Source organism: Silene latifolia, chromosome 9 (assembly GCF_048544455.1).
Source record: "Silene latifolia isolate original U9 population chromosome 9, ASM4854445v1, whole genome shotgun sequence".
In the NCBI taxonomy this organism is placed as follows: domain Eukaryota; kingdom Viridiplantae; phylum Streptophyta; class Magnoliopsida; order Caryophyllales; family Caryophyllaceae; genus Silene; species Silene latifolia.
Genome location: NC_133534.1, coordinates 173,620,638 through 173,692,726, shown reverse-complemented (window position 1 = coordinate 173,692,726; position 72,089 = coordinate 173,620,638). Strand labels below are relative to the sequence as shown.

General features: G+C 41.4%; 2 protein-coding genes across 8 annotated transcripts; one reads left to right on the top strand and one right to left on the bottom strand.

The window, feature by feature from the left end:
- The first annotated feature begins 30,533 nt into the window (after window positions 1-30,533).
- On the top strand, window positions 30,534-39,463 carry LOC141600223 (TOM1-like protein 9). 7 transcript variants are annotated; one of them, XM_074420408.1, is made up of 11 exons: window positions 30,534-30,736; window positions 30,820-30,976; window positions 31,547-31,625; window positions 31,920-32,018; window positions 32,099-32,212; window positions 32,421-32,581; window positions 34,256-34,337; window positions 35,193-35,278; window positions 36,315-36,506; window positions 37,812-38,275; window positions 38,650-39,463. In XM_074420408.1, the coding sequence occupies exons 2-11, from the start codon at window positions 30,876-30,878 to the stop codon at window positions 39,213-39,215; spliced, it is 1,944 nt and encodes a 647-aa protein (XP_074276509.1). In that variant the 5' UTR covers window positions 30,534-30,736; window positions 30,820-30,875; the 3' UTR covers window positions 39,216-39,463. The 7 variants fall into 7 exon arrangements, with proteins under 7 accessions (XP_074276509.1, XP_074276511.1, XP_074276507.1 ...); XM_074420410.1 differs by having other exon boundaries at window positions 30,578-30,736; window positions 30,876-30,976; XM_074420406.1 differs by having other exon boundaries at window positions 30,582-30,736; window positions 30,876-30,976; window positions 32,421-32,587.
- A 185-nt stretch (window positions 39,464-39,648) lies between these two features.
- LOC141600224 (L-gulonolactone oxidase 3) lies at window positions 39,649-41,985 on the bottom strand. The gene is made up of 4 exons (XM_074420411.1): window positions 41,639-41,985; window positions 41,120-41,554; window positions 40,755-41,010; window positions 39,649-40,657 (listed from the first exon to the last, which is right to left on the bottom strand). The coding sequence occupies exons 1-4, from the start codon at window positions 41,876-41,878 to the stop codon at window positions 39,822-39,824; spliced, it is 1,767 nt and encodes a 588-aa protein (XP_074276512.1). The 5' UTR covers window positions 41,879-41,985; the 3' UTR covers window positions 39,649-39,821.
- Window positions 41,986-72,089: the final 30,104 nt, after the last annotated feature.

Here is a 72,089-nt window from a genome sequence, read left to right as displayed (position 1 = left end):
GAGAAACGGTTCAAGTTCATCGAAGACCATTTGAAACTCTCCCAGGGGAAGAACATTCACTATGAGAATGCTAGGGCCTATGCCCTGATTCGGGATAAGTTGCCCACGAACATGGTACTCACCGACATCCCAAAGTTCAAGGGCACCAAGATCCATCCACCATGTTAAGGCCTATAAGGGGTACTTAGCACTGAAAGGAGTACCTGTTGAAATGCTCTCTGAAATTTTCGCTCAATCTCTGGATGAACACCCGAAGGCGTGGTTCTATAATCTTGACCTTAAGAACTTCCCCACTTTTGAAGATATTACGGTGGAGTTATGTAAGCACTATGCTGACAATGTCGAGATTCAAACCAACATAAGGACTTTGGAGGTAATGACACAGAAGGAAAAAGAGGGCTTTACTGAATTCCTCGCAAGATGGCGCGCTGAAAGCGTGAAATTAGCCAAGAAGCTTGTGAAGTTGAAATGGTAGATAAGTTCGTAAAGAATCTACGACCTATTTACCGCAATGCTCTGAAATACCAGAATTTTGGCTCTTTCAAAGAATTGATAAGAATCGGGATAAAGGTAGAAGATGATGTCATAAGGGTAGAGGCTGAAAGGCCGAAAGGGTACCAAGGGGCCTTATCGTCTAAGGGCAAGGCCCCAGCAACGGCCCATATTGATGAAGCCATCAATCTCTTAGAAGGGCAATCGAAGAAGTCGCAGCGCCAAACACCAAGGGCATTCACCGATATCGGATGCACTTATACATACGCTCTCCAAAGGCTCATAGCCCAAGGAAAGCTGAAGCCTATTGGTCCGACTCCGGACCCTCCCGCTGATCAACAAGGTAAATGGTATAAACCAAATGCCTATTGTGCCTTTCATCAAGGGAAAGGCCATGATACTGAAAGGTGCTATCGACTGAAGCACGAAATTCAAGACATGATTGAGAACGGAACGCTCCCGATCCCAGCTGTTAAACCTAATAACATCACCAATCCATTTGGTGATCACTCCAACTTTGTTTCTGTCGAAGACAATGTCGATTATTCCCATCTTATACGCCCATGTCACTTGAAAGGGGTGTTCATCGGGAAGATATTTGTGGATTGCTTTGAATTCTTGCCAAACCCGAAGAATGAAATTCAAGTCGGGAGTCTTGCTCCAGAATGTACTCCTCTCGTTAACGAAGTTAATAAAGGACAATTCGATTCACCGACCTTCATCATCGGCGTAGATCCTCAGAGGACTACCTCAGGATGGAGGCAGACCATCAAAGGGATCAAGGACTAGAACTGAGCATCTAAGCTGACAGCTGAACAAGGAAAAGCTCAAGACCAGATTTGAAAAATTATGAGTCGGGATCTGTTTTCTTATCTTAGTCGAGTCGAGTCTAGGATTTTCTTTTCTAGAATTTGAGTCGTTTTTTTCCGCGATGACCTAGGTTATGTCCTAGGAATCGTTCCTTCGAGTCTGTTAAGCTTTTGCCATTCCAATAAAAGGTTGCAGTTTCGTTTCCCAATATGTCTTGTTTTCAATCCTCAATCATTCCGAAACATGATAAAACGCACAACACACTCAAAGGAATCCCTGGGGTATAAATATGTCCTGTTTCAAAATGTAAGGTACACTAGGATCCCGTGTTTGATTCCTTTACCTATTCCATGTCTGGTGGTAGAAAACCTCCATCTGAACCAATGTTTGTGACAAGCTTTTAGATGATTCTAGGACGAACCCGGACTAACTCCTTGTTTCCCCTATCGATGACGGAAGGCAAGCCTTTTACCCACAAAATCATCCCATCTCGAAGAGAGAAGATATCAACCCGTTATAACAAGGAATTGTTAGTTCTTACCCAAATTAGTTGGCGAAGTCATGTTTTCAAGGTGTATCCATTTATGACTAAGAGAATGAATAGAAGATCATTTTCAAAGAGAGAAAAAGATGAAAAAGAATGAAAAGATGAAAAAAAGGATGAAATAAAAAGGAAAAAAAAAAAAAAAAAAAAAAAAAAAAAGCAAAAAAAAAGATGTTGAAGTTATTGCAGAATGCTTTTGGTTGAATGTCGAAGTTACAGAGGCCAGAAGTCAAGTCAAGTACCCATAGATGAAGTTCAATGGGCGAAGCCCAAAAGATTAAGTAGTAACCTCTTTACCCTCTAAGTCCTTCCTGAGACAGTTACCAGGGGATAGTCAGGAATTTTGAGAGTCATTCCGCTTGTGCTGTTACACCCAGCCTTTAGGGTCCAGATATGGAGATTTGAACCCACATTGTTTTCCAACCCATTCGCACTCGGATTTCGTCAAAACCGAGACACCTTTCCACCACGATGTAAGCCATAACCCGTTAGCCTTAGCGCCACAAAATGAACCTTCAGAATGATGGTTTACCTTACGAACCTATTTTTACCAAGCTCCACATCCCAAAGAATCAAAACCTTTTGTACCAACCCTAGACATGGGATACAACGGTACCTTACAGGCTAGAATGGGATATGACATGATACCTTAGGTGAAACCTTTGAGTGTGTACACACAATCAAAATGCCAAGTTTATGCACCTTGATCGAACTACGTCGGATTTGATTTCGCTCCACGCGAATACGTAGGCAGTCCTTCTGAACAAGGGATTCAATCCACTCATCAACCAAGTTGTCATCTTGTCGGTTTCTTATGGGTCTTAACCAAGTCCAAATGAAGCCACCTTTGTTTGAGTCGGTCTTAGCACTCGATGTAGGCTAGGATAAGGATATAGGTTCAGACGAATAGTATCAAGTCTCAGAATGAGCTTTATCGAACGGTGTAGGCAAAGACGCTGAGTCATATAGATGTGGGTTTGTGTTGGGAACAGAAAATATGAAAAACCCGTTGAAAAGAAAGAAGGCGTGGAAGAAAAAATAGTAAAAGCCCGCTAAAAAGAAAGAAGGCGGTGGCAAGAAATGATGAAACTCGCTGAAAAGAAAGGAGGCGAGGAGAAGAGTGACAGAATGTTCCCAACAAAAGTCATGTGTGATGTCTAAGTGTTCTCATAAAATCAGTCTGTGTTTAGTGTCTGGGCGAAGCCAACGTTGTTGCTCCATGAGTTTAATCCACCTTGTCAATGCCAAGTGATCTTGATTCCCATGTGCCCTTGGGACCACACCCATGCCATACGATATCTCTGTCTCAAGTCCGGCGACCTAGAGATTCCCATTTGCCATCTTTTGGCGCCAGAATGGCCAATTTACATTTCTACCCCCAACAAGTCAATAATCGAATTAAAACCCGGGCACACTTGCGGTTTTATTTTCCTTTTTGTTTTACGGTAGCGGGCTACGCCCACGTTTGTTTACGGGTCATACAGAGTGTCTGAGTCGTATTTTCTGCTCACCCATCAAAGTTCGATTTCAAAAAATTTCAAAATTCCAAAAAAAAAAACTTTTTTGCGAATTGTGGATAGATGATCCAAGTAGTGGAATCTTTGTGGGTCGATGACCCCAATCTTTCGAAATTCAAAATTTCAAATTCAATTTTTGAAGGGTCGATGGCCCAACATACCAAGTGATGTCAAATTTAAACTTCGGGTCGATGGCCCAATTATTCAAAATTTTCAAATTCAGTTTTCGGGTCGATGACCCAATCTTTCAAATAATCCAATTTTAAGATCGATGATCCAAATGTGCTTATGTGATGATTATTGCTAGTACGTTTTTGTGTTTCAAATATAGCAGGATATGCTTCAACTGGGGGCTCTAAAGTCTTCGACTTTAGAGCCATTCAAATCGGGGCTCGAAGCCGTTGGCTTCGAGAGACCATTATCGAGATGTAAAGGATGACATCCACCAAGAATTCAATTCAATACAAGAGTATGAAATGGAAGAATTCCGTAGCTGAAAGCAAATGATGAAAGCGACGGCAACCTCCTCGGAAAGTCCCGTCCCATTCGGACAAGCGCCAGCAGATGATAAATTTTTGGCAAATGTCAACAGATGATGAATTTTGGACAAACGCCAGCAGATGATAAACTTTGGGCAAGTGTCAGCAGTTGCCGAACTACGACGCGGGTTTGATTCCGTCAGAAACGGATACGTAGACGCCTAAGGATAAGGCTCAATCCATCATATATGCAACTTTATGGGTCGACGACCAACGATGATAATTCGACGCAACAGAAGCAAGAGTTAATCCCCGACGAAGTTTCAGGTATGATCTCTTCTTATGGCTGGCGAGCTTATATACGCAAGTCTAATGGACTATAAACGACCCGAAGAATCCTCAGGTCGAGAGGGACCTGGGGTATACTTTGACTTTCGCCTTGTCCAAGCCTCAGTCAAAGTGGGGGCTCTGTAGATACCCGTATCCGTCGATATTGGAATTTATAGAGAACCGGACAAACACCCGATGATGATAGGACACATGTATTCTTTAGTTGTCATTGTCATTATTTGGGTTCATTTTACGATGTAGAATGAGCGTTGTCGACGGAGTATTTTATTAATTTAAATGATATTTAAATTAAAGTTTTTTTAAAGTGAATTCATTTTACTTTATTTTGAATTTATTTTCTCAAGTTTATTTTATTGAAAATAAAATAAATATTTGATTTGAAAAATCATTTTATGAGTATATTTGATTTGAAAAGTCATTTATTTTAATGTGTTAATCGATTTGAAAAATCGATTTAAAAATCGAAAAAAAAACTCGTTTCAAACACGTGTTTTGGAGCTCGATTATAGCTCGGTTTTTGAGCCCGTTTTCTTTACGAATTGGCACGAATCTCGAGTACACTAACCAACCTAAGCCTCTACCCATCCACCCCAGTTCGAACCCCCTTAACCACGGCACAAATCCCATCCCAAATCACCCCCAAACAGCCCGCATACACAAAGCAGCCCCCCTGTTTTGCAGCTCAAATCCCGAGCCCAAAACCCGCTCCAAACACTACCAAAACCCGTGCCCATTAACCCTAACCCATACCCTAATATCCTACCCATATTACCTTACCTTAACCACCAAGAAAACCCCCCATACGAACCCTAGAAAACCCCCCAAAAGCTGCTGGACAGCAGCTATGCTCAGCCGAGCCCGTCTGCCTCTCCTCTCTTTTACCCTACTTTAACTCCTTATAAATACCCACCCCTTCACCATACATTCATTCCTCTAAGTTCTCCATACATACTACCTTCACTTACAAGCTTTAAACTCCAGAAACAAACCCTAATTGCCTCTCAAAAACCCTCGACAAAACCGACTCACAAACTGAGAATCAGTTTGTGTGTCCTCTTTGAAACCCTTCGTTCTCCCTTCAAACCTCCATCAAAATTCGTATTTCTTGTTCCAAATTAACCATACAACATCCATCTACACATTAGACAAAGATTTACGAGCCAAATTGCCCTTGAGAGTACACGAATTCCCTCGAAAAACAGAGTGTTATATACTCTGTTTTCGCGGCTTTTCCTGTCTGTCCAGTTCTGTTTGTGCTCGTTTTTCGTGCCCGATAACTCAAAACGAGCAGGGATTGTTTTAAGATCTCTGTTCTCCTCTCTTTCTAGTTTTCAAAACATCTTTTAAATCGAATTTTCATCATGAAACGAGAGAGAAATCGCTGTTTGAAAGTTGCTGTCCAGATTCGATAAAAACGTGTTGTTTGCTTTGTTTCTTCCTCGACGACGGCCTCTCGAGATAAAATCTACCATCGATTACGACCCAAGACGGTGTCAACGATACATGTAGGTTGAGGGTGCATCAAATCCTCCTCTTTCTCCCTTTTATTTCGGTTTTTTATGTTGGTCTTTTATAGTTTGTTTTTATTTGTTTATCGTTTTTGTTTATCGATTGTTATAATTAACTATGAAACTAGTTTAGTCCGAGTATGAGTTAAAGTACCACCATGAACACCCGCGTTGACTTGATATGGGAAAGAAACCGCTACATCAGTCGGTCGTACACCCCCGTCTCATTTACATATCCTCGTGTTCAAGGTAGGGCATTAATAAAACGAGTTCTAACTTCGCTCTTCGCTTTTGACCCCTCTTTTGTCTCGTGTGATTCGACCCACTTTAGGACCCGTCACATGTTAGTATGACCTCTGATTGTTAACATATGACTTATTTAGACGACATTCGATCATTTAAATAACCTAATTAGACATGTTAGGGTGCTTCGACATAGCTTTTAAAATCAATCGACAATTCTGTAACTTAATGAACGCATCTCTCTCTTTCACCTAATTTCTCGCTAGTATAAGAGTGCGTGACTAGCACCTTCTTATTAACACTCGACGAGTTAATTTAATTAGCGAACTTGACCTAATTTGACCCCTTAGGCCGTGTAGAACACCCGGTTTTAGGCGAAGCCTTCTGACCTCTTTTTGTCATCGATTTCTAATGTATTTTCCGCATCGCTTTGCAAATCCATCTAACCTAATGAATCTAACCTAGGAACTAGGATAGCCGTGTATGAGGTCGTGTTTGGCCGTGTCTTTTGTATCCCTTTTCTCGTTTTTTATCTTAGTCTCATTGTTTGTATCTTGTAATCAATTTGTGTTTATCGAGTCGCGTTTTGTAACTTGTTTGTAATTAGTTCTCCTTTATCGAGTCAAACGATTTCTGAAAACTTTAGTTTTGTTTAGTTAGACGGTTGTGCCCCAATGCAAGTGAGAGCGTAGTAAATCGCATGTTGTTTAAAGCAACATGGCCCGATTTATGCTAATGCATGCTTTGGTGTGTGACCCAATGTCTAATTTGATAAGATTAAGTGAAAGCACGCATTACGAGGAGTGACCCAAGGCCGTGAGTCATGTAGGCCGTGAGTCACCCCTTTGTGCACGTTTTCCTAGGCCGAATGGCCATGTGTCGTGTATGGTGTCGTATATAGCAATTGTATTTAGATCGAGTTGTATCTTTAATTTATTGTTGTGTCGGCATGAAATGCCTGGTTTGTAATAGGTAGATCCCACGGCTCCCCCATTCCCCCTTAAGCCTTGTTTGCTTTGTTTTGTATGTTGTTAGATTAATCAACCCACATGCTAAATTACAACTTTGACAAAGTTAGTTTAGTTGCATCTAAAACGACATAGAAATTGTTGTCACATGTTAGGGTTTAAAACGATGTTTGCATATCATATATCGTAGTAGCTATGACCTTGTTTGAAATTAGATACTTGACTTAGTAGAGGCCGTTATTGACGGGCGGGGTTAGGTGTCCTTATGGGCTTCCTAACACGTACCCTCACCCCTTACTCAATATCTATGGTTTGTGGATCCGTCTAAATACCATTGGATTACGAGAGTCATTCAAATCGAGTGATATAGGGTACAAGTCTTTATCTTTAATCACTCGTAGTCGATTGGCTTTATGCTTTTCGATGAAAGGTGTAAAGTTGACTTGAACGGTTCCAAGTTCCCAAAAAACTTGGTGGCGACTCTAATATGTCTTAATTCGATTCGAAAGAACCTCGAGTCGATTATGCCTAGTGTGGATCCCGCGGACGCAGATTCGAGGGCCTTGTCCACATATATATATATATATATATATATATATATATATATATATATATATATATATATATATATATATAGAGAGAGAGAGAGAGAGAGAGAGAGAGAGAGAGAGTGGGGGGCAAGATCCGGTGAGAACGATTATTCGGTGAGAACGCACACTACTAAGTATTAACCGTAATATCAAAATGCAATAACAAAACCAAATATATTTCCCTGCCTCTTTCACATTTACGCAGGCATTTCAGTCAAACCAAACTCCTTCATCATCATCATCGTCGACATTACCAACCCATTGCCGGCCACCTTGCCGGAGTGCAGCACCATTGTTATCGCCGCCGTAGAACAGCATCATCACTGTCATCGCCGCCGTCGCGTGTTTCTCGATGACGTCGATCATATTAATTTGCCTTTGCAATTTTCTTCGCTCTGACGATGATACCTAGCCGCCGACGAACCATCGGCGAGCGCCACAACTCTGGCGACACCATTTAATACCACGAACCCCCAAAAGGTCCGATTATCTAACCCCAAATCTGCATTCTCCTTCCACTTCTTTCGAGTACTACCTTGTCGACCACCATCTTCACTACCCTTCCCGTCGATCAACTCATCTCCAATGATGAACCTCAAATCTGCTTCTATCGTTCTGGGACATGGTGGGTGGATTCAGGCATTCAGCTTGTGTTAATTCAGAAATCAGTGTGCTTTTAGCTTACCGGTTGATTTATCCCTTTGTCTCCAAACTCCTGCTTCAACAATTAACACGGTGCAAACAAATCAAGGCATCAAGAGGAAGTAAACACCAAGATATTGGTCATCTTCAAAACTCGTTTTGATTATTATGAATCGGAACAAGATTACAAGAGTACAAGACCGAACAAAGTTTATGATTAGACAATTGTAAATTACACATTTATATAATTGCGCTATTATTCTCTCCATTGTTGAACTCCTCAATTCGCTGCTTCAACCTATATTACTTACGGGGAATGAAAGGGGACTAGAATAAGAACAAGTGTTGATGTGGTGAATTTCGGGTGACAGGTGATACTGCCGGTGCCATCTGAATTTACCGGTGAATTCACCGGTGTGGGTCTCGGTGGTCGGTAATGGAACGACGATGGGCGTTGTGGCTGCTAATGTCAAAACTGTTGATGTGGTGTTAGTCGGTGGTGATTTGATTTGTAAAAATTAGGGTTTCAAATTGGGGATTTTTATTGAATTTTGTAATTTGAGGTTGTTTTTTGTGTATCCGTTATTATTTGTGTATCTAGATCATATATATTTGCGTATCTAGTATAATATTTTGTGTATCTAGATGTTTCGTTCTTATTTGTTTTATATGTTGGAAAAAATGTACCTAGAATAGGAAAAAATGTATCTACACTTTTATGAAATGTACCTAGAATTAATGTAAAAAATGTATTTGCAGCGTCAAAATATGTATTTAGGATTATGTAAAAAAGTGTATCTATAATATATTAAAGTGCATCTGAGATTTGTAAAAGAAAAAAAAAAGTGTATCTACATTATTAAAAAGTGTATATAGAATTCTGGTAAAAAGTGTACCTACGATAGTCAAAAGTGTATCTGAGATTTGGTAAAAAAAAAAAGTATACCTTGTATATATATATATATATATATATATATATATATATATATATATATATATATATATATATATATATATATATATATATATATTTTATAGAAATAATTTAAAAATATAAATTTGTGACTAAAAGCCAAATGTAGATTTTTATAAAAATTGTGGGTGTTACATAGAAGGTTTGTCAAAGGCTATGGGTAGATTGCCAAACCATTGAATGACCTACTCAAGAAAGATAAGTTTTATTGGAATATAGAAGCTAACACAGCTTTTGACACCCTCAAGACTTTGCTTTGTGAATCTCTAGTACTTAGACTCCTTGATTTCAATGAAAAATTTGTGATTAAGACTGATGCTTCAGGGCATGGTATTGGAGCTGTTCTTATACAGCAGGGTCATCGTTTGGCTTATATTAGTAAAGCCTTAAGCCCTAAGAATCAAGCTAAATCAGCCTATGAAAGAGAATTGATTGTTGTGGTCTATGCTGTACAGAAGTGGAGCTCTTATCTGCTTAATAGGCATTTCATCATTAAGATAGATCAAAAGAGTTTGAAGTAGCTCTTAGAGAAGAATATTTCAACTCCTTGTCAACAAGACCTTATGACCAAACTCATGGGCTATGATTTTGAGATACAATATAAAAAGGGCTAAGACAATAAAGTAGCAGATGCACTTTCTAGACTAATCAGTTCAGATCTTCAATTAATGGTCATTAACGCAGAACAAATTGATCTCTATCAAAGGGTGGTTGAGTCTTGGGAATTAGACCTGATTTGAAGAAATTTATTGAAGAATTAAGCATAAATCCTGACCACCATAAGCATCATACATGGTATAATTCACAATTAAGGAGAAAAGGAAAATTAGTGGTGGGATTTAATATTGAGTTGAGAAAAGAAATTTTAAAATGGTTTTAGAACTCTTATGTGGGAGGACATTCAGGCAGGGATACTACCTTGCATAAGATTCAATCCTTGTTCTATTGGAAGGGAATCAAGAAGGATATCCAGGAACATATTTTCACTTGTGATGTGTGTCAGAAATGCAAGTATGATAATGCTAAGTATCCTGGCATGTTACAACCATTTTGAGTCACTGAGACTGTTTGGTCTGATGTTTCTATGGATTTTATAGAGGGATTGCCATTTCCAATGGGAAGAATGTTATCTTTGTGGTGGTTGACAGGTTGAGTAAGGCAGCCCATTTCATAGCTTTAGCTCATCCTTTTTCTGCAATAACTGTAGCCAAGGCTTACATGGATAATGTTTTTAAGTTACATGGTTTACCAGACTCTATTGTTAGTGACAGAGACATTATCTTCCTTAGTAACTTATGGACTGAGTTGTGACACCCCCACATACCAATGTGCCTTAGCAGGATTACCCTAGCATGAGAGACTGTCACCATCTCGGTTTACCGAGGTTCGTATATCAAAGTTACCATTCTAAAACAGCATTTATTAAAGTATAAATAATTAATGATTACATGACCCAAAACCAACTCCAAAATAAAGGTTTACTAATGTTCACCAACTGAAACTAAAATGATAAATCTTATGACAGCGGAAGCTAGACTCGAGTGATGACTCCCCATCTCATCCCCGAAGCTAATGACCATCATCAACTGTCACAATCTACTTACTATCCCCGAATGGATCACTACAGATTTACAAAACAGCAACGGGGTCAGTTTAATGCATAACCAAAATAAGACAAGTACGATAAGATAAAAAGCTGATCAGAATCCACCTCCAACTCCCCATCTCATCATGTAACTGACTACACACTAAAGTGTGTAGCCCTGTCGGTGGGGGACCGCAGCCGTACCCACCTAAGCCCCGCTCATCAACGACCGATAACCCTGTTCATTAATATGCACATCCCCTCCTGTGGCGGGTTCCACAGAGGGCAAAACTAGGGTGTGAAGCCACTCACGCAAGTGACTTCACTCAGCCAAGGACGTACCTCGCGAACATCACCATCTCAACACCAACATCAACTTCAATCCAACAATAGCAACCAATCATGATATCAATCGTACAAACAATTACAACACAATCTCAAATCAATTAAAGAGTAAACCGAGTAGGGAGACCCTACCTTAGCGCAAACTAAAATGAGACAATCAAGCAGGCTAAAATGGCTCCTCTACGAAGTCTCCACCTAACAATAATCACATAATTCCAATTACAACATGCCAATATCCCTTTTTCCCCAAACTATAAACTAGGGCAAAACCCTAAAGACAAATTAATGAAACTTATGTAATTTGAGGCTTACCGACACAATCGATGCAAGGAACGAGGAACTAGACTCACGAACGATCCACGCACTTGAGAGAGATATTTGTAGAGGATTAGAGTTACGTTGTAAGTTTAGGTTTTGTTAAAATGATTAAGAACTGTAAATCCTGTTTTATATAACTCTAATCCTTTCTAAATCGAACCGCGGAAATAAACCTCGTCAGACCGGATATTTGGTCGAGTATAGAGCATACTCGGCCGATTATCCTCTACTCGGTCGAGTATTCCCATACTCGGCCGAGTATTCTTGGACAGTAGTCTGTCCAGAAACACACGACACACTTACTCGGCCGAGTAAGCCATAATCGGCCGAGTAACAGACTTAGAAAACCGTAGTATTACAGTCTTCCCTCCTTAAAAAAAACTTCGTCCCCGAGTTCACACTATACACACAAAACAAGACCAACAATTCTAACACAACTCCTCAACAACTACTAACAGAACTAAACAACTCCCATTACACAGACAAAACACCCGACTCAAACTGAACAAATGGCATAAACATAGCTAAGCTAACACAACCAACCCAAAAACAAGCATGCGACCATCTCCTACCCCCCTAAAAGACAACGGTTACATCCCCGTAACCAAACATACCTAATCAAAAAGGTGAGGGAAACGCTCTCTCATAGACTCCTCAGGTTCCCATGTGGCCTCTTCCACGTTATGATTAGACCAAAGCACCTTTAGTAAAACGGTCTCACCATTCCTTGCCTTGTGCACCTTGCGGTCTAAGATCTCCTTAGGAACCTCTATGTAAGTTAGAGACTCGTCAAGCTCTATGTTCTCAACCTCAAGCATATATGATGGATCACTCACATACTTCCGGAACTGTGAAACATGAAACACGTTGTGGACTCGATCCAATGCTTGTGGCAAAGCTAGCCGGTAGACTACTTCACCTACATGATCCAATATCTCATACGGGCCGATAAACTTCTGGCTGAACTTACCTTTCTTGCCAAACCTCATCACCCCTCGCATAGGCAACACCTTCAAAAGGACTTTGTCACCCACTGCGAACTCAATGTCTCTGCGGTGCAAATCTGCATAACTCTTTTGGTGATCTTGAGCCACTTTCATCTTTTGACGATTCAGACGAACTTGCTCAATCATGTCCTGCACCAACTGTGGCCCTAAAACCACTGCCTCTGCATTGTCATCCCAACAAACTGGACTTCACACTTCCTGCCATACAAAGCCTCGAACGGTGCCATTCTAATACTGGTGTAATAGATGATGTTGTAAGAAAACTCAATCAAGTCCAGCCTATCTTCCCAACTCCCACCGAACTCCATGGCATAAGCCCTCAACACGTCCTCCAAAGTCTTGATAGTCCTCTCAGTTTGACCATCTGTCACCGGATGAAACGTTGTACTCATCTTTAAGGTCGTTCTCATCAAATCCTGCAACTCTTGCCAAAACCGTGATATGAACCTCTCATCTCGATCCGACACTATATCCTTTGGCACACCATGTAACCGAACCACATACTTTCTGTAACCCAACGCTAGCTATATCTTAGTCCAAGTATCCTTAATCGGAATGAAGTAAGCTGACTTTGTTAAACGATCGACGATCACCCAAATCATATTGTTACCTTGATGTGTCCTTGGTAACCCCACGATAAAGTCCATAGAGATCGTCTCCCACTTCCACTCGGGTACCTCAAGTGACTGAATCTTACCTTGCGGCCTTCGTTGCTCACCTTTTACTCCCTAGCAGGTTAGACACTTAGCCACGTACTCGGCCACATCTCTCTTCATATTAGGCCACCAAGACGTTTTCTTGAGGTCCTTATAAAGCTTGTCACCTCCTGGGTGAACTGAATAAAGAGTGCAATGAGCCTCTGTCATGATTACTCTCCTCAAATCTGCATCATCAGGAACACGCCATCTCCCATCAAAACGGACACTCCCATATGTGTAGATAGAAAACATGGAAACAGAGCGACTTTCCACCTTGACTTCCATTCTTGGATCTTTGGATCAAGCTCTTGTTTTCTCTTTATATCATCATACATATCTAGCTCGATCATCAAATCCCCGATGGTATCCCCCTTCCGAATCATATGGATCCCCATCTTGGACATCTCATCCCTCAGCTTCAGCAGAGACATAGCTGTACACAACGAATGAACACTCTTCCTACTCAAAGCATCTGTAACAACATTAGCCTTACCCTCGTCATAGATGATCTCCATGTCATAGTCCCCAATCAGCTCCATCCATCGTCTTTGTCACATGTTAAGCTCTTTCTCAGTGTAGATATACTTCAGACTTTTATGATCTGAAAACACCTTAAAAGTTGCTCCATAAAGATAGTGCCTCCAAATCTTAAGAGCAAAGACAACTGCACCCAGCTCCAAGTCATGAGTAGGATAGTTCTCCTCATACGGCTTCAGCTGCCTCGACGCATAAGCTATAGCCTTCCCATTCTGCATCAAAACACATACCAAACTATTCTTTGAAGCATTGGTGTATACTTCAAAGTTCTCACTTCCCTCAGGCAAAGTTAGGATAGGAGATGTGGTCAAACGCTCCTTTAAGGTCTGGAATGTCATCTCAAAACTCTCATCCCACCGAAATCTGGTCTCTTTTCTCATCAAAGCTGGCATAGGCCTCGCGATCGTGGAAAAGTCTTTCACGAACCTCCTGTAGTAACCAGCTAAGCCCAAGAAACTCCGAATCTCAGCAACATTCTTGGTGATTCCCACTTGGTCACTATCTCAGTTTTGCTAGGATCCACTGACACACCCTCTTTAGATATCAAGTGACCCAGAAAAGCCACCTTCTCTAGCCAAAACTCGCACTTGGATAACTTGGCATATAGCTGGTTATCTCACAAGGTCTGTAAAACTAACCTCAGATGCTCCTTCTTAGTCTTAGAGTAGACTAAGATGTCATCAATGAAAATGACCACAAACTTGTCCAAGAACAGGCTGAAAATCCGGTTCATAAGATCCATGAAAGCTGTTGGTGCATTCGCCAAACCCAAAGGCGTCACAACGTACTCATAGTGACCATAACGTGACCGGAAAGCTGTCTTAGGAATATCTTCATCTGTTATCCTCAACTGATGATAACCCGACCTCAAATCGATCTTAGAGAACACCTCTGCGCCACTTAGCTGATAAAAAAGGTCATCAATCTTTGGCAAAGGATACATGTTCTTCATTGTGACATGATTCAGCTCCCTATAGTCGATGCATAGCCTCATGCTCCCATCGTTGTTTTTCACAAACAACACTGGTGCTCCCCACGGTGACACACTAGGCTGGATATATCCCTTGTCTAACATATCATATAACTGCTTCTACAACTCTTCCAGATCTTTGGGTGCCATACGGTACTGTGCTTTAGATATGGGACTTATCCCCGGTTTGAGCTCCACATTGAAGTCTATATCTCTCTTAGGTGGTAACCCCGGTATCTCATCTGGAAAGACATCACTGAACTCTCCAACCACATGTATATCAGATGCCGTCAGCTGCTCCGCACGCCTATCTCTCACTTGGAAAAGAATCAAGGGACACTTCCTCCTCAAACATGACTTTAAAGTCATTACAATGATGAACTTACACTTTGGCCTCACAACAAACCCCCTATAAGACACTCTGACACCCTTGGGACCCTTTAAGGACACTTTCTTTTGTCGGCAATCTATCTTAGCATCATACTTACCCAACCAGTCCATCCCGACGATGACCTCAAACCCATCCATAGGAAACTCTAACAAGTTGACCGGTAAGTCTACCTCCCCCACCAACATGGACACATCTCTATAAAACTTAACACAAGACACCGAATCCCCAGAAGGTATAAACACGTCATCTTTTACAAGTTCATACTCCCTCAAACCCATAGATAAGGCATGCCCCCTGGACAGAAAAGAATGGGTTGCCCCTGAGTCAAACAAAACGAAAGACAGTGTATTATGAACAAGAAAGGTACCGGTAACTACATGAGCATCGTTCTCTGCTTCCTGTTTGCCCATCATAAAGAGCTTCCTATTGTTCTTCTGACCTCCACCCTGAACCGAGGTGTTTGAAGTAGTCGGCTTAGCTGTCGAGTTTTGAGTCACACTGTTGTTCGGGCGCTGATAGGATCCCCCACTATTGTGGTTGAAGCCGCCATTGTTGTTGTTGTTCTTCCTTCCATGGTTACCCCAAGATCCAAACGGCCTGTTGCTAGCAAAGCTTTAGCTCGGAGCCTGAGAAAAACTCCTCTGATAAGCCCCTGAAAAACATCCAACTTTGGTACTAGTACAGTCGTGCCTCGTGTGACCCACTCCGCCATAGTTGAAGCAAGTAAGGTTGGAGTTATCACTAACACTCCGGGCACCACCTCTTCCCCATGCTCGAGACCCTCCTGAAAAACCAGACCCACTAGAAAAAGCCCTAGACTGACCATGGTTGCTCTTCTTGTGACCCGACTGGTTGCCACTCTCATTCTCCGCCTTCCTCTTTTCAGTGGTTCTCTCCTTAGCCTCCTTGGACAAGTCCACCAACCTCCCAACCTGCCCAGCCCGCGAGTATACCTCTTTCAGATCGGTATTAACTCCAGCTGATAACCTATTCATGATCTTAGGTGCCAACCCCTTCTCGAAACGAAGAGTCAAACCTCGTTGTCCCAGCTGCATGTCTTCTGCGTAATGTGACAACTCAAGGAACCGGTGATAGTACTCTGTGACAGTCATGTCATCAGCCATGGTAAAAGATTCAAACTCGGCTCTCATCTTGTGACGGATGTGCTCCGGCACGAATTGCTCCCTCATAGCATTCTTTAGACCTGCCCACGGTATAGCACTGAGCCCCTCATCCCTGTAGTATGCCCTGTCATCTTCTTTCACGTTCTGCCACCAATCTGCAGCCTCACCTCTCAGGTAGTACACCACATGTTCGACAACCAACTCCGCCGGACACTTCACTACCTCAAGAAGACTCTCCATCTCGCGGTGCCAATTATCGAGCAGCTTAGGTTCTCCGGTGCCCTCATAAGTCAAAGGTTGAAGCGAGCAATTATGGTACTTAGATAGGTTGCGTCCACCGGTTTCTCAGCTCCCTTTCCCACGTTCTTAGAGCCTCTAGGAGTGCTTCCTACTGCTCAATCATATGGGCGACCTCATCCGTAGTCATCTCTAAGGCTTGGATGTACGCTGCTGACCTCTTTGGCGACGTTTTGAGCTGATAGAAGCAAGGAAACGTAAGCACATTGCCTACGGCTTAAAAATAAACAAGACCTTCTGCCAAAGAAGCACTCGTCCAAGTATGATGAGATACTCGGTCGAGTATGGACTACTCGGTCGAGTACTACTATTACTCGGCCGAGTGTTCTACTCCAGTAGCCAAATGTCGAAAACACAGAAAACATACTCGATCGAGTATGGGTACTACTCGATCGAGTATGCCTCACATGATCGAGTACGCATACTACTAGGCCGAGTGATCACAACTAGTAGCTACTGCTACGTACACAACAATTAACACTCGGTCGAGTGCTTGGTTACTCGGCCGAGTATCCCATACTTGGTCGAGTACCCGCCCTGCTCGGCCGAGTCATCCCAAAAACGAGTTATAAACTATCGTTAACATACTTAAACATGCCTTTCTATACACACACAATACTCTGCTACCCTTTTAAAAGCCAAGCAGTAAACACATAACATGCTCAACATGCATCATATTCAACTACGCAATTCGCTTTTCATATACTACCATATTCAAATTCTTTCATCATTTCATCCAACAACTTCACGAGATTCACAGCTACAAGTACCACACATATGGTTTTAAACACACAACGGTTCCCAACAAGACTCCCCCACGTGACCGGCTCGAGATCGTAAGGGCCTCAATGCGACTTCGGGACGTTTTCCAAGTCTTTGTGGTAGCTCCAAACAACTCTCCCCGGGTTCATTTTAATTAGACTCCCTATGTTCATTAGATTCATTAGTTTTAGGTTCCAAAATTGTCTCTCTGATACCACTTTGTGACACCCCCACATACCAAGGTGCCTTATCAGGACCACCCTAGCATGAGAGACCGTCACCATCTCGGTTTCCCGAGGTTAGTATATCAAAGTTACCATTATAAAACAGCATTTATTAAAGTATAAATAATTAATGATTACATGACCCAAAACCAACTCCAAAATAAAGGTTTACTAATGTTCAACAACTGAAACTAAAATGATAAATCTCATGACAGCGGAGGCTAGACTCGAGTGATGACTGCCCATATCGTCCCCGAAGCTAATGACAATCATCACTTGTCACAATCTGCTCACCATCCCAAATGGATCACCACAGATTTACAAAACAATAACGGAGTCAGTTTAATGCATAACAAAAATAAGACAAGTACGATAAGATAAACAGCTGGTCACAATCCACCTCCAACTCCCCATCTCATCATGTAACTGACTACAACCTAAAGTGTGTAGCCCTGTCAGTGGGGCACCACAGTCGTACCCACCTAAACCCCGCTCATCAACGACCGATACCCCTATTCATTAATGTGCACATCCCCTCCTGTGGCGGGTTCCACAAAGGGCAAAACTAGGGCGTGAAGCCACTCCCGCAAGTGACTCCACTCAGCCGAGGACGCACCTCGCGAACATCACCATCTTAACACCAACACCAATTCCAATCCAACAGCATCAACCAATCATGATATCAATCGTACAAACAATTAAAACACAATCTCAAATCAATTAAACATTAAACCGAGTAGGAAGACCCTATGATACCGTCGTTTTGTATCAAAATTAAATTTATAATTCCAAACTAAAACTATAGCTAGTGATAGTAAGGGTCGAACCACAGAGAGACAAGGTTGATTTTGTTTGCTAATTTTCGGTCTATGAAGGTAACAATTAATTGGGGGGGGGGGGGGGGTTTGAGATTGGTTGACTAATTGGCTAATTGTTAAAATGAAATTTCTCAACAAGATAAAGAGAAGACTGGGAACTTCGGTTCACCATGGCAAATGTCAGGTCAGTAAGGTAGCAGAGGTCTTATAATACGGTCTCAGGGAATATAAGCTAGCCTTTCGATCGAAGCTCAAATAACCTTACGGTCTATTAATTCCCTAGAATTTCTCAAAGCTTTCGCTCTGGAGAAATTCCAAATCTAACGATAATTCAAATTACTAATCTTTCAATCTAGTAAAGGGATTTATCAAAAGACAACAAGACCAATACGGAAGAATTCATACTACACAACAATCCTAATTTATGCCATGGCTCACCTAATTCCCAATTAAAGAAATTACCTACGCATAATTAAAACTATACTAACTCCGAAATTTATAGCAAAGAATAAATTTGACATAATTGAATTGAACTAAAAAAACAAAAGATAAGAACTCAATTGCTGAAATTAAATTGATGAAAACAAGAATTGAAACAACAAGGAACCAAGGAAGAAAGAAATTGCATAAGAACTTACTAATTGAATTGATGAACAAAGTATCGAATTCGGTTTTTTTCTGTTCCCCCAAAGCTAGATCTAAAAACTGAGTTCTTCAATAATGAAAAAACATAACCTAATAATTGCTGCGTTCTACTGATAAAAGATGCCAAAGGTTAATTACAAGTTGGGCTTTTAAAAGTCTAACACGAAGAAATAATTCTCAGCTCGAAGACTGGTCGATCGACCGGTCAAAGCATGGTCGATCGATGGTAAATGCGAGCAATGGATTTTCGCTTGATTTCAATGGTCGATCGACTGGTGGGAGTGGTCGATCGACTGGTAATGCTGTGCAGTGGCTCTTTTTGTTCCTTCAAATCAGCTCTTCACTCCTTTGCACGCATCCCAAGGTGGGTGAATCCGAATCTCCTTCTTCTAGGCTTCCTTGAAGTTGCCCCCGGAGGACGAATTAGGCTTGATTTAGCTTACTTCCACTCATTCCTACAATAAATCATAGAAAATGCAAAGTAAACCGTTTCGGGAGAAATAGTAGCCTTAAGCTAACAATTATGCATGGAAATATGTGCCAAAACCGCAGATAAAGTGTATAGAATATGGACGTATCAAATCTCCCCAAATCAAACCTTGCTTGTCCCCAAGCAAGCACTATGACCCATATAAAAAAAACTAAATGGAAAGGAGTATATTTCAGAGCTAGCTACAAATCAATGCCAAACCGTTTAATGCACATAGTCAACTACTGCAAAGCTTAAATCAAGTGAACAAATTTATGCATATCATGGATTTAAATCGGGCGTTCGACCTTGCAAGACTCATAGATTCGGACTCTCCCGGGTCACTCTTCTCTCAGCAAAGCGAATGGTAAGATTATATGTAAAAGAGAGGAAAGAAAAATACAGTCTCTCACCTAGACTGCGACCGACAAAACATGTATGCTTGACTAGCATGAATAATGATTCTAACTACCGTACATACGCATAACCACCGTCAAAGACTATTACATGCCGAACTATTGCAAGATTTGGATATGTGAGGTTAAGTGGGAAAGGAAGGGCAAAACAGTTATGGAAAAAGTGAAGGTAAGAGCCAAGCTAGTACCTATCCAACCATCAGAAACCGTATCCCGTTCCTCCAACTCAAAATATAAACCATGCCTTTTAATGACTAGGCTACACAATATCCCAAACAAGCGCCTCCAATTCATGAAGTAGGCACATGAGGCGTGTTCTCAATTCAACCAAAACCTTATTATTATTTTTTTTCAAATATCTTATTATTCTTTCTTCTTTTTTTTTTTTTTTTTTTACTTCTGAACTGGTGGTCGATCGACCACTGATGGCAGTCGATCGACCACCCTGTCACAACCAGAGCTCTCTGCCCAGGTAAACGTCCTCTTTTTTTTTCATTTTTCCTGAATTTTTTCTTTCTTTCCAGCTTAAACAATAACATCCCCTTCACTTCTCATCAATACTCACTCTATCAGTACAAAACGAACCAAAACCGCTTCTAATCCGACAAAAATTCCTCTACTACTTCCTAGCTTGGCACAATGGTAGGCTAAGTATGGGATGTAGTTGAGGGCAACTGGCAGTTATAGCTTATAGTGGAGTTAATGGGGTAAAATGAGAAAGGGGAGGATGCAATAGTTCTCAAAACATGCAATACCGACCACAAACCAATGCGTATAGGCAATAAGCAATCAAAACTCATACACGTGCAAAGCATGAAATGAAGGGAGTACTACTCTCAATCCTAAATTAACCGGTCATGAATGTCACCAGTTATAGGCTCTATATCTCAGAAAGTATAAGTAGTTTGCCAAAAGTAATGAGTCAAGTCTAATTACCCGAAATGAATTCCATAACAAAATTTGAGAAATCACTTATAATTCTCGCTAAGCAGCTGTGAAAAGGCAAGGAATGGCATATTTGACTAATAGTGCAAAATCATCATTAATAAATCCAATCTGACTCAACTATATGCAAAAGTAAACGTGATATTTTTGATTTTTATGAATTTTCAATTTTTTTTCTCTTTTTTTTTTTTTTTTGAATGAATGAAAAAAAACAAATGCAAACAGAAATGCACTAAACATGTGACGAAATGCAATAAAAAACAAATGCAGATGCAAAACAAAAGGCATATGCAAATACCCTCCCCAAACCAAAACGCACAATGCCCTCATTGTGCTCAGCAGCAAATCACCAGCAGAAAAATGGGAGAATAAAAGCATAATAAAATAAAAGGAAGTTAATAAAGAAAGGAAGGAACTCACAAAATACGACCTCCCCAAACCGGCCCAAAAACGGGAGGTCACCAAAGATCTAATCTCTACCATCGTACTCCTCTCCACTAGACTCTCCGGACCCCGAGTCGCTCTCCTCGTCCGCCTCGCAGCGGCGCGGTGGCTCTCCGGGAAGTGGAGGCACCGGCGAGTAGTAGTAGGAGGGGGTCTCCTGGCAGAGGAGGGTAGCCGCCCACGGGAGGGACAAAGTAGGAAGGGTGAGTCCAAGCACCCGTGGGAGCATCCCCCTCGGGCTAACTCCTCGTAGATCGGGTGCGGGGCTAGAGCCGTGTCTAGCCTTTGTCTTTGGTCAAAGCTCCTGCACAAATCACCCAATACACGTGACATTGCCCCCTCGGTCCATGACCAGGAGGGACAACCAAAGGAGTAGGTGGTCGAAAAGTGGCCGGGTAGCCGGTGGGAGCGAGAGTGGAGGTAGAGGGTGTCGTGAAGAGGAGGCACGAGCTCTCCTCGAAATGCGATAGCGATGGCCGCCACCGAGGAAGCCTGTAACTAGGCAAGGGCGGCGAGCGCCCCGAACAGTGGTAAGGGGCAGGATAGGAGGGTAGCCTAGAACAGGGATGTGGTCACAGATGAAAGAATCAATCTTCCACCGCATCTGTCTATCGACCCAATAGACAGCCCTCGCGTAAGGAAGGTCCATGAAGCGCAGGTCAGGGTCAATGGGGTCCTCCTGTCGAGAAAAAAGTAAAACAAGACGGTTGGCGAGACGCGTCACCAACCCACCACAAGCAATAGTGGTCAAAGTGCCCTCACTTACAGTCTGAAAGTGAGCGGCGGTCAGATAGGCTATGTTATAAATACGGGCTACCCGAATTTCAATGTTCATATAGCCCGCTAAGATTGACAATTCAATATTATTCACATTATTAGACTCTTTACGGCCAAAAATGGTATTACCCATAAGCCGTAGAAAATAACGAAGAGGGGGCAAATGGACGGAAGTGCCCGTCCTTTTAGGCCCGTGAAAGTCACTGATGCAAGACCACATGACTCGATGAACATCAGAGGTATCCGAGGTTCTGCCCTCGAAATAAAGACCCAGAAAACCGGCAAAATCAGCTAATGTCAGAGAGTAGTTGACATTGAAAAGCCGAAAGGAAATGCAAGGGTTAGTCTTATCAGCCACGAAAGCGGCCGAATCAAAAGCATAAGATGAAAAGAATTCGAGAGTCAAAACATAATATGTGAACTCAGCCATGTCCACAAGACCCATCATACCTGTCCCATTTAGCAGGGACACAACCGACTCATAACAGCCTAATTTCTCCAAAGTATCTTTATGGAGAAACCGGGTAGCTGTGACTTTCATTTTCACAACAAACAGAGAAAATTTAGCCCGCTGAGTAGAAGAGGAAAAGATAACCTGCGGATAGTCAGATAGACTATCCGTGGTGTCTGCAATCATCAGTGGCGGTCCTCGTGGCCGCTTGGCAGCTCCTTGGCTCGACTGTCCCTCGTGCATGTGCTCCTTCCCTTTTGTCATTGTTGTTACCTGCAAAAGAATCTTCATTAGCAACAGAAATCCCCCAACAATGTAAATTTACGGAAACCCAAATCAAAATCAGATGTGAAACGCAAATTAGGGTTTCGAGATTTTGGGGAAAACGGCTTTAATCGCCTCCTCGTTGCTAGCTAGTGTCGAAAATCAAGGGGGAAAGGGTAGAACAAGCGATTAAAGCATAGAAAAGACAAGAAATCAATCCCAAAAATCAATTACCCCAAATCGATTTTTTTTCATCCCAAATGCACATTACTCGAAAATTTCGCATAAAACCGCAGTAAAATCGAAAATAGAGCATGGAAATGGGGTTGGAGACATACCTTGAAGAAACTTGAAGATTAAAGCAAGTAAAATTAAGTGTAAGACGAGATTTCAGGTGAAAATCGCGAAAAGGGGGATGAAATTAGGGTTTGCTTATGATTTTCTGAGTTTGTGAAAGTGAATGAATGAATGAGTGAAAACTTCCCTTTTTAGTTGTATTCTGATCCCGCGGAGTGGTCGATCGACCACTTTACTCGGTCGATCGACCGGTCTTTCATTTAACAGCTTCTGGAGTCTCGTGTATTGGTCGATCGACTAATATCCCTGCACAGTAGCTTCTGGTTTCTTCACTTCTGTAACGCCCCGTAATTTCGGACCATTATTATTTTGCGGAAGTAATTTATTAATCAAGTAAAATTGATATTAATGTATTTGAAGTAATATTAATTCAAAGAAATATAATTTTATTATATTTTGAAGTAAAGTATTTATTTTGATAGTTTCGAAATGTTTAAAAATAGTTTAAACCGTGTAAAAACTTTTTATTTCGAAAAATGGGCATATCGGGAAAAAAATGGCAACCCTTTTGAAAATTGGGTAAACGATTTTGGAAATGGGTCGTATGAGTATTCAATTTTCTTGTAATCTCGTGTTTAAGAACTTTGGTCTTGTCGGAATTTGCATTTGACAAGCGGTTCTAATTATTATCGAAACGAGCCAAAACCGACTCGTAAAATCCCGACTAAAACCCGCTCCCTTCCTCCTTTCCTTTCCTTTTCCCGCGGCACCTCCTTCCCCCTTCCTTTCTTTCTGATTTTTCCTTACCAAACACATCTCCTTGAACCATCTAAACATAAACACCATTTTCATCTTAAATCTTAAGCTTTTCTAAGCCAAATTTCACCATAACTCACTCGTTTCTTGTCGGATTTTCACAAAATTTATATTTCCGGAATCCTCTCTTCGAGATCTACCTCCTTGTATGTTTTAATTTCAGTTTTCTTGATGTTGTTTTAAGACGAATTTGGGCATATTTCGGTTTTTATACTTATTATTGTGTTTTTATTGTTTATTTAGGTGAAGATTTGGAAGACGAGTTTGGGGACTCGTATATTGTTGAAGATAGTGGCTAGTTGTATATTAGGGTTTGGTATTCAAGGTGTTAATTGCTCATTTTCTAGCTTAAGGTAACATATTTCGAGTTACTCGACGAATAATCGTCACATTCTTTGCGTTTTGTATGTTTTTGTGATTTTTGTTTGAGTAGTAAATTTTCACTTGATAAAATGGGTTGCATGCATGTCTAATGCTTGTCTTTTGTTAGTTTAAGTTAACATATTAGTATAGGAATGATTAATTGATGTTTCAGACGATGTTAAACTGAACAAAAGTGGAGAAATGGAGGGATGGGGGTGGCGGCGAGTTCGGCAGTCGAGTCCAGCAGGCCACGGCTGCCTTGGGGTTGGCCCGGGTTGGTCTGTTGCTTGTTTCGCGGATTTTCATGCATTACTTGTAGTTTCGGGTTTATTAAAGATATGTTTAGTAAAAGTAACATGTGGGTAGTCTTAGGAAATGAATAAGGTTAGTAGTAAATAAAATTTTGATGATGAAGTATGCTTATTATGGTAGTTGACACATGTTAGGTTAGATTATAAAATGAAATTGTAATGATTAGGCTCAAAATGAATTTTTTTAACAATAATTGCAATGTTTTGATGATTGTGCCGAAAACTGAGCCTTAGTCCCTTTGACTGATTCGATGTCAGTCAATTGAGTGATTGGCCAGCCGCAATTTAACCCGCACTCGCCGCAGCCTTTGGGGTTGCGGGTAAAAATTCGGTTGGATGAAATTTTGTATGAATTGAATAATCGACCTTTTTCTTGTTTTAGGCCATTTATTAAGTTTTTAGTTCACATGTGATGTTGGTTGAATTTAATAGTTTCATATATTGTAAAAACGGCCTTAGATTCCCTGAAACCTTTAATATTGTTAAAATTGCTAGAATTGGAATGGGTATTGAATATTTCTTGCAGGTTGTTGTGTTTGTCATAGATAGGTCTTTATAGTCTTTGACGAGTATATGTTCACTGCTTAATAGCCTTTGTGTTCCTGACTTGGTGGGATTATATCCAAGTTGGGGCATGACCTCGTTACTTATTTTGATAGTAAGTGGTCAGCTTAAGTACTAGCCAACCCTTTGGTGGACTCCTTAGGGTACTCACTTTGTTTTAGAAAAATTGTGGGTCTTGGGTGCGGTGGTGTGTATCCGCATGTCTAGGTCTCTTGTGATTTTAGGCTAGGGTTGTGTTGTGTCTTGGCCATGTTTTGATAGAACCTCTGAGCCAAGATACCGGTTCGATTACCTTCCCTACCTCGTGGTATAGACTCGAGTTACAGAGTGACTATTGACGGTGCTAAGAACTTATGTCTGTCTTTGATATATTGCCCTTTCTTGTATGGTGATTTTATGAATTGTAATAGGTGAGATGTAAGCCGGTTACAATTGATAAAGTTTGGATTACTATTTGTTATATGTTTCACATGATAGTTTAATTTGGTCAGTTTAGTGGTCATATGTTAGAATACTCGATAGTTAATTGATTTATGATGTTGTTTACATGTTACACTACATGTTACATTAAAAATGACATTTCGTGGCTGGGAGGACTCGAAGTTACTCCCCACTGAATTGTGGCTTTCGTGTTTGTATAAAATGCGATTGACAGGTTGAAGATGATTATATGGGGTACACAGATGAGCTAGTGAGCAAAAGAACCTTGGACCTAGTTTGGCTATTTTTGTAGTAAACCTTTTAACTTTTGGTTGTATATATATTTTGAAGGGACATATGTCTCCCTCTTTGATTTTGGTTTGTATCATTATATTTTCTTATCGTTAGCTATGGCATGTAAATTAGTTGTTAGCTTTTGCAGGTTTTGACACTCTTCTTTCGGAATTGTTTGTGAATGGTTTAGGAAAGTTTTAAAAATTACAGGTTTTATCTAGTTGAACCAATTACAAACATATCCTGTCAGTTTTTCTGTAGATTTTACGTGTTTAATTATCGCTTAATTTAAGGGTGTCACAACTTCAGTCGATCGAGTGACTCACTTAGTCGATCGACTGCCAACGCTGGCAATTAAACCTTAATTCGTCAAAAATTCATTTTGCCATCATAATTTCCTGTCTTTCTCTCACAAACATCCAGTAAGCCACCTACGCACTTTGCATAAAATAAATTCCTGCAAAAATTATCAAAGGCACACATATTCCCAAACCAAGGAATTGCAAATTAAAAGGAATTAAAGAATACAAAAGAACTCAAAAATGCAGATTAAATGAAATGACAAAATAAAATTCCTAAATTACAATTAATTACAACCTGGGTTGCCTCTCATTTAGCGCTGGTTTAAGAGGTCCCGCACGACCTTTTTACCTCACTTTGCATCATCCGATAACGGGTCGAAGTATACTACCTCGACTTTCCCAACATATGCATCTGATCCGTGATAATGCTTCACATATTGGCCATTAACCTTGAACCTTTCTCCAGCTGAGGTCTCCAATTCCACTGATCCGAATTTTATAAGCTCTTTGTGATCAGTATAGGGGCGATCCACTGGATTTCACTTACCAGGAAATAGACGGATACGAGCATTAAAAAGGAGTACCTTATCGCCAATATGGAATTCGCGCTTGATGATTCTCTTGTCGTGCCAGCGCTTTGTTTTCTCTTTGTAGATCATAGCATTGTCATAGGCCAACAGCCTAAATTCCTCTAGCTCATTCACCTGTGTCATGCGTTTCTCACGAGAGAGGTTAGGATCCAAATTCAAATCACATATAGCCCACCAAGACTTACGCTCTAACTCAACAGGTAAATGACATGTCTTACCATAAATCAATCGGTATGGTGACATCCCGATTGGCGTCTTAAACGCAGTTCTATAAGCCCATAAGACATCATCTAACTTAAGACTCCAATCTTTCCGTGATTTAGAAACAACTTTAGCTAAGACTTCTTTCAATTCTCTGTTAGAAACCTCAACCTGACCACTAGTTTGGGGATGATACCCCAAACCTCTACGATGTTGGACACCGAATTTAGTCAATAAAGCACTAAGTTGTTTCTCTTTAAAATGCATTCCCCCATCGCTAATGACAACCCGAGGGACACCAAAACGAGGGAAAATAATCTTTTTAAACAGTTTAATCACGGCATTTGCATCGCAATGGGGAGTAGCAATAGCTTCCACCCATTTGGATACATAATCTCTGACTACGAGGATATATTTATTACCTTGATTTGCTCGGAAAAGGTCCTTGATAATCAATGCCCCGGACATCGAAAATCTAAACCTCCAGAATGCCTACCTATGGCATCTCATGTCTCTTGAAATATTCCCGATCTTTGACAAGCATCGCACTCAAGAACAAAATTGCGACAATCGCATGCAAAGTTGGCAAGTAGAAACCAGTTGGAGTACCTTAGCTACGATCCTGGACGGACCGTGATGACCACCATAAGCAGAAGAGTGGCAAGCCTCTAGGATATCCTTCACCTCCCATTGAGGTACGCATCTCCGGATGAGACCGTCTGCGCATTCCTTGAAAACATAAGGATCATCCCAAAAATATTGTCTAGCATCATAAGCAAACCGCTTCTTCTGCTGCCATGAAAGCTCGGGTGGTATCTTACCTGTCACAGCAAAATTAGCAAAATCAGCAAACCACGGAGGTGGATAAGACCCTGAAGTAGTAATAGCTAACAGATTCTCATCAGGAAAAGAATCATTAATAGGCAACGAATCCTCCCTTTCTGTCAGTTGCAGACGAGATAGGTGGTCAGCTACCACATTCTATGCTCCTTTCTTATCTTTGATCTCCAAATCAAATTCCTGCAAAAGGAGTATCCACCTCAAAAGCTTCGGCTTCGCATCTTTCTTAATAAAGAGAGTCTTCAACGCTGCATGGTCAGTATAAACAAAAACCTTAGAACCTAACAAATAAGACCGAAATTTATCTAAGGCAAAAACAACAGCTAGAAACTCTTTCTCAGTGGTAAAATAATTGACTTGAGCCTCATCCAGAGTTCGGCTCGCATAGTATATGGCATTCAAAGCTTTATTATTTTTTGTCCCAGAATCGCATCGATCGCATAATCGCTGGCATCACACATGATCTCAAATGGGAGGTCCCAATCGGTAATTTGAATGATTGGCGCAGAGACTAGGGCCTCCTTTAACTGTTAAAAGCGACAAGGCACTCATCGGTAAATTCAAAGACAAAGCATCCTTAAGGAGCAATTGTGTAAGTGGTTTAGCAATTTTTGAAAAATCCTTAATGAAACGCCGGTAAAAACCAGCGTGACCAAGGAAACTCCTCACTCCTTTAACATTCACGGGAGGAGGTAATTGCTCAATCACCTGCACCTTTGCCTTATCAACATGTATACCTTTATCAGAAATTAGATGCCCTAACACAACTCCCTCATTGACCATAAACTGACACTTTTCCCAATTTAAAACAAGATTAACATCTATACAACGCTGCATGACTTTATCAAGGTTAGCTAAACAACGATCAAAGTTACTACCATAAACTGAGAAATCATCCATGAATACCTCCATAATATTTTCTATATAATCAGAAAAAATCCCCATCATGCACCTCTGAAAGGTAGCAGGGGCGTTACACAACCCGAAAGGCATTCTACGATATGCAAAAACACCCCGTGGACAGGTAAAAGTGGTCTTACTCTGATCGTCCGGATGAATAGGGATCGAAAGAACCACGAATATCCGTCTAGAAAACAGAAAAATTTGTTAGAGGCAAGTCTTTCGGTCATTTGGTCAACAAAAGGGAGGGGGAAATGGTCTTTCTTGGTGGCGGCATTCGGTTTGTCTATAATCAATGCACATCCGCCACCCTGTCACTACTCGAGTTGGTATTAATTCATTTTTCTCATTTTTAACCACGGTAGTCCCTCCTTTCTTCGGGACTACTCGGATCAAGCTAACCCACTTGGAGTTGCCAATGTATAAATAATACCGCATCGAGTAGTTTCATCACCTCGGCCCATAACAACTTCTCGCATCTTCGGGTTCAACTTGCGTTGACCACATGCCTGTAAGGCTTGTGGCCTTCCTCCAACTCTATCCTGTGCATACAAACATCGGTGATGCCCTTAATGTCATCCAAAGAGTAACCCAACGCCTTCCTGTTTTTCTTAAGCACACACATCAAAGCGGACGGTGGTCATAATTAAGTTTAGAGCTAACGATAGTGGGTCTTGCTCCGTATCATCTAGAAAAACATACTTAAGATTAGGAGGAAGTGGCTTACGCCCGGCACTTTTACCTCTACAAAGATAGACAGAATCAGCTTCAATGGCGTAGCAAGTGTTGACCAAGTTCTCGTTGGCCAAGCTTAAAAGCATCTCATCTTCTTCCTCATTGAGCTCGTAGCTCTCCATTGAGGCTACCAAAGCATTTGGCTCCTCAAAGCATTCTCCATCAGTATTACTCGCACACTCATCTAAACGGGTTAGATCGGCTAAGGGATCCTTGGCTAAGGATTCCCTCCAATTACAAGTAACAGCCATGTCAACAATATCAATGGAATAACACGTATCCTCATCAGTAGGTTCAGTCGCCTTGTGAGCAAGACTGAACTCAATGGTATCATCCCCTACCTCTAAGGTGATGGTTCCGCGTTTGACATCTATTACGACCCATTTGTATGTAAAAATGGTCTACCTAAAATAATAGGTATCGATTGTCCTCCGCAATGTCCAAAACAACGAAATCGACAGAATAAAAAACTTACCCACTCGAACGGGTACATCCTCTAGAACTCCTATAGGTCTCTGAGTCGATCTATTTGCCATTTGAACGGTAATATCGGTCACCTTAAGTCTACCAATATTTAGCCTTTCGCAAACAGAATACGGCATGACACTGACACTTGCCCCTAAGTCACAAAGGGCCTTTCCAATTACGTGGTTACCTATAGTGCTAGGAATTGAAAAACTACCCGGGTCCTTTAATTTAGGTGACACATTAATTTGCGAAAGAGCATTACACTCTTCCACAAAAGCAACATTACCATCATCACGAAAATTTCTCTTACGATTTAAAATATCTTTCATAAATTTAGCGTAAGAGGGTACCTGGGTAATTAAATCAGTGAACGGAACTGTTACCTCGAGATTCGGACCATCTCCGAAACTTACCAAACTTACGCTCCGGCTTAGTAGCCTTCAAACGCTCCCGATACAGATCGCAACATTCGTAGTAGGATCAGAACCTTCGGCTTCCGTAGGTTTAAAACCCCCGTCAAATCATCAATGAGTGAAGAATCATGCGAACTAGTTGACGGATTTGCATCCTGCTCTGGGATTCCAGTGAACTAGCCGAATCAGTGAACTAGTTGACTGAGAATGTTGGTCGATCGACTCATAATAAATTTTATCTCATAATAACGAGACGAATTGTCAGATCATGTTTTGAGATCCCTAGTTTATAAGAAAGTTATTTTTTTTTGGTTTCCATTAGATTGGGTTTCGATTATAGTTATCCTTTGTAAGTGTCGTATGACGTTTTATTAATAAATTGTTCTTTATTTTCAAAAAAAAATAAAAAAAAAATAAAGAGAAATGAAAATACATAAAAGCATGAAAGAGAAATGTCAAGGGTGGAAGTAAACGCACAAGCGTAAGAATTTTTTGAGCTGGAGGTGAATAGCCCAGTCGCGGTCAGCTAGGCTGGTTGCCTGATTAGCACACCCAGCAAGAGTGAGCGAGGGTGAAAAACTGAAAATATTATTATTGGGTGTGAAAGAACAAATACAGGTATTATCCCCAATTCCTGTAAAGCAGGAGAGATATTATTAATTGAAATAATAATAATAATAATAATCCGTTGGTTTTGGTAGGAGTTAAAGATCTTTGTTTGAAATAGTTTTGAATAGAAATCTGTGTTGAATTGAAGATGGTGAATGCGATGGTAGAGAGGGCGACGAGTGATTTATTGATCGGACCTGATTGGGCAAGGAATATCGAGATCTGTGATATGCTTAATCACGATCCTGGGTATGTATTTTTTGGTTTCCATTATAATTTGATTTATATGTTGTTGCTTTACTACTTGTAAATTCAACACTTAATTCTTGATTACTTACATGTCTGTCTTAGCACTTTTACATCCATCAAGGGGCTCTGTTACATCGATCAACTCTTTATTATCTACTCACTCTAATTGTTTCCGATTCAGTGTTATGTACTTCTGACTGCGAATGCTCGCTTGCTTACTATCCCTGTATGTATGTATGTATGTATGTATGTATGTATGTATGTATTTGTTTTGGCCAACCTAATACTCGGTAATCGATTCTTGATTATCGAGTATCAGATATCCCCCTGTTATATTATCAAGCAATGCTAAATTGTTTCCGATTGAGTTATCTACTTCTTCTGACTGAGAATGCTGCAAAATCGCTTTCTGTCACTCCTCGGTTCTTTATTACCCAGTATCAGATATCCCTATCCCTGTTATTATTAAGCAATGCTAAATTGTCCCAAACAATCTTATAGCCTTGTCTTCATTACTTACTTACTTACTCACTTACTATTCTTGTATGTGTATGTATGTTGCTTCTTCAGTCAAGCTAAAGATGTTGTCAAAGGTATAAAGAAGCGTATTTGGAGCAAGAACTCCAAGGTTCAGCTTCTAGCTCTAACGGTCAGTCCTCCACTATGCTATCAACCCACTTTTAATTTTATTTCTATTTGTTTTGGCCAACCTAATTCTATTTGCCAATCTCCAATCTCAACCTCTTCAATTATGCCAACAAATCATACACAATTTACCTGCATATCACAACGTTCGGGGCCGGGAACTATGATAACTCTCTATGCTACTAACTAATCCACTTTGTTCGCTCATCACTTTATATTATGTCTCTCTGCATCTAATACTTTTTTTTTTTTTTTTTTTTTTTTTTTTTTTTTTTTTTTGTGGCTATTGCAAATATAGCTGTTGGAGACAATTGTAAAGAATTGTGGTGATATCGTCCACATGCATGTAGCAGAGAAAGAGATTCCTCATGAAATGGTGAAAATTGCAAGGAAGAAGGTTAGGAGTCCTACACTGCTTTATGCTTTGTGATGAACACAGTGAACTGCCTCTAATAATATTTTTTTTTGCCTTTTTAGCCCGATTTTCATGTCAAGGAGAAAATTTTGATTCTAATAGACACATGGCAAGAAGCCTTCGGTGGACCTAGAGCACGATACCCACAGTATTATGCTGCGTACCAGGAGTTACTGGTATCTTTCTTTGATTTTTTCTGCTGCTTTCGAGATTTTTTTTTTTACATTTAAGGCTTAACTATGGCTGGTGCTTCCCTTCGTTTTGTGCTTCTGCCTTTTTTTCCTCTTTTTGAGGATGATATACTCTTTTCGAATCTTGTGTTTCAATGTTTTTGGTCTCTTTTGGTGACTACTATTCTAAGATTATCCGTGCCGTTTGTATCAGCGTGCAGGTGCAGTTTTTCCCCAGAGATCAGAGACATCCGCTCCTGTATTTACACCACCGCAAACACAGCCTTTGTCGTCTTATCCCCCAAATCTACGCAATCCAGAGGGCCGTCAAGAAACAGCAGAGGCTTCTGCAGAACCTGAATTCCCCACCTTGAGGTTCATGTTGTATTCTGTATTTCTGCTTTTATAAAAGAAAACCGATTTTTGGATTTTTTAGCTATAGGTTTAGATTAACTTTTTTATTTTTTCGTACATCATGTTTTCCTTCCCATTTCCTTTCCACTCTTTTCTTATTCTCTCATTGCATTTTGAGGTGTGATTATTCAATGACGGTTCTAATGGGTGTGATACTGTGATTTATGTCGGCCGATTCCAAATCATTGTGGGATTAAGTTTTTTTTTTTTAATCTTTTTACCTCTGCTGTTTCTTGTTGTCATCGTAGTCGTACCCTCTTACTCCATAATTTCAGAATTCAGACATATGCTCCGCTTTTGTTTTATTTCTTACATTTTTTTCCAGTATTCAGACAGTTTCAGAATTCAGACATGCTCCCCTTTTGTTTACTTTTCTACTAGACTTTTTATAATTAATGTGTTCAAGGAGGTTTGGTTATGTGTTGAAGGCGATTTGGGCAAGGGTAGTTTATGCTTTTACTTATTTTTCGACTTGATGTTTAGATAACCTTTGTCATAAGTTTATGACTATTAGAAGCTGACTGACTGTATCTTGTGCCAACAATATAATTGGTTATGGTCAAATGAAGCTCAGCTCATTATCCTGTACATGAACATATATTTTTCCTTTTTTGATAGTTCCAGGGATTTTCAGGCCATTTTTTCATTTAATTTTTAAATTATTGTTAAGTGTCTCAACGCCATTTTTTTTAGTCATTCGGAAACAACCGCTTTGTGTTGCTAACTCCAGGGTAAGACTACGTACATCCGAACCCCCCCTTACCCCGCAATTGCAGAAGTCTTATTTGTGTGTACTGCACATATGTACATTTTGCTAGCCCAACATACTTGTGTGGGGATGTGTAGGTTTTTTTTTTCGGTGGTGCTCATTCATGGACGAGTTTTACTCTTACATACATAATTGACTAATATACCCCTCCATTTCACCAATTTTTCAATTTTGTTTCTCTATTCAAATCTCCCTTTGGAATTCAACGACCGCATGCTTGCCGTCGACCACCACCCCTTTCCCTCGCCGCCGACCACCTCATGCCACCATCGTCATCCGACAACTACCTAGACTACACTGCCTCTTACTCGACACAACCACCACCACCAGATTCTCCACCTCTTGCACACGCACGACCACCTGAGAACCCCTCACCCCTGCACGCCGGCCTACCTCTGTTCCCCCTGCAAACGATCTTCATACCATCGCCACCGCCCCCCGCCTCTGCCACCCTAGCCACCCCTTCCCCCATAAACCCTAATTTCAAAAATCATAATTTTATCTAACCCAAATTTAATCACTACATGATTATTACATTTACTCTGATACATAGAGAAATGAAGTAATCAATGAAATAAGAATCATAATTTGGTTATGAGAAATAAGATTATTTGATGTAATTTTATTAGTTTTAAGAGAAGAAAAAAGAGAGCTGTTATTTTGTTTGTTCATTAGTGAAGGGTAAGGTGTGGAATAATTATGGCAAAAAGTCCGTGAAAGTGTAAAACTTGCCCATGAATGAGCAACTATGTTTTTTTTTTTATGCTAATTGATGGAGTTATTGCTTTATGTCTCCAAACTCAGTTATTGCTCAATGCTTTCTTAGATTTTGGATTCTTGATGCTAATGGTTTCGTTTTTAATCAGTTTGACTGAAATTCAGAATGCTCGAGGAATAATGGATGTGTTAGCTGAAATGCTGAGTGCAATAGATCCGTCAAACAAAGAGGTACAAGGTGTCGGTATTCTGATTCTGTTATTAATTGAAAATATATAAGGAGTATGCTAAAAGGGCTGTAGATGAGAGTTGGTTGATTGTGTAATATCTTTAACACTCTAAGGGAACTTGTGGAACGATGTTCGTCTATCCTTTTTTTTAGTTTTAGGCTTCTTTTTAGTTCGTGTTCCTTATGATTGCATTTAAACTAGTCTCTGATCCACTGCCTTATCTCTAAAACCATACACTGTGCTGTATACATGCTTTTAGTGTTGTAACCATGCCTTTACATTGATTTCATATTCCAAGTGGTTACGGTTCTTCAAGCATCATCTTTTGTTAGTTTTGGTAATTTATATGATTTTTAAAAAGTTTAAACTGATATTGAAAATGGGCATTTTATGGTGTTGGGTCTTTAAAGATTTGCAAATCCTTTATTAGGTGATAAATGAATTATAGTTTAGGGTGTCTACGTCAACAATGACAATTCCGAGGCAACTTGGTAAAAACCGTTTTTAACTATGCAGAAAAATGTCTGTTGCAGACCAATGATGTTGATTTGTAGGTGTCTTTCTTCTGTTGATACTCTAGATTAATGGCTAATTTGGTCATCATCTATTAGCAATAAACATCATAACAGTTTTATGTTCTGGGCCTTTGGCTAATATTGTCAGTATGTTTGTTTTTGAAATATATGGTAATTCATTCAAGTCACGTCCCTGGAAACAATATTATATGCTGAATTAAATGTTTTTTTGTCCTTCCCTACAAAGCTTGGATGAAGAGAGTACTAGTACCGTTTTGCTCCATGGTGCATATTAGTTTGGCTAATTTTTTAAATCTTTCTTTCTGTGATCTTATCTGCAGGCAGCAAGTCAGGAGGTTATTGTCGATTTGGTTGAGCAATGCCGGGCATACAAGCAAAGAGTTGTACATCTTGTTAATTCTACTTCGTAAGCAATTCCACTGCTGTCTGAGTCTGTTATGCTTTATCTTTTAATAATGAACGAGTCGGGGGGAGGGTGTTTCAGTTTTGCCGACTACATATCTACCATAAAAAAATGTGCAGCTTGATTGCACTATAATCATTGACAAGCCTTCCATTGCCTCGTAAGAGAATCTCTACACTCTCTCCACTACTTGCATGTTTATAGCCACTAACATCATGTTTGACCCATGTTTATGGGTAGTGGTTATGCCATTAACTTTGTGGTTATGGTGCTAATTAACCACTATAAATAGAGAAGTGTAGTCATTTGAGAAATACACATCTTCATATATCTTTACTACCTTCTCTATGATAATTTTGAGCATACCATATGAGTTCCAACTCTTAATAGTTGAGTACACAACTTTTAGGAGTGTTGTGTGACCTTGGGGGACGACGCCTATATCGATTTGTACCGTAGTCGGGGCGATTTCGTTTCTCATTCAGTGGCTTTCATACCACGACACAACAACATATATTCTCTCAATATATCTTTGCCCTTATAGTGACCTATATTTCCAACAGTTCCAGTATGGCTTCTTTATAATTACAACCTTTTAGCATTTGAAAATGCAGTAAAATTTATCCGATCTTTAAAAATTTGTTAAATAAGCAGGAATATTAGCTTGTGGGCTGTTTTTGTTTTTAAATTTAGTACAGTCTACAGAGCTCATTAAGCTTTGAGCTCCATTATACTTTATTATCTTATTACTTCCCTGATCAAAACATTTTTATCATATTCTCTTGAAAAAGTGAAAACATGTTTTCTGTGCCCAAAGTCTATTTAGTCATCTTGCTCTGTTCTGCTCGTCCTTGATCTTAATGGGCGCTAAAGACTGAATTTTGAACATTGTCAGCTTTGAGGTGTCTTTTTTTTGACACTACCTAGTTTTGGGACTAAGGCTTCGTCGTTGTTTCTTTCTTTGTTAGCAACTAACTAGTATGGTGTATGTGGTAATTGCTGTACATTTTGCATTAAGTTTTGCTGTTACTTTGTTTAGGGATGAGTCACTGCTTTGCCAAGGTTTAGCTTTAAATGATGAATTGCAGAAAGTACTTGTAAAGCATGAAGCTATTGCTTCTGGCAACAGTCCTGTACTGGAAAATACTAATCCCGAATTAAGTAAAGGTCTCGTGGATGTTGATGCTCCTCTGGTTGATACAGGAGAGACCAGCAAACAAGCTGATGCAAGGTAACTCCCTTCCTTTTAACCACGATATCAATATCTTTTTGTGGTAAGAGTGCATTTGGTAATAATGTTTCCACTTCCAATGGAGGCTCATTACTCTTTGGCTCTGGATTATGATGGAATAAAGCAAATTGGCTCACTAAAGTGGTTGCTCTTCTTTCTATTGTAAAGCAGCAGTCCTTCAATGTAATTCTCGAAGCACCTTTCATCTTGGGGTCATTTGGCAGCAGCCTCTTTGTGTTGCTGCCCGCAATTTGTGGGAGCCATTGAGGCACTGGGAAAATGTTGCTGTTGTAGTGCATTTTGAAATATAGAGCTCTGGTTATATGTCAAAGTCTGAACTTTGTGTCGGTGTTGTTTACTCTCGAAAATTGTGGTAAAATTATGTTGAGCTTCATATCGAGAAATATGCCAAGTTTGTTTTATATTTTGTTTATCACCGCTATTCGTGTGTATTTTATGGTCTGCAGCATTTCCTTTTTTTCACGTTGAATGTTTTGGCTTCATCATAGCAGCTGGTCTTTGTTTTGTTTTATTTTGTTAGAATGTAGTTGGCCCTTGTTTGGTGGGCCATGGATATAAATATTCGCATAACAGGCTCCATTGCCTTAGTACTGCCTCGGTATTTGGTAAAGGAACTTGAAACCTCAGGAGTGTTCTACTGAGTTAGGAGTTAGGACTCTGTCAAGACTAGCGCAATTGTATACACGGCCCAAGCATTTGAGGTATGCAAGGTTGGCGAAGAGCCACTGCAAAACTATGTCTGAACTTTTGAACTTGAGGCTTCTCATGCGTGATTATATGTTTAATCTCTGGAGCAGCCCAACATCCTGCTCTGTGAAGAATAGCATTGTTTATCATTAGATATACTCTACTGCATTGTTACATGTGCTATGGTGCCGTAGGTAAATATGCATTGCAATGAGAACTAGCCTAATGGTTGAGGTCAGTTCAAAAAGGTCAATTTGTTAGGCTTGGAAACTTATAGACTACCATTCACCAAGTTAAAAACCTAAACCTGCATACTTCTGGACATCGCCAGATGTATAGGTTTTGGGGATTCTGAGCTGGTCCTTGTTGAGGGGATTGGTGTATGCATGTTTATTATGGTGTACTCTATAAGGATTGCTATCACAAACAATTAAGCTAGTCAGAATGTAGTCGTATTTTATTTTCTGACAATGGTAATAATAGAAGCTTATATGAAAATTCATGTCTTTTCCAAACATCTTCTAAACTTAACTGAATAATCTTTGTCTAATCTATCGTATTCATTTTAATTAACTGAAATATTTTCCTTAAAATTAGGTCCGTCTCAAGTACAACCATTCCAGCTCCCTCTGCAAATGGTTCTTCAGCCACGCCAACAAAGATGGATCCCAAAATTGACCTTCTCAGTGGCGACCTTATAAGTGGGGACGATTTCAGCACACCAACTGCACAAGATGTATTAGCTCTGGTACCTGTGTCTGCACCTCAGCCGTCTAGTCCTGTTGCTTCTCAGCAAAATGAACTAGCTCTTTTTGACATGTTTGCCCCAAACAACAGCACTCCAGATTCTTCAAATTCTCAGCCTACCTTTCCCCATGCTCAAGGATACCCTTTAGCTCCTGAGCTCCAGCAACATGAAAATTTACAGTCTACAGCATATGCAAATGGGATGGCTACAGGCATGGGAGTACATAATGAACAGACTGGGTATCCACAACCTGCAGGTGCCTCTTGGAGTTCTCAGGTTGGGCAGCAGCAGCAGCCACAGTCACCAGTCTATGGTACCTCTCATTCCTTTTTTTTTTTTTTTTTTTTTTTTTTTTTAACTCGTGCTAGGATTGTGTTTATTTTAAGCCATCGAGGGTAAAGATTTTCCTTGAAAATGGCTTTCCTTCTCTTGTTTGGTTTGTCAGAGGGGAAAACGAGATAAATGTGAGTGGAAGATTATGTCCTTCCACTTTCCTTATCTCCTCTATACAGCAATAAGGAGTAATTTAAAAATATATTTTGTTCCAGAAATATATTTCAATGAAAAAAAAAATCTCCAAAGAATATTTACCCTTGAACCAAACCGGGAGCTTTAGCTTTGGAGGTAGTCCTTTTACCTTCCCTTGCTGGTTAATTTTGTTAACTGTGCATGCATTGGACTTGTCAGGTGACCAAAATGGTGGGGCGTTGCCTCCGCCACCATGGGAATCTCATCCAAGTGAGACAAACCAGCCATTCAGCCCACAGTATTCTCCATCAGTGGCTGATCAGCAATCACCAAGTTTCCAAGGTGGTATGCACCCGTTTGCAACTCACCCTAGTGGAAACGATCAAGTTGCAGGGATGTACGGTCAGCAGATGACAGGTCATATGCCTGCAATGAACCAGCAACCAATGTATAGTCAACCTTACCAGGGGCAAATGATGGGAATGGTCCCACCAGCAATGCCACCTGCCCAAATGTACTCTCCTCAGATGTATGCGAACCAGATGGCCGGCTATGGGTATGGTTATACTCAACAGCCTGATAGTCAATATCTTGACCAGAGAATGTACGGCATGTCTATAAGGGATGACAGTTCTCTGAGGAATTCTTCTTCGAGCCAAACCTCAATGGCTTCATACTTGCCACCTATGAGGCAGCAACCTAAAGGAGACGATAAATTGTTTGGGGATCTTGTCAATATGGCAAAATTGAAGCCGGTAAAATCTGCCCCTAGTGGCAGTATTTGACGACAGTGGTGGTTTCGGTTTTCATTCTAGACTTTTTTTTTGGGTTTTAATTTTGCCATGATACCTTAATTCAATTTGTTGCATTCTCCTTGACACACTTTCTGTGAGGTATCCGACTGACCAAGTGTCTAAATCTATAGTATCAGTATATATTTCTTTTTGCGGTTTTCTTCAGGTTTGAGCACACACATTTGATGTTGTAATATCTTCTACTTTTTAATTGAAATAAAACCAGCATGTATTTACAATTCTGCAGTCAGTGATGCTTTGGGGTTGATTATAAATAGTGCCTAAAGCGTTGCCATTGTGATTTCCATACTTGTATCAAAATGTCTCGATTATAGAGCCTTTGGTGGGATAATCAACTCCCTTGCGGTTTTTCCCAAATTGGGTTTTTCCGCGTCACCATCTCCTGGGTCCACTATTCCTTTCCTTGCATTCCTTTACTTGTACATTCTATATTTCATTAGCTTTATTGGTCGTGGATTGATCACTTTAACCCGCTTCAAAATACATATTCGGTAATTTTTTGCCAAAATGTTAACCATGAAAAATTAAACTTGATGCTTAATCTCGAGTAACTAAACAGTCATAACACCAGTGGTACTACTGAATGTCAAAGTTGGAAATTTTGGAAGGTGAGTACCTACAAACTCTAGCTTCAAGATACACAAGCCCTTGCTCACAAAAGTATCCTTTTGATGGGTTGCAATGTCTATCTTCTGAGCAAACACACAAACCCTCCAATGCACATCCAACCCCATTTTCTTCAACATTTCCGAACAAAATCTCATCCGACCATTCACTAGAGAACATTCCCTTCGGGTCCAACTTTTTCTTCACCTCAACAAATTTGCTCCAATTTGGAAACTTCTTAGATATGCCCTCAAACGCCAAGTTCCGATTCTTAGCCCAGTGTGGCCTAGCACCATACTTGATAAACGCCATTTGCTCAATTTCTTCGAGTACGTCTTGGTTTAATCTCGGTAGTTTAGGATCATCTGCGCGAAAATAGTTAAAGTCGATGACAACAGAATCCTCTATTTGACCAAGATACGCATTTGAAGCCTTAATAAAACGAACGAGAATTCCGTTGTATATGTCAATGCCACATAATTTTTGCGGACTAGTAACATCCCTCAACTTCTTCACATCCCTTACAAAATCTCCGAACTTAGAAGCTGGGAAAATCGCTGTAGTTTCGTAGAAAAACAAGCCTTTGATACTAGGGTCCCAAGCGCAGGTAAGATCGAGTCTTAGAGGGGATGAGTATAAACATGAAGCAGAAGTTTGCATTTTGGCTTGGGTGCCTATCACTGGATAATTAGTGAAAATAAGTTTGTTGTTCTTCAAACCATTAGCTACAAATTTCTTGTAGCCTATAAATGTTGACGCCATTATGCACTTCCCATTTGTGTCGCGTGTGCTTTCGTATGTTTTCTCTGCAAATTATTCCAAAGGATTAAGATTATGATGACAACATTTTTAGTTTTTTACGCAATGTATAATTGTAGGAATATATCGAAAAAAGAAAGGTACCAAAAGATCTAGTAGCAGAAGAGACCAAGATAGATTGAGATTGAAATCCAAGAAAATCATAGACTCCGTCTCCAGAAGTGTTAAAGGGAACTCTATTGTCATATCTGTAAACTGCAGTGTGTTTTGATGGATACCACACTATATCTCCAAATTCATATTTGTTTCCATGCTTCATGTACTCATTCTCTATATCTTGGTCCTTGCTGAAATTATAAGTTATACTTCGTTTGAAGGCCGGTTCCAAAGAAATTGTCACCTAATCGAACATAACAACCATATATAAAATCTTACTCCATTATAAAACGGTTTTATTTACAAGAGACTTATTACTCTTTTAAAAGGAAAATGAAGAAATAAAAGAGTACCTTGGAAATGACACCAAGAAGTCCCAAAGAAAGCTTTGCTGCCTTAAACAAAGGATCATTGCCTTCCAATTTAAGGATTTTAGCATACCCTTGAGACTCATCTCCTACAACAACTAGGGTAAGAGCAACGACATGGTCATGGACCGCACCACCCTTCCCCCACCACGAACTTCCATGTGCCCCGGTGCTTATCATCCCGCCAACGCTAACCCCTTCCCAATAAGGAGCAGCCACCAAGCTTAATCCAGCGCCTTCAACTTTGTTGATCAAGTCTCTTAAACCCACCCCAGCATCTACAGTGACTAACATATTTTTGGCATCAATTTGAATCCCGGAATTGTATAGCTCAGTGCTTATAAGCATTGTGTTGTTTGATTGGGTAGATGGGCATGCTAACTTTGGAATTGTATGTGAATATTTGGTCACCACTTTTACCTGTTACAGTTGTACGTACTAGAGTTGATAATCAAGAATATAGAAGTTGGAAGAGTATGTACGTGTTAGAAGCATTATTATTACCTTGAGATGATTTTGGTTAGCATCAGCCACGGCAGATAGAAGCTCTTCCTCGGTTGTAGGGTAACTAATGGTGGGGGAGGTGCAAGTTCGTCTGTCACCCCATACACCATACCCATTATTGAGGGTGCATGAAGTCATATCACATTCTACAGTATTTGGTGGGGGCTTCGCTACCATGTTTAAGGGGAGGATTAACAATATTATTCCAAAGATTAAGAATGCCATTAACAAGTTTCTCATATTTCAGACTGGAGACCTGAGGGACATAACAGATAGGAAGAAATCATACGAGTATGTTCATTTGTTTACTTTTTTATTCTTTATGAGAGCTATTTTCAATTAAAGGTAAACAAATAACGGGAACGGAGTGAGTATTTATTGTGTTTTTGTGTAGTCAGGTATGATTGCAAAGCGGCAAAGCTTATAACTAAAGCAATATGTTTAGCTGGTGTTGCTTAAATTGGAGAGCAAGACTAATGAGTACTTGTTATAAAATAAAAGGGAATTCTTTACATATTTATTTATTTATTGCTTTTCAATCTGGCTGCCATTACTGGGAATTTTTTCTTTATATTATTGGTTATTGTTTAACTTGTTATGCATTTGTTAACGTTCCAATAACTTATGCTGCTTTTGGTTCAAATGAGGGCGCACTATGTTGAGGGAGATAATCGAACCCCCAACTTCGTGGTTGGGGGTAAGAAAGTTATTATCACGTGAGCTAACTTTTGTTCTCAATAACTTCACAAATTCTCATTTAAGACGGAAGTATCCGTCTTAAGTTTAAGACAGGTCAAATAATAACCCATTTGCATAGATAAGACAAACATCTTGTTATTCTCTAGACATTTTCTTTTTTATCTTATCCATAGAAATGAAACACTACTTGACCCGTTTTAACTTAAGACGGATATATCCGTTTTAAGAGACTTATTGCAATAACTTAGGGGGTGTTTGGTTCACCCAATATAGGTACGAGGTATGGGTTTGGAATGAACCAAACTCATACCATGTGTTTGTTTGACAAAAATGAAGGTTTCATACTCATACCTCAAACCCATGAGATATGGGTTTCTCATACCCATGGAGGGAGGTGGGTATCAGATTGATACTTATGATATCAAATTAGAAATATAAAAAAGTGATAAAAAAAATTGTAAAAAAATCTTTTTATATTTTTATTTGATTAAATTTTATCTACATGATTTAATAGTATACAAATTATTATTAAAAAATTGTATTTTGAAGATTTTTTTAGCTTTGATTGATTTCTAACCCATACCCCTAAAATTGAACCAAACACAAGGTATGAGGTATCAAGTTCCAACCCGATACCACTCAGGTATGATTCCCGATTCCAAACACATACCCACGCTGTGGACAGCGGGCCGCCCACGGGGGCGCTTGGGTGAGGGTCGGAAAACAAGCGTTTGCATTTTGTATGGAGTCGCCACCAATTTTTATGGGAAATTGGAACCGTTCGAATACCTCATGTCATGTCAAGACATAAAGTAGTGACATGAACACTAAGCAATCGTTACCCTTAGCATTCTATGTCTAGAATGACTCTCGTGGATGCCAATGAACACGGGTGCTCACGGAGATCTGGAGTAAGGGGTGAGGGTACGTATTAGGAAGCTCTTTTGATCGAACACCTAATCCCGCCCGCCTCGATAGCGGCCTCTACTAATGATTAGGGAAGTTGTCTATACTTGATATATCGTCGGCTATATGCATGCAATGCAACACCCAAGTTTTAATCCTAGCATGTGAAGATTAACTAAGTCGGTTGACACGTAGTTAGCATACAATTGGGGTCGAAGTAGGAGTTAATGTTCATTTACATGTGAAAACATACAAATGATAAAAGCAATAAAATAACGATAAATTACAATAATGAAAATTACAACAATTACAAAGGATTAGGCGATTTATGTCGAAAATACCTTTAAAACGGATGATTTGATAAAAAGGAGATAAAAGAACAAAAATTAAAAGAATCAAATAAATTAACGAACAGGAATTAGCGATAATACGGATAATAGTAGATTAATACGTAAACTAAACAAACTAGGTCAAGGCAGAAACAGAGTTCAGAGGCAGAACTCATCCTGGAACAAGCGCGGCGGGGCGCGCCCTCGGAAGAGCGCGCGTGACGCTGCGTCTGTTCAAGGGTGAATTTCAGGTGTGAAGCGAGCGCAAAACCGTTAATGTCGATTGGTAAATTTGATGATTGATTGATAATATTTACTCGGATGAAAGTGATTTAATGTATTATTTACATATGAAGGGTGGTCGTGAAAGCGATAAACATGGATGAGATGGAATTAAATGAATTAATTACATGATGAAGGAACGATGTTAATGAATGAGTCCTATATTGAAATAAATTAACTAGTCTAAACATGATGAATGTACAACGAATATACGACGAACATGTGAACAAACGAACGGAAACTATATCAATGACGAATCTCAGAAACCCAATATGAACAAATTGAATCTCTGAAATCCGGGTTTGAATTTAATGACGAAAACCCGTAAATATTGGATTATTTAGGATTTAAGTTGGACTTACAATGATTAAAACAAGTTAATGATGATTAAAATATACATGTGAATTATTGAACTACTGTGATGAACGAATTAAAGACGAACATATGAAAACAAATAAGAACAAGGACGAATTGCAGAGGACGAAGAAGAAGAAAAGAAGCGAGGAAGCTGCAGCGGCCTCACGAAGAGGCGCGGCAGAAGCTGCGCTCCTTCGAAGAGCGCGGCGATTCTTTGCGTCTTTTCTCGACGTCTGTCTACTGGAAATCCGCAAAAACAGGTTTTAACAAAGGGGTTTTAGAAATCGATTTTAACGGTATTTTCGACATAAATCTTACAATTGATACGATAATTAAAATACAATAAATGAAAGAGGAATTTACACCCTCAGACTTACATGTTGACGGAACGAGATGAACTAAGAAAATCGATTAGTGAATGCTCGACGCGAATGTAAAGAGAGTGCCCTCGTAAGAGGAAAACGATTGATTAATTAAGTTGATTGAGTGTAGTTGGTCAAATTGGTCGGTCATGCAACGGAGAGGCTGGTACCCGGAAAGATCCGAGCTTACGTGGTCGGAAGTCCAAGCACGTAGGCGCCAATTAGTAAGAACGAAGTCTAGAATGCAAAGGGAGAAGAGAAGGGCGGACACTCGCGTGAGAAATATGAGGAACGAAGGCTCCTATTTATACTAATCACGTGAAGGAATAGGGTTTCGGAGACTCTTTGGAAGTGAATCTCGGAAAGATATGAAAAAGATACGTAAATCATGCAAAGAGGGGCCTGGGAAGAGGCGCAGCAGCCACTGCGTCCCTTGGAAGAGGCGCAGCGCCTGCTGCGTCCATTCCCAGGAGGTTTCCTCCTCGAAGAAAGATTTCGCGTTTGAGTTATGGTAGGACGGAAATAATTCGATTATCTTATGAATATTACGGGATATTATTTGCCAAAAGATAAAATTTATAAAACATGGAATAGAAATATCCGGAACATTCCAGAACATTTCGACTCGGGATTTAATGATTATCGAGAAAATGGAGACGGTTTTTGACCCGGACTCGAATGTACCTAATTACTCGCCAAAACGACCGTATCGGGACGTAGATGACAACTAAGAGGTTGACATTAATATTTGAGCAATCACTTGACGATAATCTTACGAATTGTCACAAATCGTTCCGCGAATCAAACATGCGGCCCAATCATCACCGGGTGGTTTGCGGGAGGTGCAGAAATGAGGTGTCTACAGAGCCCCCACTTTGACTGAGGCTTGGACAAGGCGAAAGTCAAAGTATAGCCATCAGGTCAATCGAAGATTATGATACTGTCGTTTCGTACCAAAAATAAAATACCTAGATTACTGCTAACAGAAGTCAGCGGCAAGTAGGGTCGATCTCCACGGGAGGCGGTGTACTATCTATTTGTCCGTTTATCTGTCTAAATGTCACTAATGGGGGTTTTGATTGATTTAACTAAACTAGAGATTAAGGCGAGGGAAATGAAAAAGAGAAATTAACAGAAGAAGAAGGGTAGTATGCTAAGAGTCGGTCCACCGTGGTAGCTATCAGATCTTATATTATCGAGAATACTAAGGCGATTAGACTATTGATAAGAAGAGCTATGGTCGTCACCTTTCGGTCCTTAAACCGCCCTAGAGCGTAAATGACTTAACTTTCGCCCTCACCTTTGCTATACCCTATTGTAATTAAGCAAGCCTTCCCTTCCAATCTTTCGATCTAGGTCGGGGTTAACTAGAATTATTGGTCTCCTGCATGCATTCATTCGACTGATAACAATTAAATTGCCTAATACAATTCTTATCGCAGGGCTAATCTATTTAATACAATTAAAACATCGCTACCACGGCTTCCCTAATCCTAACATACTAAGGGATTTAGCTAGACATGAAATTAATAAGAATAATAAATAAAGAGGGAGAGGGAATAATAAACATTAAATAAAAAGAGAGAAAAGAGAGAATAAATTACTAATATAATTGATCCGGAAATGAAAGAGCAGAAGTAACAGGGAAAGAGACAGAAGAAAGTAACGTATATCGATCCCTGGATGATTACAAATGACAACCTTTACTCCTATTTATAAGAAATTAGGAGTAAGATTAAACCTAATGACGGAACTAGACTAAAAGCCCAACCCGTCGACCAAAATCCACTCGATCGACCACTTAAATCACTCGATCGAGTGAACTTGATTTCGAAAGCAGCTCGATCGACCTAGAATAGTGCTCGATCGAGTAAGGCTATAAGGGAACTGGTCGATCGACTAAGAACACAACTCGATCGACTGATTATTCAACCTAAAACCACTCGATCGAGTAGAAAGCTACTCGATCAGGTGGATCTTGACTTCAGCAGCTTATAAGTCACGTTAGTTGACTTTGACTTGTCCTTTTAGCGCCCAAAACACCTTCACGCATCCCAAGACAGCAATATATCCCGCTCCAAATCTACTCTTCCTTCAAATGCATGCAAAACGGACGGTAAATGACTTGATTTCACTGCTTTCGGATCCATACCTGCAAATAAGGCATAATAACCCAAAGTAGCATATTCGGGGCATTTCGTAGCGTAAAACCACGATAAAAGCATAGAAATACGTGCATAAAATAGGCTAAAAAGACTATATAAAATGCACGTATCAAATCTCCCCAAACCAAACCTTTACTCGTCCCCGAGTAAACTCAAAACTATACGCTAATGGAACGGAAAAATAACTCAGAGCTAGCTACAAATGCCCACTTAAGCCAATTTAATGCAAGCAAACTAACACTTATAGCAGACAGTCAAATGCAAACGAGTTATAAGATGTTTGTAAATAAAGCTGAACCGTCGACCTTGCAAGACCTTTTAACAATGGACTCTCACCGGTCACTCTTCTCTCATGAAGCATAGGCAAGCATATATATGTAAGAGAGAAAGAAAAATAGTCGCTCACCTAAACTACGACCCACATAAACATGCATGCTACTAATATGATAGACAATTCTAGCTACCAAACATACATTCCAACCAAACAAGGTCCGTCACAGCCGAGGGCTTACAAAAATATGGTAAAGTGAGGCAATGGGTAAGAAAAGGCAAAACATTTATGGGAATGTGGAGGTATAGGCGGCCAAGCTAGTACCTAAACAAAACCATATGGAACAAATCCATTTCTAACTCAATTATAGAATAAAGCACATGCCCTTCATTTGGCATAAAACTCACCAAACCGAACTGAACTCACTCCTCAAATAATGTAAGATAGAACATAGGAGCAGAAACCGTTAACCAAACAACATCTTCTTTTCTTTTCTTTCTTTCTATTTCTTTCGGTTTCTTCTTTTTCATTCCTCTTTTTTTTTCATTTTTCATCTTCTTTTTTCGATTCTTTTTTTTTCTTTTTTCATCACGTTTTTTTTTCAACTCCTTTTCTTCATAAATACCAACTCCAAAACAATAGATACAAGCCAAACTTGATGCAATGAAATATATACCGCAAAACAACAATCTAGACTAGCTTGACAAGGCAGGCTAAATTTGGATGTAGCTAAAGGGTCAACTGGCAAATTTGGCTAATGTGGAGTTAAATGGGTAAAAATGAAAGAAAGGGAATGTAAGCACCTCCCTGCATGTGACACCAACCACTAACCCGAATGTATGACGGCAAAAAGCAATTGAATTTCATATACGTGCAAATTGATGATACATGCTATGCAAGGAGTAACTACTCACAATCCTACATGAAACTGGTCATAAATGACACCAGTTTATAAGGCTCTAAATCTTAGAAATTATAAGTAGGTTGCCAAAATTTCAGGTCAAGTCTATTCGTTCAGCTAAATTAAACATCAACTCGTAGATATGCAATAAGACAAAGCTAAAAGATAACAGTTCAATGCAAGGCTTAAGCAAAAAGACAATCGCAGTGCAATATCATCATTGAAATCGACCGTTCCGACTCAACCTATATGCTAAAATAAACGTGAAAAATTTTGAATTTTTGAAAATTATTCATTTTTTATGAGATTTTAAGTTTTAATAAGACTAAACAACAATGCAAACGGAAATTAAACGTGAAACAGAAATGCAATGAAAACAAAATGCAGACACAGATATGGATGCATAACCTCCCCAAACCAAACCGTACAATGCCCCCATTGTACCAAAACATGGAAAGGAAATGCAAACTGAAGGAGAAAGAGAGTAAATGCGGAAAGACTCACAAAATAGCGCGAATGAGGGGACCTCCCCAAACCGACCATGAAATGGGAGGTTGCTAAGGGCCCGGAAAACCGTCTCAGGAAGCTAATCCAAGTCAAATACACTCGATATCCGTCCAACAGTGGTCGATCGAGTGAGTGGGCGTCTAAGAACAGCTCGATCGAAAAGAAGCTAGGTCGATCGAGTGGTTTCTTACTTTGCAGGTACTCGATCGAGTAGATACTAGCTCGATCGAGAGGATTTGGCAGCACAAGTGCTCGATCGAGTACTTCTCATCGTATTTCCTGCAAAAACGCAATAAGAACAGCCCGCAAACTAACAAGACAAGCATACTGAGATAGTCTATGGTATAAAACCATTTATTACAACTTAAGGGAAATATAAATGCAGAAATAAATCGCCGGGTTGCCTCCCGGGTAGCGCTAGCTTCAGTCAGGTCCCAGCTCGACCTTCTTTTTCTTCGAGCCTCTCTAATTAGTCACAATCAAAACAGCTCAAAGCGCGCAGCATCAAATCATACATCTGCGCATGTGCTACACAACAGCATAAGTAGCACCATAGTGGAATAGCAAAGTAGGAAATAAAGATATGTAAACATTTAAGTCTAACAAATTTCCTATGTATGCTCCTAAATTTATCCACAAAATAAAGGAGCGCGGGAGCGATTGTCAATAAAGTAGGGCTCCATTTCAGATTGACAAAATCGAGACGACAGGGATGGTGAATAATTGCTAATTTATTCGTCCACATGGGAGGGGGTAAAACATTAAAAGGAAAAGCATGAATCAGACGAGGCAGTATACAAACAATAATAAAATTACCATTTACTACCTCAGGTTGGTTGCTCTCAATGACGGAATCAGCGACAAGGGAATGTAATACCTCATCCGTGCTAGGAGCAAATGCCGACTCATTTGTCCCTTCGTCCCCCAGTGGAATTCGTCCCGTAAATCTCAGCCTCAAGCGCATCCAGCTCGGCTTTGAATAAAGGGGATTCACCGTAACCGTTATCATCGTCAAAGTCGTCATCCAAATCAAGCCTAAATGACGAATTACAGCTCCCAATGGCCAAATCAGTCGATCGAGCAGAGTTATTACTCGATCGACCAATTTCTTCCCGCATTTCACTCGATCGAGTGGCAGAATCACTCGATCGAGAACTATCCTCCTGCATTCCACTCGATCGAGCGGGTTCTTGAAAAATCACTCGATCGACCAATAATTGTCACTCGATCGAGTGATTCCTCTGTCTGTATTTGAAATCTTCGCGTGGGTTAGTGAAATATGATAGGAACTCGTCGTCCGAGTCATAGAAGTCATCCTCATCATTGGGCAACACGGTTTCCTTACGAGAAAAAGCTGCTCTCAAGCAAGATAAACCTCTTCTTCTTGCATCTCATTTTGCTAACCGAGCTGTTTGTGACTCGAGTTCGGGATTCGAGCGTCCATATATCTATCACTCTCTTGCATTTGTGATACAAGCATTCTCATTAAATATGTCGGCTCGCGATCTCTTCTCTCTCCATCTCAGTGCTAATTGAGCAAGCTGCGGACTCGAGCTCGTCAAATCGCGAGACATATTCTTGCACTTGGGATGCAAGTGCCTCCATCAAGGATTTCAGCTCCGCAATGTCTTCTTCTTGTATATCAGGGGAATCTTGTTGCGGTGGCCATTGATAGGGCGGATGTGGCGGCACAACTACAATTTGCATTGTGCTCGTGAGAACCACATCTCCGTAGAGGATCACCTTTGTTCCATATAATGGGACATCGATGATGGGTCAAAGGTACTCAAGCCTTCCCTTTGACTGTCTTTCACCTAGAACTGTCTAGGTAGTACCTGTAAGGCCTATCAAAACAGCACTCAAGGAAAAAGTTTAAAACGGCCTCAAGGGAAAAATCCCCTGAGGCTAAAAACAGATAAAATTTAACAAATAAATAAATAGATTGCCTCCCCGGCAACGGCGCCAAAATTTGATACTGTCGTTTCGTACCAAAAATAAAATACCTAGATTACTGCTAACAGAAGTCAGCGGCAAGTAGGGTCGATCTCCACAGGGAGGCGGTGTACTATCTATTTGTCCGTTTATCTGTCTAAATGTCACTAATGGGGGTTTTGATTGATTTAACTAAACTAGAGATTAAGGCGAGGGAAATGAAAAAGAGAAATTAACAGAAGAAGAAGGGTAGTATGCTAAGAGTCGGTCCACCGTGGTAGCTATCAGATCTTATATTATCGAGAATACTAAGGCGATTAGACTATTGATAAGAAGAGCTATGGTCGTCACCTTTCGGTCCTTAAACCGCCCTAGAGCGTAAAATGACTTAACTTTCGCCCTCACACTTTGCTATACCCTATTGTAATTAAGCAAGCCTTCCCTTCCAATCTTTCGATCTAGGTCGGGGTTAACTAGAATTATTGGTCTCCTGCATGCATTCATTCGACTGATAACAATTAAATTGCCTAATACAATTCTTATCGCAGGGCTAATCTATTTAATACAATTAAAACATCGCTACCACGGCTTCCCTAATCCTAACATACTAAGGGATTTAGCTAGACATGAAATTAATAAGAATAATAAATAAAGAGGGAGAGGGAATAATAAACATTAAATAAAAAGAGAGAAAAGAGAGAATAAATTACTAATATAATTGATCCGGAAATGAAAGAGCAGAAGTAACAGGGAAAGAGACAGAAGAAAGTAACGTATATCGATCCCTGGATGATTACAAATGACAACCTTTACTCCTATTTATAAGAAATTAGGAGTAAGATTAAACCTAATGACGGAACTAGACTAAAAAGCCCAACCCGTCAGCAAAATCCACTCGATCGACCACTTAAATCACTCGATCGAGTGAACTTGACTCAGAAACAGCTCGATCGACCTAGAATAGTGCTCGATCGAGTAAGGCTATAAGGGAACTGGTCGATCGACTAAGAACACAACTCGATCGACTGATTATTCAACCTAAAACCACTCGATCGAGTAGAAAGCTACTCGATCAGGTGGATCTTGACTTCAGCAGCTTATAAGTCACGTTAGTTGACTTTGACTTGTCCTTTTAGCGCCCAAAACACCTTCACGCATCCCAAGACAGCAATATATCCCGCTCCAAATCTACTCTTCCTTCAAATGCATGCAAAACGGACGGTAAATGACTTGATTTCACTGCTTTCGGATCCATACCTGCAAATAAGGCATAATAACCCAAAGTAGCATATTCGGGGCATTTCGTAGCGTAAAACCACGATAAAAGCATAGAAATACGTGCATAAAATAGGCTAAAAAGACTATATAAAATGCACGTATCAGATTACAACCTGACGACTATGGCGACGCGAGGCGGCTCAAGGGGTCTGAGCCAAGGACCTGACGTCGGGAACATTTTAGAGTCTGTCGACTATCGGGGAGGGTCGTTTAAAGTCCATTAGACTACGTAAGGAAGCTCGCCAGCTATAGGAAGAGATCATACCTGAGACTTAATCGAACTTCGCGGGGAAACAAGAAATATTGAAAGCAGCAGGACGTCGGTAGAAGCTGCTGGGGAATCCGCTTGCGTCGGTCTCAAGCGAACTCTGGCGAAAACTTGAGGTTGAATCTGCTCGCGTCGGTCTCAAACAAACTCTTACTGGGGAAATATTTTGACGACTAGGAACATCTTGATCGTCGTGGGAGAAATCTCGAGTGAGCAGTACTGCCAAATACTACTGCGCTGGGGACAGACGACTAGGAACATCTTGATCGTCGTGGAAGAAATCTTGAATGAGCAATACTGCAAAATACTACTGCGCGGGATAGAATGAATTTGGACAATACTGCAAAATACTGTCGCGCTGGATAAAACGTGGGCCGGAACGAAAGAAAATCATCGAAACGGACCCAAAAGAATATAATAGCGTTGAAGAAGAGGCGCACCAAAGATGGGCCCACAAATAACGAACTCATAACGAATTTTCGAAAATTCGTATGGAGGGAACACAAGGAAGAGGCGCAGCAAGAGCTGCGTCTCTTGGAAGAAAGCGCGGCGCTTTCTTTCTGCGTCTTTTCCCCAATTTGGCTATTTCCGCGTAAAAACGCGAAATCAGAAGGATTATATTCATTATTTCGAAACATAATTCTTTCAATTTCTCTCTCAAATCTTCACCATTTCCGTCGAGGTTTGATCCAAAAGTTTGCATTAAACATGACTAATCGAGGTATGTGTCTTAATCTTGCATTAATCATCTACATTTGTTGAATTTTGAGCCGCGAAAACTAGGGTTTTCGACCCTTTTGATCGAAAATTTGGGGCTTTTCCCCCAAATGGATTTGCTTTGCCAAATTGATGCTAGAAATGGATAGTAGGCAATGTTAGGAACATAACCATGTATTTGCTTCGAATTTTCATCGAGTTTTGAGCCCTTGAGCGAATTTTGAGACGGTTTTACAGCTGAACCGTAAATTGCTTCGAAAATAGCCTTAGGATTGTCCATTGGCGATGAAATTTGATATTCGGGATCCTTGGATGATGGGTACACTTCCTGCCATCTCGAAATTTTGGTTTGTGACAACTTTTTCAGGACACCTTTCTGGGGCATAATCGCCGCTATAACGAAATGCTGCCGAATTTTCGACTTGAACCTGGAACTAGGCTTTGACTCGGACTTGACTCGACCCAATTTATCACATGAGTAATTGGGTTGGCGGGAATATGGCCAAAGATGGCCAGAAAGGACAGTTTTCAGGGCCCTGGAGGCTTGAAAGCTCCTTAACAAAGGCTTGTCGTCATGTGACGCGGCCTAAATTTATTTTAATGTTGCAGGTGATGAGGCTTCTACTTCTGGGAGGACTCCCATGGAGATAGACGCCAGCACTGTTGAGGAGGCTTTAGAGCAGGCCTTCACCGATGCGGTGATGGCCACTGGAGACGAGGCTCACGAGGAGGAGGAGGAGGAGGCCCCGAGGCGGGCCAACGTCAGGCGAGGAGGTCGTCAGCTGAGGGGAGCTCCTGTGTGGGCTGAGACCTGGGAGAGTAGGCACCTCGTGTGGGCTGCAGAGGGTCACCTGTCCTACAGGACGGTGAAGAGCTTGGTAAATAAGAATTCACTACTCATCACCTATTCTCTTTCATTCTTTTTGTCCAAACTTCTCGCAAATTTCATTCTTTGTTTCAAATCATAATAGGAGGCTGGGAACATCAGGTCGTTCTCGGGTTACACGACAGCGATGGAGCACTACGAGCGGCTGTCGGCGGAGGAGAGGGCCATGATCGAGCGTGGAGCGTTTGGTCCTCTGGTTCAGGTCTGGAGGGATATCGTGAAGAGGAAGTTGCGGGCTAACCTTAGCCTGGTCCGCGCTTTCTTGGATCGATTCTGGGATACGACTTCCACGTTTCACCTGCCTTTCGGTGAGGTGGGAGTTACTTTGGAGGACTACGACATGATTTACAGTGCCGTGTGGGACCGAGGAGATGGTGTGGCGGAGGCGCTATGAGGGCGGACTCGGCCGAGGCGAGGAGATTGATCGGCTGGAACTTGTCGCCGAAGGCTGTTGCGATCGGGTTTGGTACCCAGTACCTACGTTCGAGACTACTTTGCGGGGAAGACCCCGGCATCGGTGACGATCGATGGGAGGGAGCGCTCCTCCTCCTGTCTGGTGAGCAGAGGGCTCGTTTGTGGCTTTGGTGGTTCTGTCTTCGATTTACCTCGGAGACAAGGGCGAGAGGCTATCGACGAAGCTTCTTCCCTTTCTTTCGACTGAGTTCCCTAGGCGCGGGATTGGGTCCTTCTTGGTTTTGCGGTCCTCATCCGCTTTATGAGGGCCATGGTTCGTCCGGAGTTGATGGAGAAGGGGACTTCTCCTGCGCGCTGTCGGACTGGACTCTTGTTGGAGGTATGAACCTTCCTTTAGACCAAAGTAAGTTCCTTTCTTTATTGAATCACGAAAGATCGTCATTGATTATTCTGTTTTACAGGCGTGGGTGTACTCTTACTTTCCGAGTCTCGCGCCGAAGAGGACAGAGCCGCTGGAGAAGGCCTATCCCGTGGTGAGGGATTGGGTGATGTGTCGGACGAAGAGCAAGCGCTCTTCTCACAATGTCTACCGGCGGGATGTGAACGCCCTTCAGCTGAGTAGCGTGAGTATCCCACTCGTATTTATATTTCTTGTACTTTGCTTTCACTTGACCATAGGAATGATCTTTGCCTTATCTTGTCGCAGTGGGTGCCCAGACCTTGGGCGGAGTACGCTGGAGCGCCTCCTTTTGTCGCTGAGGTCCTTCGACCTAGGAGCCCGAGTCATTCTTTGTTGTGGACGTCGATGGGTCTGTGTGGTATCGGGCGAGCGTTTGGCTCGTCGGTGCTCTCGGGCGCGTTGACGGTTCCGTCGATCCTCGAGGACGATGTTCGGGGAGCCTGCGAGGCCGAGAGGGAGGCGGACCTGGCTGGTGCTAGTGGCGACGACCTTCTTCTGCCTGGCGAGGACTACTCAGCGTTCCTTTACGGGAGGTTGGCGTACTGGCCAATAGTGGTGAGTATCCTTTATTTTTCTTGATTTGATTTTGAGAATTACGACGAAAGATCATCGATTAACGAGAACTATTTGTCCTTGCAGGAGGTTGAGGCGGCGGGCATCGAGCCCCCAGTGTACCCCGAGACCCTTGAGTACACTGACGCGACTGAGAGGACGACGATCTCCGAGTTGCGTGACTTTGACGTAGCTGTGACGGATGTTGGCCTAGACGACTGGCAGCATCTGATTCGGAGGGTGAGCCTCCAGCTTGTATACCTTTCGTGTAAGAACACATTTGATTGAACTTGTTTACTTTACTGAGAATTTCTTTTGAAATGCAGGTCGCGCCATCTCGGTTCGTGGCACTATGGAGGGTGGCCAACCGGCTACGAGCTACTGCCATCGAGGCACTCGTCGGTGGTCGAGGTCGCCAGGTATGAACCTCATTTGGTTTCTTTTGATTTTTGGATTTTCAGTTTTGTTTGGATTGATTGACATGAGCCAATTTCTTGTTTACAGGGTGACCGCGAGCTGGAGCGAGAGTTGGTCCAGTCTCGGGAGGAGACAGCTCGCTTGTCGAGGGAGCTCGAGTTTCGGGACGCCGAGATTGCTGCTCTTACGGCGAAGGTTGCTGAGTTGGAGGGTGTCCAGCAGTAGTTCTGCGTAGTTTTGTAGACTTGTACATTTTGGACTTTTGAACATTTTTTGGACTTGTTTGGGGCGCAAGCCCCCAGTTTGCTTGGACTTTGGACTTCGTTCGGGGCGCAAGCCCCCAGTTTGCTTGTACATTTGTATATATGATGGCCTGAGTGCCTTTGCTGCTGGGTTGTGTTGCTTGTACCTGCAGGTTAGTTCTTGAACAGGTTTGGTAGACAACGGTTTACGCCGTCATGCTGCCGAAATTCACATGGAAATCACGCAAAACATACATTTTATACACATATGGTCTTAATTAGCGCAAAAATGAGACTCAAAAGGATACAAAAATGCAAAAATGCAAAAAGCAAAAATTTTGTCGGAAATGACCAGACGGTAGGGAGGGTTACCCCCTAAAAAAAGAAAAAAGAAGAAATCTGTAAGTGTAGAAATGAAAATGTTGAAATTTGTTAAAAAAATGAAAACAAAAAGAAAATTATCTCCTAAAAAAATGAAATTAAAATGAAATTTATTTTCTAATAATAAAAAAGAAATTTATTTCCTAAGAATAATAAAAATGAAATTTATTTCCTAAGAATAAATTAAATGAATTAAAATAATAATAAAAAGAAGAAATAAGTGCGATGAAAATGGCGAAGGTGTCGACGTCGCCTCGAAATGCGTGCCCGCGAATTTAGGAAACTTGAAACATGGTAAACTGCTCGTATTTACCAAAATAAAATCCCGTAGGAATAGGAAATTATTCGTTATAGAATTAGGAAAGATCCAAACGCGGAAATTACAGGAGATGAGCCTGGGGAAGAGGCGCAGCATGAGCTGCGTCCCTTTGAATAGGCGCAGCAGGCACTGCGCCTGTTCCCAAGCCGGTCTTTTCTGGCGGATTTTTGGAAACAGCAATTAGTATAAATAGAAGCGTCGACGAAGCTTTAAATCATATAATTCTTCCGTCTCTTCTCCGTTAATCCACATAAAAACTCCCACAATAATTTTTCAAGAGAAAATTGTCATCATGAATACTTTGGAGATCCGCTTGAAGGAATGGACTAATGAATTCTCGAATATTGAGAAGCACGACATGGGTGCTCATAACCTTGGGTCTCTATTGAGTTTGAAACTCATTAAGGTTGTAAAACCGTTCTTGGATGCTTGCCTTAACTATTGGGACCCAAATTATCATGTTTTCGCGTTCCCAGGTGGTGATATTTGTCCTTTTCCGGAAGAAATTGCTGCTATAGGTGGGTGGGACCCCGAGCATTTACCTGCCATTCCTTCCACTTCACAAGGGTATAAGACCAAATTCAGAGACTTGCTTGGATTGACTAGACTCGAGGTGGATCGCTTAGTTACCCCGAAAGGCGTGAGAATCTTTGGACTTTGTAGACCGATTCATTAACAAGGCCGACCCCACTGTCTCTTATGTTGCCAGGAGGAGGGCATTTGGCTTTTGTTTGCTGCATGTGTATGTCTTCCATGGGCACGTTGATGAAGATTTGCGAGGTGATCCCCGTCTTTTGGGTCTTATCGAGCAAATGGAGCTGCGCAGGAGCCCAGCTTGTTTATGCTTAGGGGAGATTATCTTGGGTTTGGATAATAGGAAATCCAACCGCGATCTTTCATTTTTGGGGAGTCCCGTTATCTTACAGGTAAAAGACACCCTTTTTTTTTTTTTTTTTTTTTTTTTTTTTTTTTTTTTTTTTTTTTTTTTTTTTGTTTTTTTTTTTTTTTTTTTTTTTTTTGGTGTCTAATACCTGCTTTTGGTAGGTTTGGCTTATGGAACGGCTCCGACTGCTCGAGCCCCCAGTTCATGCACTTTCCTATCATTCCCGTATGATTGCGATGAGGACGCGGTTGTACATGGTGGACTTCACTCGGGTCTGTGACTATTGGAAGAACAAGCTGAAGAATGATGATGGCCCGTTGATTAGGTGGGTTGTACCGTGGTGGCACCTCAAGTCACATCCTTTGGAGTGTCTTCTTTGGATCCCACTAGGTCCGTGCGCATTCGGATTGGAGTTCATAGTATGCATCTTTCCGGAAAGATTGATGAGGCAAGTTGGGTTGAAGCAGACTATCCCGAGGCTTGTTACTGTTCACAGATCAGATTCGTAGCGCTTACCACCGAGAGCCGAAGAGAGTGGTCCATCAAATGGGCCCAAAGGAACATGTGGTTCTTGAGCTTCTCCGCCAACGCTTTGTGGGTGTCGGATTCATATCTGAGGTGGAGAGAGGCTGCGACTTCGGAAGAACGCGAAAGACTTAGGAAACGCGAGCCTGTTGACTGCAAGGTGCGCGAGGGAGAGAAAGAGAAGGAGAAGCATCTGACAGAGGGAGAAGAAGAAGCCGGGCTTCAGGTCGTTCGTCCTTCAAAGAAATCGAAAACTACTCCTGTTGCGGAAATGGTGGTTGGCAAGAATGGAAGAGTCAGGCCTCGAGAAAGACCGTTGGTGATTAGGTCTGAAGTGGTGCAAGAGCGCCCGGCTCGAGGTCGTGACAAGAAGTATGACAAGAGTGACAAGGGCAAGGGGAAGATGGAGGAATAGCCCGAGTCCTTATTTATTATTTGATTATTATTATTATTATTGTAATAAAAAGGAGGGATTTTTAGAATCCTAGCCTATTCTATTTTTTATTATGTAACATATTATTATTATTAGAAGGCGAAAGGAATAAAAAAGGTTGAATGGTTAAGAAACCGCTGTGATTTTCTTTTATTATTCTTGTCGAATTTCAAATGCAATGCAAGTGTCCTTCTATTTACATTTTAGGTATATTGGGTTGAATCCTGTGAAGGATTGCCTACGTATTCACTTAAAAAAGCGAAATCAAACCCTTGCGCGTAGTTCGAGTAAATGTAAAAGAATAATTGTTCGAAGCAAGAGCTTGTAATGAACGTAGAAAATAAGCATGAGCTTTTGCTTGTTCTCAAGGTGCGAATTTAGTTTATTTGATGATATGAGGATGACAATCTTGTCAAAACGCAAGAGCATAGTGACACTTAGCTTATTTCAGCTTGGCCAGGGGCCGTTTATTTAGTGCCACAAGAGCGACACATGGGTTTACGCGAGGCGCGTGTTTGTCCTATTCTAGGCATAGTATCGTTTCAGTTGGTCAAGATTTGTGGGGTTTGAAAACTCATTCCCATCTAGGTCTGTGATTCTAACCGCACCCCCTGGGAGTATGGATTTGACTAGGTATGGTCCGGCCCAATTAGGTTTGAATTTTCCCCTTGGGTCGACAGGTAAAAGAGCTCTAACCGATTTGAGTACTAAGTCTCCTTCTTTGATGTTTCTTGGCCTAACTCTTTTGTTGAAAGCTCGTTTGATACGTGCTTGATATGTTTGGACATTATGTAAGGCGCGTAGCCTACGTTCATCCAGGAGGATGAGTTCTTCATATCTATCCTTCTTCCAATCGGCTTCAGGGATTTGACTTTCGAGTAGAATACGCAAGGATGGTATTTCTAGTTCGACTGGTTGTACGGCCTCCATGCCGTAGGTCAAATAGAAAGGAGTAGCCCCAGTGGGCGTTCTGACAGATGTACGGTACCCCCACAAAGCAAAGGGTATCTTGCTTGGCCAATCTCTGTAGTTGTCAGTCATTTTCTTGAGAATTGTGACAACGTTCTTGTTTGCCGCCTCTACCGCGCCGTTAGTCTGTGGTCTGTAGGGCGAAGAGTGGTGATGCTTAATCTTGTATTTGGCTAGCAATTGCTCGGTTTCAGCTTGGAAGTGTGACCCATTATCACTAATGATCTCATGTGGGCAACCATATCGACAGATGATGTTGTTTTGTATGAATTTGGCCACATTTTTAGCCGTAAGACTAGTGTAGGAAGCCGCTTCTACCCACTTGGTGAAATAGTCGATTGCTACTAGAATGAAACAGTGACCTCTGTTCGGCTGGGGTTATTTTCCCGATTATGTCAATTCCCCATGCAGAGAATGGCCAAGGAGATGTCATCGTGTATAGCAACGAAGGAGGGACATGTTGTACATTCCCGAAGATTTGGCAATTGTGGCAATGTCTCACGTATTTGATGCAATCGGATTCCATGGTGGTCCAATAATACCCTAAGCGTGTGATTTTCTTCGCCATCATGGGCCCACTCATGTGAGGACCGCATTCTCCGTCGTGGACTTCTTCCATCACCTTTCGTGCCTGTGAATGATCAAGGCAACGTAGGACTACACCAAGAGGTGTTCTTTTGTATAATTCTCCTTGCATCAGGATATATTGGGAAGCTAATAGGCGTATAGCACGTTGTCCCCTCTTGTCCATATCTGGTGGATAGGTACCATTAAGCTTGAAATTCAGGATCGCTTGGAACCAGGGTTCTTGTGCGATTTCTTCTTCATCGGTGATTTGATGGACATAAGCCGGCTCTGACCGTCGTTCGATACACAAAGGCATTTCCACCATGTGATCTGGCATATTTATCAAAACTCAAGAGCGTCTGCAAATTGATTTTCTTCTCGAGGTAGGTGTAAGTAGGTTACGTGATCAAAGAATTGAGCGACTTGGTCTATCCTAGCTTGATAGGGTGCGAGGCTTTCGCTTCGGATTTTCCAGGATCCTGTAACTTGGTTGATGATCAGTGATGAATCCCCATGTACTCGGAGGTTTTTGATGCCTAAGCTTACTGCCGCTTGTAGTCCAATGAGACAAGCTTCATACTCTGCAGCGTTGTTTGTCACCTCGAAGTCGAGTTTGACAGCAATTGGTGTATGCTCACCTTCAGGAGAAATGAGCAACACTCCTATTCCGAATCCTCTTAAATTTGATGCCCCATCAAAGTATAGATCCCAGGAGTCTATATCTGTTTGAAGTATATCCTCGTCGGGAAATGACCAAGTATCTATGGTTTGTGCGTCGTTGATAGGATTTTCTGCGAAGAATTCGGTGACGGCGCGACCTTTTATGACTTTCAGTGGGACATATTTGAGGTCGAATTCTGAGAGCATCAGGGTCCACCTTGCAAGACGTCCGTTGAGGACGGGTTTCTCGAAGAGGTATTTGACTGGATCCATTTTGGAATATATTTTGACGGAGTAGCTAAGCATGTAGTGACGTAGCTTCTTCGTTGCCCACACAAGAGCGAGGCATGTCTTTTCAAGTTGCGAGTATTTGCACTCATATTCCAAGAACTTCTTACTTAGGTAGTAAATAACTCTTTCTTCACTTCCTACAGTTTGAGCCAGCATAGCACCCATGGCAGTTTCAGTTACCGTGAGATATAAACCAAGAGGTTGATCTCGTTGGGGCGGCATGAGCACCGGTGGTTTAGCCAATATCTCCTTGATTCGGTCAAACGCCTTTTGACAATCATCATCCCACATGGTGTGGTCTGTTTTCTTGAGTTTCTTGAAGATAGGCTCGCAAATCATGGTAAGTTTCGATATGAATCAACTTATATATTGTACCTTTCCCAGGAATCCTCGGACTTCTTTTTCTGTTTGAGGTTGTGGCATTTCGATCAGAGCTTTGATTTTTGAGGGATCTATTTCTATACCTCTTTGGCTAACGACATACCCCAGGAGTTTGCCAGATGTTACCCCGAATGTGCATTTCTGAGGATTGAGTCTCATGTTGTACTTTCGTAGCCTCGCGAAGAACTTGCGAAGGTTTGCAATATGTCCCTCTCTTTCCTTGGATTTGACGATCATGTCATCTACATATACCTCAACTTCTTTGTGCATCATGTCATGTAGGAGTGTAGTTGCGGTGCATTGGTATGTAGCTCTGGCGTTAATCAATCCGAATGGCATTACTGTATAGCAATATGTTCCCCATTGGGTGACGAATGCGGTCTTGTGCATATCTTCCATGGCCATCTTGATTTGGTTATAACCCGCATATCCATCCATGAAGGATAGTAATGCGTGGTCTGCAGTATTGTCCACCAATATGTCAATGTGAGGTAGAGGGAAGTCATCTTTTGGACTCGCTTTGTTTAAGTCCCTAAAGTCAACACAAACACGGATTCTCCCATCCTTTTTGGGCACAGGTACTATGTTAGCTACCCAGTCAGAGTACTCGGAAACTTTGATGAACCCGGCTTTGAATTGCTTATCAACTTCTTCCTTAATCTTTAGAGCCCATTCTGTTCTCATTCGTCAAGCTTCATTTCACGGGTTTGAAACCCGGCTTAATCGGAATCCTATGTTCGGCGATATCCCTGTCGATCTCTGGCATGTCTTTGTAGGACCAAGTGAAAACGTCTTTGAATTCATTTAGGAGGTCTATGAAATCGGCCCTTTCGGTAGAGCTCAAGGTAGTCCCTATCCTAAGTTCTTTGGGTTCTAATTCGGTTCCCACGTTGATGGGTTCGGTATCTTCTATTACTGGTCCCCCTTCCCCTTCCTGTAATATTTCTTTGGCTACGTAGGGAGGTATTTCGGTCAAGTCTGGGTCTTGGTCATCCTCGGTATCGTCATAAAAGAATTGCACTCGAAAGAACACAGAGAGTAAGCGAAACCGATTTATTCATATTAAGATTTGAGTAAAGTTGAAACAAAGAAGCCAACTGATCCATGGTCCGTGGCGGCAAAGGAACGATGGTGGGGCATTCCCGAACTACCGTGACTACTCGAGGCTAAGTTAGGAGAAACGAAGGGAGTGGGGATGACAACAGGAGTAGACTCTCTAATGACTTCTCTAGACTCCGACTCTGACTCCGACTCCGACTCCGACTCGAACTCGTCGTCTTCTGGTTCTCCTTTGAACATCTCTCCTTCTCCAAAGGTGAGCTTGAAGAGTCTTCCTTGGTTGTTGGTCCATTTGATAGATTTTCTCCATCCTTTCGCCGCTTGCTTTGTGTCGATTTCGTGATCAACGCGGTGGGGTTGAAGCGATCGTCCTGAAGTATCATAGTAATGATCTCATCCTGCGCGGCCCTAATGAATCGGTCTTCTCCAAACAATAGGCTAACAGCTTGTTCGTCGAAGCAAGGTGCTTGACGGGTTTTGACGGTAGGAACCGTTTCGGGAGGAATGAAGTAGCAATCGTGAAAGATCTCGATTCCGGCTAACTTCCTCTCAAGATAATGCCAAGGTTCGGGAAATCCATGGAAGAGTTCTGAACTTCCTTCTTGAACGAAGTATCCATTTAAAGTGGGGAGATATGGTCTCATTTGGACTCCTACGTACTTGCGATTTTGGACTTGAGCGAGCATTTCGAGAACTTCTTCTGTTGTGGGTCGGTACCCTAGTCCAAGTGGTATCCTTGTCGAGTTGCCTTTCTTGTATGGTGCGAAGGTGTTCTTCCGAATTGGGTTTAAAGGCATTCCAGGGAAGTATCCCTGAGATTTGAGTATGTGGTTGACCAACAAGTTGGAGTAGGGATTATAGTATAAGGGTGCCAACTCACTTTCTATGACATTCACACTTTGGAAGCCCCCAAGTTCGTATATGGGATCCGCAAGGACTTGATTGTTTGATTGCTTATCGATTATTGCCTTGATGGGTGACGAAGTGATCGTCACAACTTTGCCATTTAGTGGGATCTTGATCTTTTGGTGAAGGGTGGATGTTACCGCTTTGGAAGCGTGAATCCAAGGCCTTCCCAGAAGTATGTGGAATGAAGCTTCGATGTCCACTATTTGGAAGTTAACTTTTCGTTCGATTGGTCCCGTGGCTATGGTTAGGCTAGCAAGTCCAACCACTTTTCGTCGTGTGCCGTCATATGCACGTACACCTTGATTGGTGGGAGTCAAATCCGACTCTTTCATGCCTAGCTTGTTTGCCGTTTTGAGGGGTATGACGTTGACCGCGGAGCCATCATCTACCAAAGTCATTGGCACATTCTTCTTTAGACAAATGACAGTGATGTATAGAGCAAGGTTGTGACTAGCGCCAAAAGGTGGCAAGTCTTCATCTGAGAAAGTAATAGGATTACTTAGCCTCGGTGATTCTTGGAAGACCAAGTTGACTACATCTTCGGGAGTAGAGTTATGCGCTACATTCAATTTGGCCAAAGCTTGCAGTAAAGCTTGGCGATGCGGAAATGAGCTTGCCACTAGTTGTCAGACTGAAAGATCAGCCTTGGTTTTCTGTAATTGCTTGAGCAAATGATCAGTGGGGTCATCTTCGTTGTCATTTGGTGTGATGACGTTGGTTGGACCGTTTTGAGTAGTGCTTTGATATGGGCGACCTGAACGAGTTAGGTGATCCACATCTTGGTCTTCACCATTTTGGACTATTTCCTTGACTAAGGAGTTTTCAATGAGATATTCGTCTTCATCGTCATCGGCCCAAACCCCATTGACTACAGCTAGTTCCTTCATTCTCATGATATCACTTTCTAGTTGTATGATTTGATCGACTTGTTTATCAACCACAGCGACTATTTCTTGCATAGTGGCATTTTGAGAGAAGATCAATGGTACGCGTTCTTTAGGCATTGCATTGGGATGGCTCAAGGCCGTTACCATGTTTTCTAGTTCCCACACTTGTCTATCTACACTCCTTGCCCATGCGATGAAGTCGGAAATGGTAGGGGAGATGGTAGAGTAGAGCCTTTCTTTCTCAATTGCATGAATTTCATTTTCGGTGGGAGAAATGAGGTGTGAGCAATCTAAGGTAGATTCGTCACTTGTAATCACTAGAACTCCAAGAGGATTCTGAGTGTTGTTGGGCTTACCTCCTGGTGGAATTGGAAGTCGACCATCTTCAATCATATCTTGAAGCACGTGTTTCAATTTGTAGCATTTTTCTGTGTCGTGCCCTTTGCCCCTATGGTATTCACAGTAGGAGTTTTCATCCCAGAATTTGGACTTCTTTTCAGGTTCGGGAGTAGGTCCAATGGGCTGGAGTTTACCTTGCTTCATTAGCCTTTTTAGAGCGTTGGAGTACGTATCCCCAAGGTTTGTGAACTTCCTTGGTGGGCTAGTTTTCTTGGATGGCTCGAGAAGGTTAACTTCATCGGTCTTGCTAGTAGAGCCGTATGAACGACTTGTGGACCCTTGATATCCTCGACCTACCGTTTTGGACAAGAGTCCTTTACGGATGTCATCTTCAATTCGTGTCCCTAGCACAGTTAAGTCTTTGAAAGTCTTGATGTTTTGATATCTCAAATGGTTGGCATATATGGGTTTGAGGTTATCCACGAACTTTTCCACGAGAGTAGCCTCATCCGGGCGTTCAACTAGTTGAGTACTAGTCTTCCTCCACCTACTTAAGAAGTCGGTGAATCCTTCTTTGTCATTTTGGGTAAGAACCTCTAGAGTACGCATGTTGACTTGGATTACGGCATTATCCGCATATTGTTTCGAGAACTCGATTGCGGCGTCCTCCCAAGTAGCGACCTTTTTGTGATCTAAAGTGTAGAACCATTGCTTTGGGATGGTGTCAAGAGATGAAGGAAAGATCCTTAAGAACATCTCGGGTTTGATGCCTTTGATAGACATGTAGTCCTTGAAGGCGCGGATGTGGTTCAAAGGGTTCTCATGTCCTTTGAACTTAGGGATATCCGTCATGCTAAAGTTAGTTGGTAATTTGGAATTGACGGCTTCATACTTGCGATTGTTTTCCCTATAGATGTCATCCCCCTTAAGGTACATCAATTGCTCCTCTAGGTATTGAAGTCTCTTCTCAGCTGCGGTTGTCCCTAGGACAGGATTCTCATCTTTAGACTCGTCATCGGAAAATTGTAGTATTTCACTTTTAGGGGGAGGCAACTTTCCCTCTACATCAAAGATGCGGCCTTCGATAAGTTCAAGGCGGTCATAGGTTTGTTCTTGAGTGATTTGCATTTGGGTTATCGCGGCTAGGATTCGATCATTACTTTCTTGAATTTGCTGGAGGTTTGTTTCATCACTTGACCCAGGCATCTTGGAAACTGGATAAGAGACCGGCGACGAATCAAAACACGATCGACCATTCTATCACACTTGCTAAAAGAGGAAAAGTTTTGACTCGTGAAGTGGGTGTGTGCCACTTGTGTTGAGTGAGTTTTGAAGAAAGACAAGGTCTTTGAAAATGTGTGTCCTAGTCAACTGTAGTGTAGTTGTAGGAGTGGACTCGAAGTGAGGTTTTGAAATGGGCTTGTGGCCCGAATTTTGACGCGACAAATGGACAGAGTTTTGACCGGATTTTGCGCTAATTAAAAGCCTATTTCGAAATTCTTGTTTGGAAATAAGGATTTTGATTTTTGAAAATTCGTCATGGTTTTGTTTAGAAACGGTGATCACGTAAGGTTTACACATTTATACAAGCATTATAACGGGATGTTGAGTGCATTTAGAAGGGTTTTGGTTTAAAGGGTGGGTTGCCATACCGAACCATCAAACCCGAAGTCTGTGGAGAGGCTCGTGCCAAACAAGAGTAAGGCCGATTCCTAGTCCATTTCCTCAAGTAGTGAAGGCCCTTGATACAAACAAGAGTAAGCATCATGGTATGGATGACGTCAATCGCTATCCATCCTTAGGCCCAAATAAGAATTAGGACCGTTTAGACGGGACGATTGGTCGAATGGGTTGGGTTGGGCCTAGGAAGGCCGAATAAACGATCTAGGAAGACCGAGTTATGAAAACCGACAATTGTCTTGCACAAACTTATTCCCTAACCTTGTTCAAGTTTCACCCTTGCTACACGTAAGTGTATTTTCCCCAGCGGAGTCGCCAAACTGTGGACAGTGGGCCGCCCACGGGGGCGCTTGGTGAGGGTCGGAAAACAAGCGTTTGCATTTTGTATGGAGTCGCCACCAATTTTTATGGGAAATTGGAACCGTTCGAATACCTCATGTCATGTCAAGACATAAAGTAGTGACATGAACACTAAGCAATCGTTACCTTAGCATTCTATGTCTAGAATGACTCTCGTGGATGCCAATGAACACGGGTGCTCACGGAGATCTGGAGTAAGGGGTGAGGGTACGTATTAGGAAGCTCTTTTGATCGAACACCTAATCCCGCCCGCCTCGATAGCGGCCTCTACTAATGATTAGGGAAGTTGTCTATACTTGATATATCGTCGGCTATATGCATGCAATGCAACACCCAAGTTTTAATCCTAGCATGTGAAGATTAACTAAGTCGGTTGACACGTAGTTAGCATACAATTGGGGTCGAAGTAGGAGTTAATGTTCATTTACATGTGAAAACATACAAATGATAAAAGCAATAAAATTACGATAAATTACAATAATGAAAATTACAACAATTACAAAGGATTAGGCGATTTATGTCGAAAATACCTTTAAAACGGATGATTTGATAAAAAGGAGATAAAAGAACAAAAATTAAAAGAATCAAATAAATTAACGAACAGGAATTAGCGATAATACGGATAATAGTAGATTAATACGTAAACTAAACAAACTAGGTCAAGGCGAAAAGAGTTTGAGGCGAACTCATCCCGAAACAGCGCAGCGAGATCGCGCCCTCGGAAGAAGAGCGCGCAGCAGACGCGCGTGCGTGCATTCCAAGGGTGAATTCTCGGGTCGTGAAGCGAATCGCAAAACCGTTAATGTCGATTGGTAAATTTGATGATTGATTGATAATATTTACTCGGATGAAAGTGATTTAATGTATTATTTACATATGAAGGGTGGTCGTGAAAGCGATAAACATGGATGAGATGGAATTAAATGAATTAATTACATGATGAAGGAACGATGTTAATGAATGAGTCCTATATTGAAATAAATTAACTAGTCTAAACATGATGAATGTACAACGAATATACGACGAACATGTGAACAAACGAACGGAAACTATATCAATGACGAATCTTTAAACCCAATATGAACAAATTGAATCTCGAAATCCGGGTTTGAATTTAATGACGAAAACCCGTAAATATTGGATTATTTAGGATTTAAGTTGGACTTACAATGATTAAAACAAGTTAATGATGATTAAAATATACATGTGAATTATTGAACTACTGTGATGAACGAATTAAAGACGAACATATGAAAACAAATAAGAACAAGGACGAATTGCAGAGGACGAAGAAGAAGAAAAGAAGCAGGAACTTCGGCAGCCTCACGAAGAGGCGCAGCAGGAACTGCGCTCCTTCAAGAGCGCGGCGATTCTTTGCGTCTTTTCTCGACGTCTGTCTACTGGAAATCCGCAAAAACAGGTTTTAACAAAGGGGTTTTAGAAATCGATTTTAACGGTATTTTCGACATAAATCTTACAATTGATACGATAATTAAAATACAATAAATGAAAGAGGAATTTACACCCTCAGACTTACATGTTGACGGAACGAGATGAACTAAGAAAATCGATTAGTGAATGCTCGACGCGAATGTAAAGAGAGTGCCCTCGTAAGAGGAAAACGATTGATTAATTAAGTTGATTGAGTGTAGTTGGTCAAATTGGTCGGTCATGCAACGGAGAGGCTGGTACCCGGAAAGATCCGAGCTTACGTGGTCGGAAGTCCAAGCACGTAGGCGCCAATTAGTAAGAACGAAGTCTAGAATGCAAAGGGAGAAGAGAAGGGCGGACACTCGCGTGAGAAATATGAGGAACTAAGGCTCCTATTTATACTAATCACGTGAAGGAATAGGGTTTCGGAGACTCTTTGGAAGTGAATCTCGGAAAGATATGAAAAAGATACGTAAATCATGCAAAGAGGGGCCTGGGAAGAGGCGCAGCAGCCACTGCGTCCCTTGGAAGAGGCGCAGCGCCTGCTGCGTCCATTCCCAGGAGGTTTCCTCCTGCTGAAGAAAGATTTCCGCGTTTGAGTTATGGTAGGACGGAAATAATTCGATTATCTTATGAATATTACGGGATATTATTTGCCAAAAGATAAAATTTATAAAACATGGAATAGAAATATCCGGAACATTCCAGAACATTTCGACTCGGGATTTAACAGTTATCAGAAAATGGAGACGGTTTTTGACCCGGACTCCGAATGTACCCTAATTACTGCCAAAACGACCGTATCAGGACGTAGATGACAACTAAGAGGTTGACATTAATATTTGAGCAATCACTTGACGATAATCTTACGAATTGTCACAAATCGTTCCGCGAATCAAACATGCGGCCCAATCATCACCGGGTGGTTTGCGGGAGGTGCAGAAATGAGGTGTCTACACACGCATGAACCAAACACCCCCTTATAGTGTGCTAAAACTCTCAAAATGACCCTTTCTAGTTTCTAAGACTAACACACTTCCGTCTCTCTCTAAAAGTCTATCCTCTCCCTTCTCTCTACAAAAGAAAAAACCCTATTCTAAGTTTGATCCGCCGCTGCCTCTAACCTCACACTCCCCCATCCTTCCCCTACCCGATCGCCGGCGATGAGTCCATCCAATGGCTCTTCTCCGGCGATCCCTAACTTCTCTCCGCTTGAATGACCCGTCCTTTGACCTCACCCATTAGTCTTCGGGTTCGATTTTCGGAAAGTCGGGCTGTTTGTGGCTGCCTGTTCAACCGTGGGGTACTTGACCATCCGATTCTTCGTCCTGTCGCTGAAAACCTTGCATGCAACCCAGGGGTGATCCCCTTTCCCCCCACCCCTGGTATGTCACTAGTTTTAAGAAAAGGTTCATCTTTTAATTTCGAGTACAATGCCTTTTGAGGTTAAAATCCGGCTGTTAATCGGATTGTTAGGTTAGGTGTTGTGGTTTTGTTGCCGCTTTTCTGACGGGCTTTTCTGAGGTGTTTGCGTTCGGTCAGCCTGAACTGTTTGTGTTGGGTTGTTTCTGTTTGTGTCTCTTTTAGAGTTTTGCTCATCGGGTCGGGTAGGGACCGATTGGTGATCCCCCCATTTCCCCCACCAATCGGTCCTTAGTTCTTTTTGTGTTCGTTTTATGAGCTTAGCTCTTCGGGTCTTTCTTGGGACCGATTGGTGATCCCCTCATTTCCCCCACCAATCGGTCTTTTGTCCTGTGTGTGTCTATGTAGGTTGGTTTTTGCATGTGAGGCGGTGGTCCTGGGAAGATTCGTTTGGTAATTGGGTGTTCTTTGCTGGTTTTCTTGGCGCATGCTGGACTTTTGCGACTTTCAGGTTGTGTTTGTTGTGTCGTCGTTCTCTTAGGATAGTGTGAGGTCATGGTAGATGGGTCTTCCTTTTTTAGATGTCTATGGTAGGGGAGGAATCGGGTTCTTGGTAGTGTTGTTGGTTGGATTGGACGCGGTGGTTTTCGCTTCTTGTCGATGTTCTTTCTTCTTTTATCGTGTTTCCTGTTTTCCCAAATAAAAGTTTTCTCTTCTTTTATTTTCCTAGTTTTAATGGTGTCAATAAGTTTAGTTGTGTCAATAAAGAAGTTCGTTGTTTTACATCCGGTGTGTGTTGTGTCAATCCTCCTCCGTCCTGCTAAGTTGGTTTTGGTTTGGGGGCTGATCATGTGGCTCTTTCTTTTGTTCCCGATCTTTTTTCTCACTTTTCTTGGCTACGAGTTTCTTGTCAGTAGGGACTGCTGTTATTCAAAGTGTAGGAGATTTATCTCCTGTGGAGGTAGGCTCGTATGGTCTACATTCCGTCTTTCTTTTCTACGTCCTTGTGACGTAAGTGCACTTTGTTCATTCTCGATGGGTCAAGTTGCTCGTTGGTTGGTTAAGATGAGTAAGGATTGGTTCGATCTTTTGGCCATTTTTGTGCTCGTCGCTCCAAGATTGCTCGGGATGTTTCCCGAATTCACCACGATAACTATCAACACATTTATGTTACCCGATGTAGTTTCCTTGTTGTTTCAGTTTATTGTATTTCTAAAATAAGTACATTTGACCAAATGAGTCAAATGTCATATGTATAAATACTCGTTTTTTACAGCTGCTAAAAAAAAAAAAAAAGAGTTTCTAAGACTAAGAAAATGTGCCCAGCTGTTTTTTTTACTGCACTTATTTTATGGTTGATATCATAGGGAGGCAGTAAAGATGAAATGGATTGCAAATTGGAAAATAACATTTGTGCTTAGAAATGGAGAATCCTAACCCCAAAAATTTGTGCTTAGCATTGTGGAACCGTAATGGAAGGACTATGAAATGTAAAGTTCCATCATGAATTTAAGCACTATAATTGTAGTGTCACCAACTTTAATGTATTGTATCTGATTAACAGTTTAATGTCACCAACATTAGACTGAGAATATCCAATTTTCTTCAAAATTGGATTAACGAAAAAAAAAATATTTAGCAAATTGGATCGAAAATGAAAGTATTTATCATTATGGTGCTAATATAGGATGGGAATCTTAGGAAGAGAGGAGAGAACGACCCGCCATTGGGAGTGACGACTAATAACCCCAACCGTCGATAGATGAGGCGGGGGGCCGTTCATGTTTGTTATGAACTAAATGTAGAACCGAACCCGTCATTCCCAACGGAGGTTCTATCATGTTAATAACTTAATACCCAAAAAATCTTATATCCCAATTCATAACCAAGAATAAGCGAGCCGCTTTGGGAGTGGGAGCGGTGGTCCGCTTATAAAATCAACAATCCAATGACCATTTACTCGCACTTCTCATCCCAAAACTTCGATCCTACCTGAACACTATAACGCTAAATACTTTCATTTCTGGCCAAACCTATTAAATATAGAGTAGTCCTTTTATTAATCAAAATCTATCTTGCTAAAAATCTCATTAGAAAAATCCCCTTCTCTCTCTAAAAACCTCCCCCTTCTCTCTAAGAAAAAGAAAACCCTAATTTATTGCTTCTGACCCGCCGCCACCCCTTACCTAACTCCACCTCCCTTCTCCCCCTACCCATCGCCGAAGATGGGGTTACTCCTTGACCCATCTCCGGTGATTGATCACGGTTCCTCTTTGCGGCGGCCCCCAATGACCTGATCTCACCCCTCCCCTCGTTCTCCGTTTCGTGGACTCCGTCCAGTTCGTCCGGTGGTTTGTCTGGTTTTTTGCGGTCTTTTCTGAGGTCGGTCCGTTCCGCGTTCCCCTGTCCTGTCATCGAAGCGTCGCATGCATTCCAGGGGTGTTTCCCCTCTCTCTCGCCCCTTTCCCCACCCCTGGTAAGTCCTGCCGTCTATTTGTTGTTGGTTGTCATGGTGTCTGGTCGATGAGCATAGCTCATCTGGGTGGTTTTTCTGTTAAGTGGTGGTGGTCTTGGGACGATCTGGTGTTTCCCCTTCCCCTCGCCCCCTCCCCCACCAGATTGGTCCCTTTTCCTGGTCTTCTTTTGTCTGTTTAATGTGGTTTTGGATGGTTGGGTTGGATGTGTGCCGATGGTCCTGGGAGGGTTCGTTTGGAATTTGGAGTCTCAGTTTCTGGTGTTTGGTTTTTGTTGGGTGGACGTGTCTTTGTGGATGGTGATCGCGTCCGGCAGTTTCCTGGTTGGGGTTGGTCATGTTTGTTGGAGTCTGTTTCTTTCTGGTTGAGGCGTGTTGGGTAGGGTGGATTTGGGTTTCCGGTGGTGGCGTTGGTTGGGATTGAGGCGGTGGTCTTCTCGTCAAATGGTGTCACTCTTTCTTTTTCTGTCTTGTTTTTATTCTCTAATAATCTCCTTAAATAGGAGTCTTAGGCGTCTCTTTAGTGGTAAGTCAAGTCCCTTAAATGGTGCTGGTGTTGTGGTGCTTGTGTCTCTGGGGGTTCGTGCTGCTCATTGT

Excerpts from the sequence above, each read along its gene's own strand:
- LOC141600223 (XM_074420406.1), top strand. The coding sequence starts at position 30,876 with ATGGTGAATGCGATGGTAGAGAGGGCGACGAGTGATTTATTGATCGGA. Across the intron at positions 30,977-31,546 it reads ATGCTTAATCACGATCCTGG|TCAAGCTAAAGATGTTGTCA; the intron begins GTATGTATTTTT and ends TTGCTTCTTCAG. Across the intron at positions 35,279-36,314 it reads CATCTTGTTAATTCTACTTC|GGATGAGTCACTGCTTTGCC; the intron begins GTAAGCAATTCC and ends TACTTTGTTTAG.
- LOC141600224 (XM_074420411.1), bottom strand. The coding sequence starts at position 41,878 with ATGAGAAACTTGTTAATGGCATTCTTAATCTTTGGAATAATATTGTTA. Across the intron at positions 41,555-41,638 it reads CTAACCAAAATCATCTCAAG|GTAAAAGTGGTGACCAAATA; the intron begins GTAATAATAATG and ends CAACTGTAACAG. Across the intron at positions 40,658-40,754 it reads TTCTGCTACTAGATCTTTTG|AGAAAACATACGAAAGCACA; the intron begins GTACCTTTCTTT and ends AATAATTTGCAG.